Below are 70,000 nucleotides of genomic sequence, written 5' to 3'. Positions count from 1 at the left end.
TCTCTCTCACACACACACACTGTCCTTCTCTTCTCTCACACACACACTCTCCCTCTGTCACATACACACACTGTCCCTCTCTCTCACACACACACACTGTCCCTCTCTCTCTCACACACACACTGTCCCTCTCTCTCACACACACACACTGTCCCTCTCTCTCACACACACACACTGTCCCTCTCTCTCTCACAAACACACTGTCCCTCTCTCTCTCACACACACACACTGTCCCTCTCTCACACACACACACACACACTGTCCCTCTCTCTCACACACACACACACAGACTGTCCCTCTCTCTCTCACACACACACACACACACAGTCTCTCTCTCTCACACACACACACACACACTGTCTCTCTCTCTCACACACACACACTGTCCCTCTCTCTCACACACACACACTGTCCCTCTCTCTCTCACACACACACACTGTCCCTCTTTCTCTCACACACACACTGTCCTTCTCTCTCTCACACACACACACATACTGTCCCTCTCTCTCTCACATACACACACTGTCCCTCTCTCTCACACACAGACACACTGTCCCTCTCACTCACACACACACTGTTCCTCTCACTCTCACACACACTCTCCCTCTCTCTCTCACACACACACTGTCCCTCTCACTCTCACACACACTGTCCCTCTCTCTCACACACACACACACTGTCCCTCCCTCTCTCTCACACACACACACACTGTCCCTCTCTCTCTCACACACACTGTTCCTCTCTCTCACACACACACTGTCCCTCTCTCTCACACACACACTATCCCTCTCTCTCTCACACACACACACTGTCCCTCTCTCTCACACACATACACTGTCCCTCTCTCTCACACACATACACTGTCCCTCTCTCTCACACACACACACTGTCCCTCTATCTCTCACACTCGCACACTGTCCCTCTCTCTCACACACACACACTGACCCTCTCTCTCACACACACACTGTCCCTCTCTCACGTACACACACTGTCCCTCTCTCTCACACACACACACTGACCCTCTCTCTCACACACACACTGTCCCTCTCTCACGTACACACACTGTCCCTCTCTCTAACACGCACACTGTCCCTCTCTCTCACACACACACTGTCCCTCTCTCTCTCACACACACACACTGTCCCTCTCTCTCTCACACACACACTGTCCCTCTCTTTCACACACACTGTCCCTCTCTCTCACACACACTGTCCCTCTCTCTCACACACACACTGTCCCTCTCTCTCTCACACACACACACGGTCCCTCTCTCTCTCACACACACTGTCCCTCTCTCTCACACACACTGTCCCTCTCTCTCACACACACACTGTCCCTCTCTCTCTCACACACACACAGTCCCTCTCTCTCTCTCACACACACAGTCCCTCTCTCTCTCACACACACACACACTGACCCTCTCTCACACACACACACACACACTGTCCCTCTCTCTCACACACACACACACTGACCCTCTCTCTCTCACACACACACTGTCCCTCTCTCTCACACACACACACACAGCCCCTCTCTCTCTCACACACACTGTCCCTCTCTCTCACACACACACTGTCCCTCTCTCTCACACACACACACACAGCCCCTCTCTCTCTCACACACACTGTCCCTCTCTCTCACACACACACTGTCCCTCTCTCTCTCACACACACACACTGTCCCTCTCTCTCACACACATACACTGTCCCTCTCTCTCACACACATACACTGTCCCTCTCTCTCACACACACACACTGTCCCTCTCTCTCTCACACACACACACTGACCCTCTCTCTCACACACACACACTGTCCCTCTCTCTCACACACACACACTGTCCCTCTCTCTCTCACACACACACTGTCCCTCTCTCTCACACACACACTGTCCCTCTCTCTCTCACACACACACACACTGTCCCTCTCTCTCACACACACACACTGTCCCTCTCTCTCTCACACACACACACTGACCCTCTCTCTCACACACACACACTGTCCCTCTCTCTCACACACACACACTGTCCCTCTCTCTCTCACACACACACTGTCTCTCTCTCTCACACACACACACTGTCCCTCTCTCTCACACACACACACTGTCCCTCTCTCTCTCACACACACACACATACTGTCCCTCTCTCTCTCACATACACACACTGTCCCTCTCTCTCACACACAGACACACTGTCCCTCTCACTCACACACACACTGTCCCTCTCTCTCTCACACACACACACTGTCCCTCTCTCTCTCACACACACACTGTCCCTCTCTTTCACACACACTGTCCCTCTCTCTCACACACACTGTCCCTCTCTCTCACACACACACTGTCCCTCTCTCTCTCACACACACACACGGTCCCTCTCTCTCTCACACACACTGTCCCTCTCTCTCACACACACTGTCCCTCTCTCTCACACACACACTGTCCCTCTCTCTCTCACACACACACAGTCCCTCTCTCTCTCACACACACACAGTCCCTCTCTCTCTCACACACACACACACTGACCCTCTCTCACACACACACACACACACTGTCCCTCTCTCTCACACACACACACACTGACCCTCTCTCTCTCACACACACACTGTCCCTCTCTCTCACACACACACACACAGCCCCTCTCTCTCTCACACACACTGTCCCTCTCTCTCACACACACACTGTCCCTCTCTCTCTCACACACACACACTGTTCCTCTCTCTCACACACACACTGTCCCTCTCTCTCACACACACACTATCCCTCTCTCTCTCACACTCACACACTGTCCCTCTCTCTCTCACACACACACTGACCCTCTCTCTCTCACACACACACACACTGACCCTCTCTCACACACACACACACACACTGTCCCTCTCTCTCACACACACACACACTGACCCTCTCTCTCTCACACACACACTGTCCCTCTCTCTCACACACACACACACAGCCCCTCTCTCTCTCACACACACTGTCCCTCTCTCTCACACACACACTGTCCCTCTCTCTCACACACACACACACAGCCCCTCTCTCTCTCACACACACTGTCCCTCTCTCTCACACACACACTGTCCCTCTCTCTCTCACACACACACACTGTCCCTCTCTCTCACACACATACACTGTCCCTCTCTCTCACACACATACACTGTCCCTCTCTCTCACACACACACACTGTCCCTCTCTCTCTCACACACACACACTGACCCTCTCTCTCACACACACACACTGTCCCTCTCTCTCACACACACACACTGTCCCTCTCTCTCTCACACACACACTGTCCCTCTCTCTCACACACACACTGTCCCTCTCTCTCTCTCACACACACACACTGTCCCTCTCTCACACACACACACTGTCCCTCTCTCTCACACACACACACACAGACTGTCCCTCTCTCTCTCACACACACACACACACACACTGTCTCTCTCTCTCACACACACACACTGTCCCTCTCTCTCACACACACACACTGTCCCTCTCTCTCTCACACACACACACATACTGTCCCTCTCTCTCTCACATACACACACTGTCCCTCTCTCTCACACACAGACACACTGTCCCTCTCACTCACACACACACTGTCCCTCTCTCTCTCACACACACACACTGTCCCTCTCTCTCTCACACACACACTGTCCCTCTCTTTCACACACACTGTCCCTCTCTCTCACACACACTGTCCCTCTCTCTCACACACACACTGTCCCTCTCTCTCTCACACACACACACGGTCCCTCTCTCTCTCACACACACTGTCCCTCTCTCTCACACACACTGTCCCTCTCTCTCACACACACACTGTCCCTCTCTCTCTCACACACACACAGTCCCTCTCTCTCTCACACACACACAGTCCCTCTCTCTCTCACACACACACACACTGACCCTCTCTCACACACACACACACACACTGTCCCTCTCTCTCACACACACACACACTGACCCTCTCTCTCTCACACACACACTGTCCCTCTCTCTCACACACACACACACAGCCCCTCTCTCTCTCACACACACTGTCCCTCTCTCTCACACACACACTGTCCCTCTCTCTCTCACACACACACACTGTTCCTCTCTCTCACACACACACTGTCCCTCTCTCTCACACACACACTATCCCTCTCTCTCTCACACTCACACACTGTCCCTCTCTCTCTCACACACACACTGACCCTCTCTCTCACACACACACTGTCCCTCTCTCACGTACACACACTGTCCCTCTCTCTCACACACACACACTGACCCTCTCTCTCACACACACACTGTCCCTCTCTCACGTACACACACTGTCCCTCTCTCTAACACGCACACTGTCCCTCTCTCTCACACACACACTGTCCCTCTCTCTCTCACACACACACACTGTCCCTCTCTCTCTCACACACACACTGTCCCTCTCTTTCACACACACTGTCCCTCTCTCTCACACACACTGTCCCTCTCTCTCACACACACACTGTCCCTCTCTCTCACACACACACACACTGTCCCTCTCTCTCTCACACACACACTGTCCCTCTCTCTCACACACACTGTCCCTCTCTCTCACACACACACTGTCCCTCTCTCTCACACACACACTGTCCCTCTCTCTCTCACACACACACAGTCCCTCTCTCTCTCACACACACACACACTGACCCTCTCTCACACACACACACACTGTCCCTCTCTCTCACACACACACACACTGACCCTCTCTCTCTCACACACACACTGTCCCTCTCTCTCACACACACACAGCCCCTCTCTCTCTCACACACACACTGTCCCTCTCTCTCACACACACACTGTCTCTCTCTCTCTCACACACACACACTGTCCCTCTCACTCTCACACACACTCTCCCTCTCTCTCTCACATACACACTGTCCCTCTCACTCTCACACACACTGTCCCTCTCTCTCACACACACACACACTGTCCCTCCCTCTCTCTCACACACACACACACTGTCCCTCTCTCTCTCACACACACTGTTCCTCTCTCTCACACACACACTGTCCCTCTCTCTCACACACACACTATCCCTCTCTCTCTCACACTCACACACTGTCCCTCTCTCTCACACACACACTGTCCGTCTCTCTCTCACACACACACACTGTCCCTCTCACTCTCACACACACTCTCCCTCTCTCTCTCACATACACACTGTCCCTCTCACTCTCACACACACTGTCCCTCTCTCTCACACACACACACACTGTCCCTCCCTCTCTCTCACACACACACACACTGTCCCTCTCTCTCTCACACACACTGTTCCTCTCTCTCACACACACACTGTCCCTCTCACTCACACACACACTATCCCTCTCTCTCTCACACTCACACACTGTCCCTCTCTCTCTCACACACACTGTTCCTCTCTCTCACACACACACTGACCCTCTCTCTCACACACACACTGTCCCTCTCTCACGTACACACATTGTCCCTCTCTCTAACACGCACACTGTCCCTCTCTCTCACACACACACTGTCCCTCTCTCTGTCACACACACACACTGTCCCTCTCTCTCTCACACACACACTGTCCCTCTCTTTCACACACACTGTCCCTCTCTCTCTCTCACACACACTGTCCCTCTCTCTCACACACACACTGTCCCTCTCTCTCTCTCACACACACACTGTCCCTCTCTCTCTCACACACACACACTGTCCCTCTCTCTCACACACACTGTCCCTCTCTCTCACACACACACTGTCCCTCTCTCTCTCACACACACACAGTCCCTCTCTCTCTCTCACACACACAGTCCCTCTCTCTCTCACACACACACACACTGACCCTCTCTCACACACACACACACTGTCCCTCTCTCTCACACACACACACACTGACCCTCTCTCTCTCACACACACACTGTCCCTCTCTCACACACACACACACAGCCCCTCTCTCTCTCACACACACACACAGCCCCTCTCTCTCTCACACACACACTGTCCCTCTCTCTCACACACACACTGTCCCTCTCTCTCTCACACACACACACTGTCCCTCTCTCTCACACACATACACTGTCCCTCTCTCTTACACACACACTGTCCCTCTCTCTCTCACACACACACACACAGTCCCTCTCTCTCTCACACACACACACACACACACTGTCCCTCTCTCTCTCACACACACACACTGACCCTCTCTCTCACACACACACTGTCCCTCTCTCTCTCACACACACACACTGTCCCTCTCTCTCACACACACACACTGACCCTCTCTCTCTCACACACACACTGTCCCTCTCTCTCTCACACACACACTGTCCCTCTCTCTCTCTCACACACACAGTCCCTCTCTCTCTCACACACACACTGTCCCTCTCTCTCACACACACACACTGTCCCTCTCTCTCTCACACACACACTGTCCCTCTCTCTCACACACACACACACTGACCCTCTCTCTCTCACACACACACTGACCCTCTCTCTCTCACACACACACTGTCCCTCTCTCTCTCACACACACACTGTCCCTCTCTCTCTCACACACACACACTGTCTCTCTCTCTCACACACACACACTGTCCCTCTCTCACACACACACTGTCCCTCGCTCTCTCACACACACACTGTCCCTCTCTCTCACACACACACACATTCCCTCTCTCTCTCACACACACAGTCCCTCTCTATCTCTCACACACTCACTGTCCCTCTCTCTCTCACACACACACACTGTCCCTCTCTCTCACACACATACACAGTCCCTCTCTCTCTCTCTCACACACACACACTGTTCCTCTCTCTCACACACACACTGACCCTCTCTCTCTCACACACACACACTGACCCTCTCTCTCACACACACACTGTCCCTCTCTCTCACACACACACACACTGTCCCTCTCTCTCTCACACACACACTGTCCCTTTCTCACACACACACTGTCCCTCTCTCTCTCACACACACACTGTCCCTCTCTCTCTCACACACACACTGTCCCTCTCTCTCACACACACACACTGTCCCTCTCTCTCTCACACACACACTGTCCCTCTCTCTCACACACACACACTGTCCCTCTCTCTCTCACACACACACTGTCCCTCTCTCTCTCACACACACACTGTCCCTCTCTCTCACACACACACACAGTCCCTCTCTCTCACACACACACTGTCCCTCTCTCTCACACACACACTGTCCCTCTCTCTCACACACACACACTGTCCCTCTCTCTCACACACACACACTGTCCCTCTCTGTCTCTCACACACTCACTGTCCCTCTCTCTCTCTCACACACACACACACTGTCCCTCTCTCTCACACACACACACACAGTCCCTCTCTCTCTCACACACACACACTGTCCCTCTCTCTTACACACACACACACACACTGTCCCTCTCTCTCACACACACACACAGTCCCTCTCTCTCTCACACACACACACTGTCCCTCTCTCTCACACGCACACACACACTGTCCCTCTCTCTCACACACACACTGTCCCTCTCTCTCTCACACACACACAGTCCCTCTCTCTCTCACACACACACACTGTCCCTCTCTCTCTCACACACACACTGTCCCTCTCTTTCACACACACTGTCCCTCTCTCTCACACACACTGTCCCTCTCTCTCACACACACACTGTCCCTCTCTCTCTCACACACACACACTGTCCCTCTCTCTCTCACACACACACTGTCCCTCTCTCTCACACACACTGTCCCTCTCTCTCACACACACACTGTCCCTCTCTCTCTCACACACACACAGTCCCTCTCTCTCTCTCACACACACAGTCCCTCTCTCTCTCACACACACACACTGACCCTCTCTCACACACACACACACTGTCCCTCTCTCTCACACACACACACACTGACCCTCTCTCTCTCACACACACACTGTCCCTCTCTCTCACACACACACACACAGCCCCTCTCTCTCTCACACACACACTGTCCCTCTCTCTCACACACACACTGTCCCTCTCTCTCTCACACACACACACTGTCCCTCTCTCTCACACACATACACTGTCCCTCTCTCTTACACACACACTGTCCCTCTCTCTTACACACACACTGTCCCTCTCTCTCTCACACACACACACAGTCCCTCTCTCTCTCTCACACACACACACACACACACACACACTGTCCCTCTCTCTCTCACACACACACACTGACCCTCTCTCTCACACACACACACACACTGTCCCTCTCTCTCACACACACACACTGTCCCTCTCTCTCTCACACACACACTGTCCCTCTCTCTCACACACACAAACTGTCCCTCTCTCTCTCTCACACATACACACTGTCCCTCTCTCTCTCACACACACACACACTGTCCCTCTCTCACACACACACACACACTGTCCCTCTCTCTCTCACACACACACACAGACTGTCCCTCTCTCTCTCACACACACACACACACACACTGTCTCTCTCTCTCACACACACACACACACTGTCTCTCTCTCTCACACACACACACTGTCCCTCTCTCTCACACACACACACTGTCCCTCTCTCTCTCACACACACACACTGTCCCTCTTTCTCTCACACACACACTGTCCCTCTCTCTCTCACACACACTGTCCCTCTCACTCTCACACACACTCTCCCTCTCTCTCTCACACACACACTGTCCCTCTCACTCTCACACACACTGTCCCTCTCTCTCACACACACACACACTGTCCCTCCCTCTCTCTCACACACACACACACACTGTCCCTCTCTCTCTCACACACACTGTTCCTCTCTCTCACACACACACTGTCCCTCTCTCTCACACACACACTATCCCTCTCTCTCTCACACTCACACACTGTCCCTCTCTCTCTCACACACACACTGACCCTCTCTCTCACACACACACTGTCCCTCTCTCACGTACACACACTGTCCCTCTCTCTCACACACACACACTGACCCTCTCTCTCACACACACACTGTCCCTCTCTCACGTACACACACTGTCCCTCTCTCTAACACGCACACTGTCCCTCTCTCTCACACACACACTGTCCCTCTCTCTCTCACACACACACACTGTCCCTCTCTCTCTCACACACACACTGTCCCTCTCTTTCACACACACTGTCCCTCTCTCTCACACACACTGTCCCTCTCTCTCACACACACACTGTCCCTCTCTCTCTCACACACACACACTGTCCCTCTCTCTCTCACACACACACTGTCCCTCTCTCTCACACACACTGTCCCTCTCTCTCACACACACACTGTCCCTCTCTCTCTCACACACACACAGTCCCTCTCTCTCTCACACACACACAGTCCCTCTCTCTCTCACACACACACACACTGACCCTCTCTCACACACACACACACTGTCCCTCTCTCTCACACACACACACACTGACCCTCTCTCTCTCACACACACACTGTCCCTCTCTCTCACACACACACAGCCCCTCTCTCTCTCACACACACACTGTCCCTCTCTCTCACACACACACTGTCCCTCTCTCTCTCACACACACACACTGTCCCTCTCTCTCACACACATACACTGTCCCTCTCTCTTACACACACACTGTCCCTCTCTCTCTCACACACACACACAGTCCCTCTCTCTCTCTCACACACACACACTGTCCCTCTCTCTCTCACACACACACACTGACCCTCTCTCTCACACACACACACACACACACACTGTCCCTCTCTCTCTCACACACACACACTGACCCTCTCTCTCACACACACACACACACTGTCCCTCTCTCTCACACACACACACTGACCCTCTCTCTCTCACACACACACTGTCCCTCTCTCTCTCTCACACACACACAGTCCCTCTCTCTCTCACACACACACTGTCCCTCTCTCTCACACACACACACTGTCCCTCTCTCTCTCACACACACACTGTCCCTCTCTCTCACACACACACACACTGACCCTCTCTCTCTCACACACACACTGACCCTCTCTCTCTCACACACACACTGTCCCTCTCTCTCTCACACACACACTGTCCCTCTCTCTCTCACACACACACACTGTCTCTCTCTCTCACACACACACACTGTCTCTCTCTCTCACACACACACACTGTCCCTCTCTCACACACACACTGTCCCTCTCTCTCACACACACACACATTCCCTCTCTCTCTCACACACACACTGTCCCTCTCTCACACACACACACAGTCCCTCTCTATCTCTCACACACTCACTGTCCCTCTCTCTCTCACACACACACACTGTCCCTCTCTCTCACACACATACACAGTCCCTCTCTCTCTCTCTCACACACACACACTGTCTCTCTCTCTCACACACACACACTGTCCCTCTCTCACACACACACTGTCCCTCTCTCTCACACACACACACATTCCCTCTCTCTCTCACACACACACTGTCCCTCTCTCACACACACACACAGTCCCTCTCTATCTCTCACACACTCACTGTCCCTCTCTCTCTCACACACACACTGTCCCTCTCTCTCTCTCACACACACACTGTCCCTCTCTCTCACATACACACACTGTCCCTCTCTCTCTCACACACACACTGTCCCTCTCTCTCACACGCACACACTGTCCCTCTCTCTCTCACACACACACTGTCCCTCTCTCTCTCTCTCACACACACACTGTCCCTCTCTCTCTCACACACACACTGTCCCTCTCTCTCTCACACACACACTGTCCCTCTCTCTCTCTCTCACACACACACTGTCCCTCTCTCTCTCACACACACACTGTCCCTCTCTCTCACACACACACACTGTCCCTCTCTCTCTCACACACTCACTGTCCCTCTCTCTCTCACACACACACTGTCCCTCTCTCTCTCACACACACACTGTCCCTCTCTCTCACATACACACACTGTCCCTCTCTCTCTCACACACACACAGTCCCTCTCTCTCACACACACACTGTCCCTCTCTCTCACACACACACTGTCCCTCTCTCTCACACGCACACACTGTCCCTCTCTCTCTCACACACACACACTGTCCCTCTCTCTCACACACACACACACAGTCCCTCTCTCTCTCACACACACACACTGTCCCTCTCTCTTACACACACACACACACACACACACTGTCCCTCTCTCTCACACACACACACAGTCCCTCTCTCTCTCACACACACACACTGTCCCTCTCTCTCACACGCACACACACACTGACCCTCTCTCTCTCACACACACACACTGACCCTCTCTCTCACACACACACTGTCCCTCTCTCTCACACACACACACACAGTCCCTCTCTCTCTCTCACACACACACTGTCCCTTTCTCACACACACACTGTCCCTCTCTCTCTCACACACACACTGTCCCTCTCTCTCTCACACACACACTGTCCCTCTCTCTCACACGCACACACTGTCCCTCTCTCTCTCACACACACACTGTCCCTCTCTCTCAGACACACACACTGTCCCTCTCTCTCTCACACACACACTGTCCCTCTCTCTCACACACACACACAGTCCCTCTCTCTCACACACACACTGTCCCTCTCTCTCACACACACACTGTCCCTCTCTCTCACACACACACACTGTCCCTCTCTCTCACACACACACACTGTCCCTCTCTGTCTCTCACACACTCACTGTCCCTCTCTCTCTCTCACACACACACACACTGTCCCTCTCTCTCACACACACACACACACAGTCCCTCTCTCTCTCACACACACACACTGTCCCTCTCTCTTACACACACACACACACACTGTCCCTCTCTCTCACACACACACACAGTCCCTCTCTCTCTCACACACACACACTGTCCCTCTCTCTCACACGCACACACACACTGTCCCTCTCTCTCACACACACACTGTCCCTCTCTCTCTCACACACACACAGTCCCTCTCTCTCTCACACACACACACTGTCCCTCTCTCTCTCACACACACACACTGTCCCTCTCTCTCTCACACACACACTGTCCCTCTCTTTCACACACACTGTCCCTCTCTCTCACACACACTGTCCCTCTCTCTCACACACACTCTCCCTCTCTCTCTCACACACACACTGTCCCTCTCACTCTCACACACACTGTCCCTCTCTCTCACACACACACACACTGTCCCTCCCTCTCTCTCACACACACACACACACTGTCCCTCTCTCTCTCACACACACTGTTCCTCTCTCTCACACACACACTGTCCCTCTCTCTCACACACACACTATCCCTCTCTCTCTCACACTCACACACTGTCCCTCTCTCTCTCACACACACACTGACCCTCTCTCTCACACACACACTGTCCCTCTCTCACGTACACACACTGTCCCTCTCTCTCACACACACACACTGACCCTCTCTCTCACACACACACTGTCCCTCTCTCACGTACACACACTGTCCCTCTCTCTAACACGCACACTGTCCCTCTCTCTCACACACACACTGTCCCTCTCTCTCTCACACACACACACTGTCCCTCTCTCTCTCACACACACACTGTCCCTCTCTTTCACACACACTGTCCCTCTCTCTCACACACACTGTCCCTCTCTCTCACACACACACTGTCCCTCTCTCTCTCACACACACACACTGTCCCTCTCTCTCTCACACACACACACTGTCCCTCTCTCTCACACACACTGTCCCTCTCTCTCACACACACACTGTCCCTCTCTCTCTCACACACACACTGACCCTCTCTCTCTCACACACACACAGTCCCTCTCTCTCTCACACACACACACACTGACCCTCTCTCACACACACACACACTGTCCCTCTCTCTCACACACACACACACTGACCCTCTCTCTCTCACACACACACTGTCCCTCTCTCTCACACACACACAGCCCCTCTCTCTCTCACACACACACTGTCCCTCTCTCTCACACACACACTGTCCCTCTCTCTCTCACACACACACACTGTCCCTCTCTCTCACACACATACACTGTCCCTCTCTCTTACACACACACTGTCCCTCTCTCTCTCACACACACACACAGTCCCTCTCTCTCTCTCACACACACACACACACACACTGTCCCTCTCTCTCTCACACACACACACTGACCCTCTCTCTCACACACACACACACACACACTGTCCCTCTCTCTCTCACACACACACACTGACCCTCTCTCTCACACACACACACACTGTCCCTCTCTCTCACACACACACACTGACCCTCTCTCTCTCACACACACACTGTCCCTCTCTCTCTCTCACACACACACAGTCCCTCTCTCTCTCACACACACACTGTCCCTCTCTCTCACACACACACACTGTCCCTCTCTCTCTCACACACACACTGTCCCTCTCTCTCACACACACACACACTGACCCTCTCTCTCTCACACACACACTGACCCTCTCTCTCTCACACACACACTGTCCCTCTCTCTCTCACACACACACTGTCCCTCTCTCTCTCACACACACACACTGTCTCTCTCTCTCACACACACACACTGTCCCTCTCTCACACACACACACTGTCCCTCTCTCTCACACACACACACATTCCCTCTCTCTCTCACACACACACAGTCCCTCTCTCACACACACACACAGTCCCTCTCTATCTCTCACACACTCACTGTCCCTCTCTCTCTCACACACACACACTGTCCCTCTCTCTCACACACATACACAGTCCCTCTCTCTCTCTCTCACACACACACACTGTCTCTCTCTCTCACACACACACACTGTCCCTCTCTCACACACACACTGTCCCTCTCTCTCACACACACACACATTCCCTCTCTCTCTCACACACACACTGTCCCTCTCTCACACACACACACAGTCCCTCTCTATCTCTCACACACTCACTGTCCCTCTCTCTCTCACACACACACTGTCCCTCTCTCTCTCTCACACACACACTGTCCCTCTCTCTCACACACACACACAGTCCCTCTCTCTCACACACACACTGTCCCTCTCTCTCACACACACACTGTCCCTCTCTCTCACACACACACACTGACCCTCTCTCTCACACACACACTGTCCCTCTCTCACGTACACACACTGTCCCTCTCTCTAACACGCACACTGTCCCTCTCTCTCACACACACACTGTCCCTCTCTCTCTCACACACACACACTGTCCCTCTCTCTCTCACACACACACTGTCCCTCTCTTTCACACACACTGTCCCTCTCTCTCACACACACTGTCCCTCTCTCTCACACACACACTGTCCCTCTCTCTCTCACACACACACACTGTCCCTCTCTCTCTCACACACACACTGTCCCTCTCTCTCACACACACTGTCCCTCTCTCTCACACACACACTGTCCCTCTCTCTCTCACACACACACAGTCCCTCTCTCTCTCACACACACACAGTCCCTCTCTCTCTCACACACACACACACTGACCCTCTCTCACACACACACACACTGTCCCTCTCTCTCACACACACACACACTGACCCTCTCTCTCTCACACACACACTGTCCCTCTCTCTCACACACACACAGCCCCTCTCTCTCTCACACACACACTGTCCCTCTCTCTCACACACACACTGTCCCTCTCTCTCTCACACACACACACTGTCCCTCTCTCTCACACACATACACTGTCCCTCTCTCTTACACACACACTGTCCCTCTCTCTCTCACACACACACACAGTCCCTCTCTCTCTCTCACACACACACACTGTCCCTCTCTCTCTCACACACACACACTGACCCTCTCTCTCACACACACACACACACACACACTGTCCCTCTCTCTCTCACACACACACACTGACCCTCTCTCTCACACACACACACACACTGTCCCTCTCTCTCACACACACACACTGACCCTCTCTCTCTCACACACACACTGTCCCTCTCTCTCTCTCACACACACACAGTCCCTCTCTCTCTCACACACACACTGTCCCTCTCTCTCACACACACACACTGTCCCTCTCTCTCTCACACACACACTGTCCCTCTCTCTCACACACACACACACTGACCCTCTCTCTCTCACACACACACTGACCCTCTCTCTCTCACACACACACTGTCCCTCTCTCTCTCACACACACACTGTCCCTCTCTCTCTCACACACACACACTGTCTCTCTCTCTCACACACACACACTGTCTCTCTCTCTCACACACACACACTGTCCCTCTCTCACACACACACTGTCCCTCTCTCTCACACACACACACATTCCCTCTCTCTCTCACACACACACTGTCCCTCTCTCACACACACACACAGTCCCTCTCTATCTCTCACACACTCACTGTCCCTCTCTCTCTCACACACACACACTGTCCCTCTCTCTCACACACATACACAGTCCCTCTCTCTCTCTCTCACACACACACACTGTCTCTCTCTCTCACACACACACACTGTCCCTCTCTCACACACACACTGTCCCTCTCTCTCACACACACACACATTCCCTCTCTCTCTCACACACACACTGTCCCTCTCTCACACACACACACAGTCCCTCTCTATCTCTCACACACTCACTGTCCCTCTCTCTCTCACACACACACTGTCCCTCTCTCTCTCTCACACACACACTGTCCCTCTCTCTCACATACACACACTGTCCCTCTCTCTCTCACACACACACTGTCCCTCTCTCTCACACGCACACACTGTCCCTCTCTCTCTCACACACACACTGTCCCTCTCTCTCTCTCTCACACACACACTGTCCCTCTCTCTCTCACACACACACTGTCCCTCTCTCTCTCACACACACACTGTCCCTCTCTCTCTCTCTCACACACACACTGTCCCTCTCTCTCTCACACACACACTGTCCCTCTCTCTCACACACACACACTGTCCCTCTCTCTCTCACACACTCACTGTCCCTCTCTCTCTCACACACACACTGTCCCTCTCTCTCTCACACACACACTGTCCCTCTCTCTCACATACACACACTGTCCCTCTCTCTCTCACACACACACAGTCCCTCTCTCTCACACACACACTGTCCCTCTCTCTCACACACACACTGTCCCTCTCTCTCACACGCACACACTGTCCCTCTCTCTCTCACACACACACACTGTCCCTCTCTCTCACACACACACACACAGTCCCTCTCTCTCTCACACACACACACTGTCCCTCTCTCTTACACACACACACACTGTCCCTCTCTCTCACACACACACACAGTCCCTCTCTCTCTCACACACACACACTGTCCCTCTCTCTCACACGCACACACACACTGACCCTCTCTCTCTCACACACACACACTGACCCTCTCTCTCACACACACACTGTCCCTCTCTCTCACACACACACACACAGTCCCTCTCTCTCTCTCACACACACACTGTCCCTTTCTCACACACACACTGTCCCTCTCTCTCTCACACACACACTGTCCCTCTCTCTCTCACACACACACTGTCCCTCTCTCTCACACGCACACACTGTCCCTCTCTCTCTCACACACACACTGTCCCTCTCTCTCAGACACACACACTGTCCCTCTCTCTCTCACACACACACTGTCCCTCTCTCTCACACACACACACAGTCCCTCTCTCTCACACACACACTGTCCCTCTCTCTCACACACACACTGTCCCTCTCTCTCACACACACACACTGTCCCTCTCTCTCACACACACACACTGTCCCTCTCTGTCTCTCACACACTCACTGTCCCTCTCTCTCTCTCACACACACACACACTGTCCCTCTCTCTCACACACACACACACACAGTCCCTCTCTCTCTCACACACACACACTGTCCCTCTCTCTTACACACACACACACACACTGTCCCTCTCTCTCACACACACACACAGTCCCTCTCTCTCTCACACACACACACTGTCCCTCTCTCTCACACGCACACACACACTGTCCCTCTCTCTCACACACACACTGTCCCTCTCTCTCTCACACACACACAGTCCCTCTCTCTCTCACACACACACACTGTCCCTCTCTCTCTCACACACACACACTGTCCCTCTCTCTCTCACACACACACTGTCCCTCTCTTTCACACACACTGTCCCTCTCTCTCACACACACTGTCCCTCTCTCTCACACACACTCTCCCTCTCTCTCTCACACACACACTGTCCCTCTCACTCTCACACACACTGTCCCTCTCTCTCACACACACACACACTGTCCCTCCCTCTCTCTCACACACACACACACACTGTCCCTCTCTCTCTCACACACACTGTTCCTCTCTCTCACACACACACTGTCCCTCTCTCTCACACACACACTATCCCTCTCTCTCTCACACTCACACACTGTCCCTCTCTCTCTCACACACACACTGACCCTCTCTCTCACACACACACTGTCCCTCTCTCACGTACACACACTGTCCCTCTCTCTCACACACACACACTGACCCTCTCTCTCACACACACACTGTCCCTCTCTCACGTACACACACTGTCCCTCTCTCTAACACGCACACTGTCCCTCTCTCTCACACACACACTGTCCCTCTCTCTCTCACACACACACACTGTCCCTCTCTCTCTCACACACACACTGTCCCTCTCTTTCACACACACTGTCCCTCTCTCTCACACACACTGTCCCTCTCTCTCACACACACACTGTCCCTCTCTCTCTCACACACACACACTGTCCCTCTCTCTCTCACACACACACACTGTCCCTCTCTCTCACACACACTGTCCCTCTCTCTCACACACACACTGTCCCTCTCTCTCTCACACACACACTGACCCTCTCTCTCTCACACACACACAGTCCCTCTCTCTCTCACACACACACACACTGACCCTCTCTCACACACACACACACTGTCCCTCTCTCTCACACACACACACACTGACCCTCTCTCTCTCACACACACACTGTCCCTCTCTCTCACACACACACAGCCCCTCTCTCTCTCACACACACACTGTCCCTCTCTCTCACACACACACTGTCCCTCTCTCTCTCACACACACACACTGTCCCTCTCTCTCACACACATACACTGTCCCTCTCTCTTACACACACACTGTCCCTCTCTCTCTCACACACACACACAGTCCCTCTCTCTCTCTCACACACACACACACACACACTGTCCCTCTCTCTCTCACACACACACACTGACCCTCTCTCTCACACACACACACACACACACTGTCCCTCTCTCTCTCACACACACACACTGACCCTCTCTCTCACACACACACACACTGTCCCTCTCTCTCACACACACACACTGACCCTCTCTCTCTCACACACACACTGTCCCTCTCTCTCTCTCACACACACACAGTCCCTCTCTCTCTCACACACACACTGTCCCTCTCTCTCACACACACACACTGTCCCTCTCTCTCTCACACACACACTGTCCCTCTCTCTCACACACACACACACTGACCCTCTCTCTCTCACACACACACTGACCCTCTCTCTCTCACACACACACTGTCCCTCTCTCTCTCACACACACACTGTCCCTCTCTCTCTCACACACACACACTGTCTCTCTCTCTCACACACACACACTGTCCCTCTCTCACACACACACACTGTCCCTCTCTCTCACACACACACACATTCCCTCTCTCTCTCACACACACACAGTCCCTCTCTCACACACACACACAGTCCCTCTCTATCTCTCACACACTCACTGTCCCTCTCTCTCTCACACACACACACTGTCCCTCTCTCTCACACACATACACAGTCCCTCTCTCTCTCTCTCACACACACACACTGTCTCTCTCTCTCACACACACACACTGTCCCTCTCTCACACACACACTGTCCCTCTCTCTCACACACACACACATTCCCTCTCTCTCTCACACACACACTGTCCCTCTCTCACACACACACACAGTCCCTCTCTATCTCTCACACACTCACTGTCCCTCTCTCTCTCACACACACACTGTCCCTCTCTCTCTCTCACACACACACTGTCCCTCTCTCTCACACACACACACAGTCCCTCTCTCTCACACACACACTGTCCCTCTCTCTCACACACACACTGTCCCTCTCTCTCACACACACACACACTGTCCCTCTCTCTTACACACACACACACACACTGTCCCTCTCTCTCACACACACACACAGTCCCTCTCTCTCTCACACACACACACTGTCCCTCTCTCACACACACACACAGTCCCTCTCTATCTCTCACACACTCACTGTCCCTCTCTCTCTCACACACACACTGTCCCTCTCTCTCTCTCACACACACACTGTCCCTCTCTCTCTCACACACACACACTGTCCCTCTCTCTCTCTCACACACACACACACTGTCCCTCTCTCTCACACACACACAGTCCCTCTCTCTCTCACACACACACACTGTCCCTCTCTCTTACACACACACACACACACTGTCCCTCTCTCTCACACACACACACAGTCCCTCTCTCTCTCACACACACACACTGTCCCTCTCTCTCACACGCACACACACACTGTCCCTCTCTCTCACACACACACTGTCCCTCTCTCTCTCACACACACACAGTCCCTCTCTCTCTCACACACACACACTGTCCCTCTCTCTCTCACACACACACACTGTCCCTCTCTCTCTCACACACACACTGTCCCTCTCTTTCACACACACTGTCCCTCTCTCTCACACACACTGTCCCTCTCTCTCACACACACTCTCCCTCTCTCTCTCACACACACACTGTCCCTCTCACTCTCACACACACTGTCCCTCTCTCTCACACACACACACACTGTCCCTCCCTCTCTCTCACACACACACACACACTGTCCCTCTCTCTCTCACACACACTGTTCCTCTCTCTCACACACACACTGTCCCTCTCTCTCACACACACACTATCCCTCTCTCTCTCACACTCACACACTGTCCCTCTCTCTCTCACACACACACTGACCCTCTCTCTCACACACACACTGTCCCTCTCTCACGTACACACACTGTCCCTCTCTCTCACACACACACACTGACCCTCTCTCTCACACACACACTGTCCCTCTCTCACGTACACACACTGTCCCTCTCTCTAACACGCACACTGTCCCTCTCTCTCACACACACACTGTCCCTCTCTCTCTCACACACACACACTGTCCCTCTCTCTCTCACACACACACTGTCCCTCTCTTTCACACACACTGTCCCTCTCTCTCACACACACTGTCCCTCTCTCTCACACACACACTGTCCCTCTCTCTCTCACACACACACACTGTCCCTCTCTCTCTCACACACACACACTGTCCCTCTCTCTCACACACACTGTCCCTCTCTCTCACACACACACTGTCCCTCTCTCTCTCACACACACACAGTCCCTCTCTCTCTCACACACACACAGTCCCTCTCTCTCTCACACACACACACACTGACCCTCTCTCACACACACACACACTGTCCCTCTCTCTCACACACACACACACTGACCCTCTCTCTCTCACACACACACTGTCCCTCTCTCTCACACACACACAGCCCCTCTCTCTCTCACACACACACTGTCCCTCTCTCTCACACACACACTGTCCCTCTCTCTCTCACACACACACACTGTCCCTCTCTCTCACACACATACACTGTCCCTCTCTCTTACACACACACTGTCCCTCTCTCTCTCACACACACACACAGTCCCTCTCTCTCTCTCACACACACACACACACACACTGTCCCTCTCTCTCTCACACACACACACTGACCCTCTCTCTCACACACACACACACACACACTGTCCCTCTCTCTCTCACACACACACACTGACCCTCTCTCTCACACACACACACACTGTCCCTCTCTCTCACACACACACACTGACCCTCTCTCTCTCACACACACACTGTCCCTCTCTCTCTCTCACACACACACAGTCCCTCTCTCTCTCACACACACACTGTCCCTCTCTCTCACACACACACACTGTCCCTCTCTCTCTCACACACACACTGTCCCTCTCTCTCACACACACACACACTGACCCTCTCTCTCTCACACACACACTGACCCTCTCTCTCTCACACACACACTGTCCCTCTCTCTCTCACACACACACTGTCCCTCTCTCTCTCACACACACACACTGTCTCTCTCTCTCACACACACACACTGTCCCTCTCTCACACACACACACTGTCCCTCTCTCTCACACACACACACATTCCCTCTCTCTCTCACACACACACTGTCCCTCTCTCACACACACACACAGTCCCTCTCTATCTCTCACACACTCACTGTCCCTCTCTCTCTCACACACACACACTGTCCCTCTCTCTCACACACATACACAGTCCCTCTCTCTCTCTCTCACACACACACACTGTCTCTCTCTCTCACACACACACACTGTCCCTCTCTCACACACACACTGTCCCTCTCTCTCACACACACACACATTCCCTCTCTCTCTCACACACACACTGTCCCTCTCTCACACACACACACAGTCCCTCTCTATCTCTCACACACTCACTGTCCCTCTCTCTCTCACACACACACTGTCCCTCTCTCTCTCTCACACACACACTGTCCCTCTCTCTCACATACACACACTGTCCCTCTCTCTCTCACACACACACTGTCCCTCTCTCTCACACGCACACACTGTCCCTCTCTCTCTCACACACACACTGTCCCTCTCTCTCTCACACACACACTGTCCCTCTCTCTCTCTCTCACACACACACTGTCCCTCTCTCTCTCACACACACACTGTCCCTCTCTCTCTCACACACACACTGTCCCTCTCTCTCTCTCTCACACACACACTGTCCCTCTCTCTCTCACACACACACTGTCCCTCTCTCTCACACACACACACTGTCCCTCTCTCTCTCACACACTCACTGTCCCTCTCTCTCTCACACACACACTGTCCCTCTCTCTCTCACACACACACTGTCCCTCTCTCTCACATACACACACTGTCCCTCTCTCTCTCACACACACACAGTCCCTCTCTCTCACACACACACTGTCCCTCTCTCTCACACACACACTGTCCCTCTCTCTCACACGCACACACTGTCCCTCTCTCTCTCACACACACACACTGTCCCTCTCTCTCTCACACACACACTGTCCCTCTCTTTCACACACACTGTCCCTCTCTCTCACACACACTGTCCCTCTCTCTCACACACACACTGTCCCTCTCTCTCTCACACACACACACTGTCCCTCTCTCTCTCACACACACACTGTCCCTCTCTCTCACACACACTGTCCCTCTCTCTCACACACACACTGTCCCTCTCTCTCTCACACACACACAGTCCCTCTCTCTCTCACACACACACAGTCCCTCTCTCTCTCACACACACACACACTGACCCTCTCTCACACACACACACACTGACCCTCTCTCTCTCACACACACACTGTCCCTCTCTCTCACACACACACAGCCCCTCTCTCTCTCACACACACACTGTCCCTCTCTCTCACACACACACTGTCCCTCTCTCTCTCACACACACACACTGTCCCTCTCTCTCACACACATACACTGTCCCTCTCTCTTACACACACACTGTCCCTCTCTCTCTCACACACACACACAGTCCCTCTCTCTCTCTCACACACACACACTGTCCCTCTCTCTCTCACACACACACACTGACCCTCTCTCTCACACACACACACACACACACACTGTCCCTCTCTCTCTCACACACACACACTGACCCTCTCTCTCACACACACACACACACTGTCCCTCTCTCTCACACACACACACTGACCCTCTCTCTCTCACACACACACTGTCCCTCTCTCTCTCTCACACACACACAGTCCCTCTCTCTCTCACACACACACTGTCCCTCTCTCTCACACACACACACTGTCCCTCTCTCTCTCACACACACACTGTCCCTCTCTCTCACACACACACACACTGACCCTCTCTCTCTCACACACACACTGACCCTCTCTCTCTCACACACACACTGTCCCTCTCTCTCTCACACACACACTGTCCCTCTCTCTCTCACACACACACACTGTCTCTCTCTCTCACACACACACACTGTCTCTCTCTCTCACACACACACACTGTCCCTCTCTCACACACACACTGTCCCTCTCTCTCACACACACACACATTCCCTCTCTCTCTCACACACACACTGTCCCTCTCTCACACACACACACAGTCCCTCTCTATCTCTCACACACTCACTGTCCCTCTCTCTCTCACACACACACACTGTCCCTCTCTCTCACACACATACACAGTCCCTCTCTCTCTCTCTCACACACACACACTGTCTCTCTCTCTCACACACACACACTGTCCCTCTCTCACACACACACTGTCCCTCTCTCTCACACACACACACATTCCCTCTCTCTCTCACACACACACTGTCCCTCTCTCACACACACACACAGTCCCTCTCTATCTCTCACACACTCACTGTCCCTCTCTCTCTCACACACACACTGTCCCTCTCTCTCTCTCACACACACACTGTCCCTCTCTCTCACATACACACACTGTCCCTCTCTCTCTCACACACACACTGTCCCTCTCTCTCACACGCACACACTGTCCCTCTCTCTCTCACACACACACTGTCCCTCTCTCTCTCTCTCACACACACACTGTCCCTCTCTCTCTCACACACACACTGTCCCTCTCTCTCTCACACACACACTGTCCCTCTCTCTCTCTCTCACACACACACTGTCCCTCTCTCTCTCACACACACACTGTCCCTCTCTCTCACACACACACACTGTCCCTCTCTCTCTCACACACTCACTGTCCCTCTCTCTCTCACACACACACTGTCCCTCTCTCTCTCACACACACACTGTCCCTCTCTCTCACATACACACACTGTCCCTCTCTCTCTCACACACACACAGTCCCTCTCTCTCACACACACACTGTCCCTCTCTCTCACACACACACTGTCCCTCTCTCTCACACGCACACACTGTCCCTCTCTCTCTCACACACACACACTGTCCCTCTCTCTCACACACACACACACAGTCCCTCTCTCTCTCACACACACACACTGTCCCTCTCTCTTACACACACACACACACACACACACTGTCCCTCTCTCTCACACACACACACAGTCCCTCTCTCTCTCACACACACACACTGTCCCTCTCTCTCACACGCACACACACACTGACCCTCTCTCTCTCACACACACACACTGACCCTCTCTCTCACACACACACTGTCCCTCTCTCTCACACACACACACACAGTCCCTCTCTCTCTCTCACACACACACTGTCCCTTTCTCACACACACACTGTCCCTCTCTCTCTCACACACACACTGTCCCTCTCTCTCTCACACACACACTGTCCCTCTCTCTCACACGCACACACTGTCCCTCTCTCTCTCACACACACACTGTCCCTCTCTCTCAGACACACACACTGTCCCTCTCTCTCTCACACACACACTGTCCCTCTCTCTCACACACACACACAGTCCCTCTCTCTCACACACACACTGTCCCTCTCTCTCACACACACACTGTCCCTCTCTCTCACACACACACACTGTCCCTCTCTCTCACACACACACACTGTCCCTCTCTGTCTCTCACACACTCACTGTCCCTCTCTCTCTCTCACACACACACACACTGTCCCTCTCTCTCACACACACACACACACAGTCCCTCTCTCTCTCACACACACACACTGTCCCTCTCTCTTACACACACACACACACACTGTCCCTCTCTCTCACACACACACACAGTCCCTCTCTCTCTCACACACACACACTGTCCCTCTCTCTCACACGCACACACACACTGTCCCTCTCTCTCACACACACACTGTCCCTCTCTCTCTCACACACACACAGTCCCTCTCTCTCTCACACACACACACTGTCCCTCTCTCTCTCACACACACACACTGTCCCTCTCTCTCTCACACACACACTGTCCCTCTCTTTCACACACACTGTCCCTCTCTCTCACACACACTGTCCCTCTCTCTCACACACACTCTCCCTCTCTCTCTCACACACACACTGTCCCTCTCACTCTCACACACACTGTCCCTCTCTCTCACACACACACACACTGTCCCTCCCTCTCTCTCACACACACACACACACTGTCCCTCTCTCTCTCACACACACTGTTCCTCTCTCTCACACACACACTGTCCCTCTCTCTCACACACACACTATCCCTCTCTCTCTCACACTCACACACTGTCCCTCTCTCTCTCACACACACACTGACCCTCTCTCTCACACACACACTGTCCCTCTCTCACGTACACACACTGTCCCTCTCTCTCACACACACACACTGACCCTCTCTCTCACACACACACTGTCCCTCTCTCACGTACACACACTGTCCCTCTCTCTAACACGCACACTGTCCCTCTCTCTCACACACACACTGTCCCTCTCTCTCTCACACACACACACTGTCCCTCTCTCTCTCACACACACACTGTCCCTCTCTTTCACACACACTGTCCCTCTCTCTCACACACACTGTCCCTCTCTCTCACACACACACTGTCCCTCTCTCTCTCACACACACACACTGTCCCTCTCTCTCTCACACACACACACTGTCCCTCTCTCTCACACACACTGTCCCTCTCTCTCACACACACACTGTCCCTCTCTCTCTCACACACACACTGACCCTCTCTCTCTCACACACACACAGTCCCTCTCTCTCTCACACACACACACACTGACCCTCTCTCACACACACACACACTGTCCCTCTCTCTCACACACACACACACTGACCCTCTCTCTCTCACACACACACTGTCCCTCTCTCTCACACACACACAGCCCCTCTCTCTCTCACACACACACTGTCCCTCTCTCTCACACACACACTGTCCCTCTCTCTCTCACACACACACACTGTCCCTCTCTCTCACACACATACACTGTCCCTCTCTCTTACACACACACTGTCCCTCTCTCTCTCACACACACACACAGTCCCTCTCTCTCTCTCACACACACACACACACACACTGTCCCTCTCTCTCTCACACACACACACTGACCCTCTCTCTCACACACACACACACACACACACTGTCCCTCTCTCTCTCACACACACACACTGACCCTCTCTCTCACACACACACACACTGTCCCTCTCTCTCACACACACACACTGACCCTCTCTCTCTCACACACACACTGTCCCTCTCTCTCTCTCACACACACACAGTCCCTCTCTCTCTCACACACACACTGTCCCTCTCTCTCACACACACACACTGTCCCTCTCTCTCTCACACACACACTGTCCCTCTCTCTCACACACACACACACTGACCCTCTCTCTCTCACACACACACTGACCCTCTCTCTCTCACACACACACTGTCCCTCTCTCTCTCACACACACACTGTCCCTCTCTCTCTCACACACACACACTGTCTCTCTCTCTCACACACACACACTGTCCCTCTCTCACACACACACACTGTCCCTCTCTCTCACACACACACACATTCCCTCTCTCTCTCACACACACACAGTCCCTCTCTCACACACACACACAGTCCCTCTCTATCTCTCACACACTCACTGTCCCTCTCTCTCTCACACACACACACTGTCCCTCTCTCTCACACACATACACAGTCCCTCTCTCTCTCTCTCACACACACACACTGTCTCTCTCTCTCACACACACACACTGTCCCTCTCTCACACACACACTGTCCCTCTCTCTCACACACACACACATTCCCTCTCTCTCTCACACACACACTGTCCCTCTCTCACACACACACACAGTCCCTCTCTATCTCTCACACACTCACTGTCCCTCTCTCTCTCACACACACACTGTCCCTCTCTCTCTCTCACACACACACTGTCCCTCTCTCTCACACACACACACAGTCCCTCTCTCTCACACACACACTGTCCCTCTCTCTCACACACACACTGTCCCTCTCTCTCACACACACACACACTGTCCCTCTCTCTTACACACACACACACACACTGTCCCTCTCTCTCACACACACACACAGTCCCTCTCTCTCTCACACACACACACTGTCCCTCTCTCACACACACACACAGTCCCTCTCTATCTCTCACACACTCACTGTCCCTCTCTCTCTCACACACACACTGTCCCTCTCTCTCTCTCACACACACACTGTCCCTCTCTCTCTCACACACACACACTGTCCCTCTCTCTCTCTCACACACACACACACTGTCCCTCTCTCTCACACACACACACACACAGTCCCTCTCTCTCTCACACACACACACTGTCCCTCTCTCTTACACACACACACACACACTGTCCCTCTCTCTCACACACACACACAGTCCCTCTCTCTCTCACACACACACACTGTCCCTCTCTCTCACACGCACACACACACTGTCCCTCTCTCTCACACACACACTGTCCCTCTCTCTCTCACACACACACAGTCCCTCTCTCTCTCACACACACACACTGTCCCTCTCTCTCTCACACACACACACTGTCCCTCTCTCTCACACACACACTGTCCCTCTCTTTCACACACACTGTCCCTCTCTCTCACACACACTGTCCCTCTCTCTCACACACACTCTCCCTCTCTCTCTCACACACACACTGTCCCTCTCACTCTCACACACACTGTCCCTCTCTCTCACACACACACACACTGTCCCTCCCTCTCTCTCACACACACACACACACTGTCCCTCTCTCTCTCACACACACTGTTCCTCTCTCTCACACACACACTGTCCCTCTCTCTCACACACACACTATCCCTCTCTCTCTCACACTCACACACTGTCCCTCTCTCTCTCACACACACACTGACCCTCTCTCTCACACACACACTGTCCCTCTCTCACGTACACACACTGTCCCTCTCTCTCACACACACACACTGACCCTCTCTCTCACACACACACTGTCCCTCTCTCACGTACACACACTGTCCCTCTCTCTAACACGCACACTGTCCCTCTCTCTCACACACACACTGTCCCTCTCTCTCTCACACACACACACTGTCCCTCTCTCTCTCACACACACACTGTCCCTCTCTTTCACACACACTGTCCCTCTCTCTCACACACACTGTCCCTCTCTCTCACACACACACTGTCCCTCTCTCTCTCACACACACACACTGTCCCTCTCTCTCTCACACACACACACTGTCCCTCTCTCTCACACACACTGTCCCTCTCTCTCACACACACACTGTCCCTCTCTCTCTCACACACACACAGTCCCTCTCTCTCTCACACACACACAGTCCCTCTCTCTCTCACACACACACACACTGACCCTCTCTCACACACACACACACTGTCCCTCTCTCTCACACACACACACACTGACCCTCTCTCTCTCACACACACACTGTCCCTCTCTCTCACACACACACAGCCCCTCTCTCTCTCACACACACACTGTCCCTCTCTCTCACACACACACTGTCCCTCTCTCTCTCACACACACACACTGTCCCTCTCTCTCACACACATACACTGTCCCTCTCTCTTACACACACACTGTCCCTCTCTCTCTCACACACACACACAGTCCCTCTCTCTCTCTCACACACACACACACACACACTGTCCCTCTCTCTCTCACACACACACACTGACCCTCTCTCTCACACACACACACACACACACTGTCCCTCTCTCTCTCACACACACACACTGACCCTCTCTCTCACACACACACACACTGTCCCTCTCTCTCACACACACACACTGACCCTCTCTCTCTCACACACACACTGTCCCTCTCTCTCTCTCACACACACACAGTCCCTCTCTCTCTCACACACACACTGTCCCTCTCTCTCACACACACACACTGTCCCTCTCTCTCTCACACACACACTGTCCCTCTCTCTCACACACACACACACTGACCCTCTCTCTCTCACACACACACTGACCCTCTCTCTCTCACACACACACTGTCCCTCTCTCTCTCACACACACACTGTCCCTCTCTCTCTCACACACACACACTGTCTCTCTCTCTCACACACACACACTGTCCCTCTCTCACACACACACACTGTCCCTCTCTCTCACACACACACACATTCCCTCTCTCTCTCACACACACACAGTCCCTCTCTCACACACACACACAGTCCCTCTCTATCTCTCACACACTCACTGTCCCTCTCTCTCTCACACACACACACTGTCCCTCTCTCTCACACACATACACAGTCCCTCTCTCTCTCTCTCACACACACACACTGTCTCTCTCTCTCACACACACACACTGTCCCTCTCTCACACACACACTGTCCCTCTCTCTCACACACACACACATTCCCTCTCTCTCTCACACACACACTGTCCCTCTCTCACACACACACACAGTCCCTCTCTATCTCTCACACACTCACTGTCCCTCTCTCTCTCACACACACACTGTCCCTCTCTCTCTCTCACACACACACTGTCCCTCTCTCTCACATACACACACTGTCCCTCTCTCTCTCACACACACACTGTCCCTCTCTCTCACACGCACACACTGTCCCTCTCTCTCTCACACACACACTGTCCCTCTCTCTCTCACACACACACTGTCCCTCTCTCTCTCTCTCACACACACACTGTCCCTCTCTCTCTCACACACACACTGTCCCTCTCTCTCTCACACACACACTGTCCCTCTCTCTCTCTCTCACACACACACTGTCCCTCTCTCTCTCACACACACACTGTCCCTCTCTCTCACACACACACACTGTCCCTCTCTCTCTCACACACTCACTGTCCCTCTCTCTCTCACACACACACTGTCCCTCTCTCTCTCACACACACACTGTCCCTCTCTCTCACATACACACACTGTCCCTCTCTCTCACACACACACACAGTCCCTCTCTCTCACACACACACTGTCCCTCTCTCTCACACACACACTGTCCCTCTCTCTCACACGCACACACTGTCCCTCTCTCTCTCACACACACACACTGTCCCTCTCTCTCACACACACACACACAGTCCCTCTCTCTCTCACACACACACACTGTCCCTCTCTCTTACACACACACACACACACACACACTGTCCCTCTCTCTCACACACACACACAGTCCCTCTCTCTCTCACACACACACACTGTCCCTCTCTCTCACACGCACACACACACTGACCCTCTCTCTCTCACACACACACACTGACCCTCTCTCTCTCACACACACACTGTCCCTCTCTCTCACACACACACACACAGTCCCTCTCTCTCTCTCACACACACACTGTCCCTTTCTCACACACACACTGTCCCTCTCTCTCTCACACACACACTGTCCCTCTCTCTCTCACACACACACTGTCCCTCTCTCTCTCACACACACACTGTCCCTCTCTCTCACACGCACACACTGTCCCTCTCTCTCACACACACACACTGTCCCTCTCTCTCACACACACACACTGTCCCTCTCTCTCTCACACACACACTGTCCCTCTCTCTCACACACACACACAGTCCCTCTCTCTCACACACACACTGTCCCTCTCTCTCACACACACACTGTCCCTCTCTCTCACACACACACACTGTCCCTCTCTCTCACACACACACACTGTCCCTCTCTGTCTCTCACACACTCACTGTCCCTCTCTCTCTCTCACACACACACACACTGTCCCTCTCTCTCACACACACACACACAGTCCCTCTCTCTCTCACACACACACACTGTCCCTCTCTCTTACACACACACACACACACTGTCCCTCTCTCTCACACACACACACAGTCCCTCTCTCTCTCACACACACACACTGTCCCTCTCTCTCACACGCACACACACACTGTCCCTCTCTCTCACACACACACTGTCCCTCTCTCTCTCACACACACACAGTCCCTCTCTCTCTCACACACACACACTGTCCCTCTCTCTCTCACACACACACACTGTCCCTCTCTCTCTCACACACACACTGTCCCTCTCTTTCACACACACTGTCCCTCTCTCTCACACACACTGTCCCTCTCTCTCACACACACACTGTCCCTCTCTCTCACACACACACTGTCCCTCTCTCTCACACACACACTGTCCCTCTCTCTCTCACACACACACACTGTCCCTCTCTCTCTCACACACACACTGTCCCTCTCTCTCACACACACTGTCCCTCTCTCTCACACACACACTGTCCCTCTCTCTCTCACACACACACAGTCCCTCTCTCTCTCTCACACACACAGTCCCTCTCTCTCTCACACACACACACTGACCCTCTCTCACACACACACACACTGTCCCTCCCTCTCACACACACACACACTGACCCTCTCTCTCTCACACACACACTGTCCCTCTCTCTCACACACACACACACAGCCCCTCTCTCTCTCACACACACACTGTCCCTCTCTCTCTCACACACACACTGTCCCTCTCTCTCTCACACACACACACTGTCCCTCTCTCTCACACACATACACTGTCCCTCTCTCTTACACACACACTGTCCCTCTCTCTCTCACACACACACACAGTCCCTCTCTCTCTCTCACACACACACACACACACACTGTCCCTCTCTCTCTCACACACACACACTGACCCTCTCTCTCACACACACACACACACACACACACTGTCCCTCTCTCTCACACACACACACTGTCCCTCTCTCTCTCACACACACACTGTCCCTCTCTCTCACACACACACACTGTCCCTCTCTCTCTCACACACACACACACTGTCCCTCTCTCTCTCACACACACACACACTGTCCCTCTCTCACACACACACACACACACTGTCCCTCTCTCTCTCACACACACACACAGACTGTCCCTCTCTCTCTCACACACACACACACACTGTCTCTCTCTCTCACACACACACACACACTGTCTCTCTCTCTCACACACACACAGTCCCTCTCTCTCACACACACACACACTGTCCCTCTTTCTCTCACACACACACTGTCCCTCTCTCTCTCACACACAGACACACTGTCCCTCTCACTCACACACACACTGTCCCTCTCACTCTCACACACACTCTCCCTCTCTCTCTCACACACACACTGTCCCTCTCACTCTCACACACACTGTCCCTCTCTCTCACACACACACACACTGTCCCTCCCTCTCTCTCACACACACACACACACTGTCCCTCTCTCTCTCACACACACTGTTCCTCTCTCTCACACACACACTGTCCCTCTCTCTCACACACACACTATCCCTCTCTCTCTCACACTCACACACTGTCCCTCTCTCTCTCACACACACACTGACCCTCTCTCTCACACACACACTGTCCCTCTCTCACGTACACACACTGTCCCTCTCTCTCACACACACACACTGACCCTCTCTCTCACACACACACTGTCCCTCTCTCACGTACACACACTGTCCCTCTCTCTAACACGCACACTGTCCCTCTCTCTCACACACACACTGTCCCTCTCTCTCTCACACACACACACTGTCCCTCTCTCTCTCACACACACACTGTCCCTCTCTCTCACACACACTGTCCCTCTCTCTCACACACACTGTCCCTCTCTCTCACACACACTGTCCCTCTCTCTCACACACACACTGTCCCTCTCTCTCTCACACACACACACTGTCCCTCTCTCTCTCACACACACACTGTCCCTCTCTCTCACACACACTGTCCCTCTCTCTCTCACACACACACAGTCCCTCTCTCTCTCACACACACACAGTCCCTCTCTCTCTCACACACACACACACTGACCCTCTCTCACACACACACACACTGTCCCTCTCTCTCACACACACACACACTGACCCTCTCTCTCTCACACACACACTGTCCCTCTCTCTCACACACACACACACAGCCCCTCTCTCTCTCACACACACACTGTCCCTCTCTCTCACACACACACTGTCCCTCTCTCTCTCACACACACACACTGTCCCTCTCTCTCACACACATACACTGTCCCTCTCTCTTACACACACACTGTCCCTCTCTCTCTCACACACACACACAGTCCCTCTCTCTCTCACACACACACACAGTCCCTCTCTCTCTCTCACACACACACACACACACACACTGTCCCTCTCTCTCTCACACACACACACTGACCCTCTCTCACACACACACACACACACTGTCCCTCTCTCTCTCACACACACACACTGACACTCTCTCTCACACACACACACACTGTCCCTCTCTCTCACACACACACACTGACCCTCTCTCTCTCACACACACACTGTCCCTCTCTCTCTCTCACACACACACAGTCCCTCTCTCTCTCACACACACACTGTCCCTCTCTCTCACACACACACACTGTCCCTCTCTCTCTCACACACACACTGTCCCTCTCTCTCACACACACACACACTGACCCTCTCTCTCTCACACACACACTGACCCTCTCTCTCTCACACACACACTGTCCCTCTCTCTCTCACACACACACTGTCCCTCTCTCTCTCACACACACACACTGTCTCTCTCTCTCACACACACACACTGTCCCTCTCTCACACACACACTGTCCCTCGCTCTCTCACACACACACTGTCCCTCTCTCTCACACACACACACATTCCCTCTCTCTCTCACACACACACTGTCCCTCTCTCACACACACACAGTCCCTCTCTATCTCTCACACACTCACTGTCCCTCTCTCTCTCACACACACACACTGTCCCTCTCTCTCACACACATACACAGTCCCTCTCTCTCTCTCTCACACACACACACTGTTCCTCTCTCTCACACACACACTGACCCTCTCTCTCTCACACACACACACTGACCCTCTCTCTCACACACACACTGTCCCTCTCTCTCACACACACACACACAGTCCCTCTCTCTCTCTCACACACACACTGTCCCTTTCTCATACACACACTGTCCCTCTCTCTCTCACACACACACTGTCCCTCTCTCTCTCACACACACACTGTCCCTCTCTCTCACATACACACACTGTCCCTCTCTCTCTCACACACACACTGTCCCTCTCTCTCACACGCACACACTGTCCCTCTCTCTCACACGCACACACTGTCCCTCTCTCTCTCACACACACACTGTCCCTCTCTCTCACATACACACACTGTCCCTCTCTCTCTCACACACACACTGTCCCTCTCTCTCACACGCACACACTGTCCCTCTCTCTCTCACACACACACTGTCCCTCTCTCTCACACACACACACTGACCCTCTCTCTCACACACACACTGTCCCTCTCTCTCACACACACACACACAGTCCCTCTCTCTCTCTCACACACACACTGTCCCTTTCTCACACACACACTGTCCCTCTCTCTCTCACACACACACTGTCCCTCTCTCTCTCACACACACACTGTCCCTCTCTCTCACATACACACACTGTCCCTCTCTCTCTCACACACACACTGTCCCTCTCTCACACACGCACACACTGTCCCTCTCTCTCTCACACACACACTGTCCCTCTCTCTCTCTCTCACACACACACTGTCCCTCTCTCTCTCACACACACACTGTCCCTCTCTCTCTCTCTCACACACACACTGTCCCTCTCTCTCTCACACACACACTGTCCCTCTCTCTCACACACACACACTGTCCCTCTCTCTCTCACACACACACTGTCCCTCTCTCTCACACACACACAGTCCCTCTCTCTCACACACACACTGTCCCTCTCTCTCACACACACACTGTCCCTCTCTCTCACACGCACACACTGTCCCTCTCTCTCTCACACACACACTGTCCCTCTCTCTCACACACACACACACAGTCCCTCTCTCTCTCACACACACACACTGTCCCTCTCTCTTACACACACACACACACACACACACTGTCCCTCTCTCTCACACACACACACAGTCCCTCTCTCTCTCACACACACACACTGTCCCTCTCTCTCACACGCACACACACTGTCCCTCTCTCTCTCACACACACAGTCCCTCTCTCTCTCACACACACACAGTCCCTCTCTCTCTCACACACACACTCTGTCCCTCTCTCTTACACACACACACAGTCTCTCTCTCTCTCTCCCTCTCTCCCTCCCTCATACACACTCTGATATACACACACATCTACGCCTATGGGATGAGTTCGCTTTTGCACGTAACACCCTATTTTGTTCAAAAATCACACAATCTGCTGGCAATCAGTTCATGTGCCAGTTTGCAAATTCCTAATTTAGAAACAGAACCAGTCTGACTCCAGGTTGGGATACAGGCAGACTCTAACCTCACACTGTTATTGCATTGTCTGAGCTGGGGTTCCCTTGTTCTGTGTAAAACACTGAAGTGATTTCAGGGCAGTGACTCGGCAGAAGATTTACATCCTAATCAATCGAAACCTGCACCCCCCATTCTAAGTGATTAAAAACTTAGCGATCCTGGTTAGTTCAATACATCGCATCAGTCGTGTGACACTTTGAGCTTTTGTGATAAATTCTGTGGCCTCTGTACCTGCCCCGCGAGCGACCTGCTGAAGGAGCAGCGCTCCGAAAGTTTGTATTTCCAAAGTTTGTACTTTTTGGGGTGACACGGTGGCTCAGTGGTTAGCACTGCTGCCTCACAGCACCAGGGCCCCAGGGTCGATTACGGCCTCGGGCAATAACTGTGTGGAGTTTGCACATTCTCCCACCTCTCTGTCTGCGTGGGTTTCCTCCGGGTGCTCCAGTTTCCTCCCACAGTCCAAAGATGTGCAGGTTCGGGTGGATTGGCCATGCTAAATTACCCATAGTGCCCAGGGATGTACAGGTTAGGGTGGATTGGCCATACTAAATTACCCATAGTGCCCAGGGATGTGCAGGTTAGGGTGGATTGGCCATGCTAAATTACCCATAGTGCCCAGGGACGTGCAGGTTAGGGTGGATTGGCCAGGGGAGAAAGTGAGGTCTGCAGATGCTGGAGATCAAAGTTGAAACTTTATTGCTGGAACAGCACAGCAGGTCAGGCAGCATCCAGGGAACAGGAGATTCGACGTTTCGGGCACAGGCCCTTCTTCAGGAATGGCCTGGATTGGCCAGGGAAAATTACCCATCGTGCCCAAGGATGTGCAGGTTAGGGTGGATTGGCCATACTAAATTACCCATAGTGCCCAGGGATGTGCAGGTTAGGGTGGATTGGCCGTGCTAAATTACCCATAGTGCCCGGCAACGTGCAAGTTCGGGTGGATTGGCCATGATAAATTACCCATAGTGCCCAGGGACGTGCAGGTTAGGGTGGATTGGCCATGCTAAATTACCCATAGTGCCCAGGGATGTGCAGGTTAGGGTAAATTGGCCATGCTAAATTACCCATAGTGCCCAGGGATGTGCAGGTTAGGGTGAATTGGCCGTGCTAAATTACCCATAGTGCCCAGGGATGTGCAGGTTAGGGTGGATTGGCCATGCTAAATTACCCATAGTGCCCAAGGATGTGCAGGTTAGGGTGAATTGGCCATGCTAAACTACCCATAGTGCCTAGGGATGTGCAGGTTAGGGTGAATTGGCCATGCTAAATTATCCATAGTACCCAGGGATGTGCAGGTTAGGGTGGATTGGCCATACTAAATTACCCATAGTGCCCAGGGATGTGCAGATTAGGGTGGATTGGCCATACTAAATTACCCATAATGCCCAGGGATGTGCAGGTTAAGGTGAATTGGCCATGCTAAATTACCCATAGTGCCCGGCAACGTGCAAGTTTGGGTGGATTGGCCATGATAAATTACCCATAGTGCCCAGGGACGTGCAGGTTAGGGTGAATTGGCCATGCTAAATTACCCATAGTGCCCAGGGACGTGCAGGTTAGGGTAGATTGGCCGTGCTAAATTACCCATAGTGCCCAGGGATGTGTAGGTTCGGGTGAATTGGCCATGCTAAATTCCCATAATGTTTGGTTTCGACGTCTCTCCGGGAAGTGGGTATTGCAACAGTTAAGAGGCACCTGGGTGGGAAAATGAATAGGAAGGGGTTTGGACGGGGCGCTGGCAGGTGGCACTAGATTGGGGTTGGGATATCTGGGTCAGCACGGACGGGTTGGACCGAAGGGTCTGTTTCCGTGCTGTGCATCGCTATGACTCTATGTAATTGTGAGGCATTACGCAGGCAAATAGTCACATGAGTCTCGGACTACAGGGGTAGACGCACTGTGAGCACGAGGTGTCGCTGTGTGGACCCAGTGTTTGTCACCCTCTCCCGTCCCTAATGCGCCCCCCCCCCTTGAGAAGGTGGGTGGGAGTGAGCTGTCATCTTAGCTATGTGCTGCTGTGGGGTAGACCCACGATGCCCCTCAGGGAAGGGGGCAATCCCAGGATTCTGACCGAGGAAGGAACGGCCGATAGATTCCGGGACGGGGAGTGGTTTGGGAAGTGGGAAGGGGGTGGTGTTCCCATGTATCTGCTGCCCCCCCCCCCCTTCTAGATGGTAGAGGGGTGTGTGGGGGGTTTGGGAAGGTGCTGTCTGAGGAGCCCCCTCGGTGAGGTTCTGCAGTGGGTCTTGTAGACGGTACACACTGCTGCGACTGAGCGTCTGGGGGTGGGGTGGAGGGAGGGAGCGGGGGGGTTTGTGGGTGTGGGGAGGGGGCTGCTTTGTCCCTGGGCGGTGTGGAGCTTCTCGAGTGTTGCCCCATCCAGGGGCAAGTGGGGAGTATTTCCTCCCCCCTCCTGGCCTGTGCCTTGTCGTTGGTGGGACAGGGCTCTGGGGGGAGAGAGTCAGGAGGGGAGTGACTCGCTGCAGGATTCCCAGCCTCTGACCCTGCTCTTGTAGCCGCTGGGTTTATACAGGGCTGGTCCACGTTGAATTTCTGGTCAATGGTAACACCACCGCCCTCCCCCCCCCCCCCCCCCCCCTGACGTTGAGAGTCAGTGACTGTAACGCCGTTGAATGTCAAGGGGGCGGTGGTTAGATTAACCCCCCCCCCCCCCAGGACGTTGAGAGTCAGTGACGGTAACGCCGTTGAATGTCAAGGGGGCGGTGGTTAGATTGTCTCTTGTTGGTGATGGCCCCAGCCTGGCATCTGTGTGGCGCGGCAGCCCAAACCCGGATATTGTCCTGGTCTCACTGCGTTCGGACATGGGTCACTTCAGTATCTGAGGAGCGGTGAATGGTGCTGAACGTTGTGTGACCATCAGAGAACATCCCCCTCACTCCTGACCTTCGGAGGGAGGGGAGGTCAGCGATGGAGCGGTTGGGGGGGGGGGCCCTGGGACACTATCCCTGAGGGGGCTCCTGCAGAGCTTCTCCTGGAGGGTGAGGGGACTGACTCTCCCAGCGCCCACGACCATCTACCCACGTTCCCCGGTGTGAGCCCACCCCTCCCCCCCCGTTACCCACTGATGCCAGTACAGGCCGGGCTCCACGACGCCACACCCGCTCGAACAGACGCTCGATGTTAAGGGGCTGTCGATCCCCTCCGTCCTTTCATCCCCCAGGATTCAGCTCGTGTTGGCTGTGTTTGAACCCAGGCTGTGGTGTGGGGGGAGCAGGGGCTGGATGTCCCCTGAGGGGGGGATGGAGGGGGGTGGGGGGGGGAAATCCTGGACTGGGAACTGTGTGATCGCGACCGCCGACAGGCCCTCAGGGAGAGTGGACGGACGGGAATCGGCCGGGTTGGAATTCCTCTGGGTTTTGGTGGGTGGGATCGAGCTGGGCTGTTTTCCCCCCACGTTGTCAGGGGAGGTCTCGGCCTTCCTAGGACAGGGGAGCGGCAAGATTTGGAGCACGCGGGGCTTCAGGGCAATTGCCGGAATGGCCTCAGGGACCCGGGGCCATTGTAGTCTCCAGACGGTTTCTTGCTATCACATGGAGTGGATCGAATTGGCCGGAGACTGGGCTATCTGTGATACTGGGGACCACTCCTTGGAGTGTGTGTGTGTGAGAGAGAGAGGGACAGTGTGTGTGTGAGAGAGAGAGAGGGACAGTGTGTGAGAGAGAGGGACAGTGTGTGTGTGTGAGAGAGAGAGGGACAGTGTGTGTGTGTGAGAGAGGGGGACAGTGTGTGTGTGAGAGAGAGAGGGACAGTGTGTGTGTGTGTGTGAGAGAGAGAGGGACAGTGTGTGTGTGTGTGAGAGAGAGAGGGACAGTGTGTGTGTGAGAGAGAGAGGGACAGTGTGTGTGTGAGAGAGAGAGAGGGACAGTGTGTGTGTGAGAGAGAGTGAGGGACAGTGTGTGTGTGTGAGAGAGAGAGGGACTGTGTGTGTGTGAGAGAGAGGGACAGTGTGTGTGTGAGAGAGAGGGACAGTGTGTGGGTGAGAGAGAGAGGGACAGTGTGTGTGTGTGTGAGAGAGAGGGACAGTGTGTGTGAGAGAGAGAGAGAGGGACAGTGTGTGTGTGTGTGAGAGAGGGACAGTGTGTGTGTGTGTGAGAGAGGGACAGTGTGTGTGTGAGAGAGAGAGGGACAGTGTGTGTGTGAGAGAGGGACTGTGTGTGTGTGTGAGAGAGAGAGTGAGGGACAGTGTGTGTGTGAGAGAGAGAGGGACAGTGTGTGTGTGAGAGAGGGACTGTGTGTGTGTGAGAGAGAGAGAGGGACAGTGTGTGTGAGTGTGAGAGAGAGAGGGACAGTGTGTGTGTGTGTGAGAGAGAGGGACAGTGTGTGTGTGAGAGAGAGAGGGACAGTGTGTGTGTGAGAGAGGGACTGTGTGTGTGTGTGTGAGAGAGAGTGAGGGACAGTGTGTGTCTGTGAGAGAGAGAGGGACAGTGTGTGTGTGTGAGAGAGGGACAGAGTGTGTGTGAGAGAGAGGGACTGTGTGTGTGAGAGAGAGAGAGGGACTGTGTGTGTGTGTGAGAGAGAGGGACAGTGTGTGGGTGAGAGAGAGAGGGACAGTGTGTGTGTGTGAGAGAGGGACAGTGTGTGTGTGAGAGAGAGAGGGACAGTGTGTGTGTGTGAGAGAGAGAGGGACAGTGTGTGTGTGAGAGAGGGACAGTGTGTGTGTGTGTGAGAGAGAGTGAGGGACAGTGTGTGTGTGAGAGAGAGAGAGGGACAGTGTGTGTGTGAGAGAGAGGGACAGTGTGTGTGTGAGAGAGAGAGAGGGACAGTGTGTGTGTGAGAGAGAGAGGGACAGTGTGTGTGAGAGAGAGAGGGACAGTGTGTGTGTGAGAGAGAGGGACAGTGTGTGTGTGTGAGAGAGAGGGACAGTGTGTGTGTGAGAGAGAGGGACAGTGTGTGTGAGAGAGAGAGAGGGACAGTGTGTGTGAGAGAGAGAGAGGGACAGTGTGTGTGTGAGAGAGAGGGACAGTGTGTGTGTGAGAGAGAGAGGGACAGTGTGTGTGTGAGAGAGAGGGACAGTGTGTGTGTGAGAGAGAGAGGGACAGTGTGTGTGTGAGAGAGAGAGGGACAGTGTGTGTGTGAGAGAGAGAGGGACAGTGTGTGTTTGAGAGAGAGGGACAGTGTGTGTGTGTGTGAGAGAGAGGGACAGTGTGTGTGTGAGAGAGAGAGGGACAGTGTGTGTGTGAGAGAGAGAGGGACAGTGTGTGAGAGAGAGAGGGACAGTGTGTGTGTGAGAGAGAGAGGGACAGTGTGTGTGTGAGAGAGAGTGGGTGTGTGTGTTTATATGGGTATGTTCCAAACTGCAGGATTCTATGAATATTCAGGAAAACATTTCAAATTAACTTCAGTTCGAAGAAGCATATGTTGCAAACAATACAGACCATTCGACTGCAGGGTGGCGTGGTGGCTCAGTGGTTAGCACCATTGCCTGACTTCGTCAGGGACTCGGGTTCGATTCCAGCCTTGGGCGACAGTGTGGAGTTTGCACATTCTCCCAGAGTCTGCATGGGTTTCCTCCGGGTGCTCCAGTTTCCTCCCACAGTCCAAAGATGTGCAGGTTTGGGTGGATTGGCCGTGCTAAATTACCCATAGTGCCCAGGGATGTGCAGGTTAGGGTGGATTGGCCATGCTAAATTACCCATAGTGCCCAGGGATGTACAGATTAGGGTGGATTGGCCGTGCTAAATTACCCAGAGTGCCCAGGGATGTGTAGGTTAGGGTGGATTGGTCATGCTAATTACCCATAGTGCCCAGGGATGTGTAGGTTAGGGTGGATTGGCTATGCTAAATTACCCATAGTCCCCCAGGGATGTGCCAGTTAAGGTGGATTGGCCGTGCTAAATTACCCATAGTGCCCCAAGGATGTGCAGGTTAGGGTGGATTGGCTGTGGTAAATTACCCATAGTGCCCAGGGATGTGCAGGTTAGGGTGGATTGGCCGTGCTAAATTACCCAGAGTGCCCTGGGTTGTGCAGGTTAGGGTGGATTGGCCGTGCTAAATTACCCATAGTGCCCCAAGGATGTGCAGGTTAGGGTGGATTGGCCGTGCTAAATTACCCATAGTGCCCAGGGATGTGCAGGTTAGGGTGGATTGGCCGTGCTAAATTACCCATAGTGCCCAGGGATGTGCAGGTTATGGTGGATTGGCCGTGCTAAATTACCCATAGTGCCCAGGGATGTGCAGGTTAGGGTGGATTGGCCGTGCTAAATTACCCATAGTGCCCAGGGATGTGCAGATTAGGGTGGATTGGCCGTGCTAAATTACCCATAGTGCCCAGGGATGTGCAGGTTAGGGTGGATTGGCCGTGCTAAATTACCCATAGTGCCCAGGGATGTGCAGGTTAGGGTGAATTGGCCATGCTAAATTACCCATAGTGCCCAGGGATGTGCAGGTTAGGGTGGATTGGCCGTGCTAAATTACCCATAGTGCCCAGGGATGTGCAGGTTAGGGTGGATTGGCCATGCTAAATTACCCATAGTGCCCCAAGGATGTGCAGGTTAGGGTGGATTGGCCGTGCTAAATTACCCATAGTGCCCAGGGATGTGCAGGTTCGGTGCATCAGTCAGGAGTAAATGTGGAAAAATAGGGTAGGGGGAATGGGTCTGAGTGGGTTACTCTTCACAGGGTCAGTGTGAACCTGTTGGGCCGAAGGACCTGTTTCCACGTGTCCATGAGAGAGAGATGGCAGTGTAGTGATAATGTCACTGGATTTGTAATCCAGAATCCCAGGCTGATGGTGTGGGGACAGGACACGTGATGAAATTTGATTTGAAAGTCTATAAATTGTGCTCGAAACCCGGTTGGATTTCCTGAAGTTATTGCAGGCCACCCTGTTGCGCCCTCATCGAATGAACAAGTGTGTGTTTTTAAAAACCTGGTGCCTGGGGATTTGGTTGAGTTTATCTGCGAGTCTATTGAATGTGTCCAGATGTCTGCGCCCCTCTGGGAGTCGGCAGGGGCTGCGGTTCTGGAGAAATTGTGAGGCTCCAAAGGAGGAGGCCATTCAGCCCACGGTGTCCGTGCTGACCCGGAGACAACAATCCCACCTCTCTCGCTCCTGGTCTGTTGGTCTGAAATGTCACAGCTCCTCGCCTTCACATCCACGTGTGTTTTGGTTTTGAAACATGAAGGAATGTCCTTCCTTATCGAACACCCTCACAGGCAGGCAGAAATACTCCCCCTCAGCTCCCCTCTACTTGTACAGTACGGAGACAGGCCCTTCGGTCCCACACGGGTCAGGTTTCCCAAACTAATCTCGTCCCACCTTGCCTGCGTTTGGCTGTATCCCTCGACGACTTTCCTATCCCTGTCCCCATCCGGATGCCTTTTAAATGCTGTCATTGTACCAGCCTCCACCACTTCCTCTGGCAGCTCGTTCCACACACGCACCACCCTCTGCGTGAAATAGTTGCCCCTCAGGTCCCTTTCCCCTCTCACCCTAAACCTACCCCCCTCTAGATTTCAGCTCCCCTACTCAAGGGTGAAGAACTTGGCTATTTATCCTATCCAAGCCCCCAGGACTGTATAAACCTCTATAAGGTCACCCCTCAGCCTCGTACATTCCAGGGGAAATAAACTTCCAGCCTCTCCTTATAATTCAAACCCAGCCATACCTGGCAACATCCTGGTAAATCTCTTCCGAACTCTCTCTCTCTCTCGCCTTCCTCTAACAGAGAGACCAGAATTTCACGCAATATTCCAACATTGGCCTAACCAATGTCCTGTACAGCCGCAACATGACCTCCCAACTCCTGTATCCAATACTCTGACCTATAAAGGAAAGCATACCAAACGCTGCCTTCACTATCCTATCCACCTGCGGCTCCACTTTCAAGGAGCTATGAACGTGCACTCCAAGGTCTCTTTGTTCAGCAACACTCCCCAGGACCTTACCATTAAGTGTATAAGTCCTGCTAAGATTTGCTTTCCCAAAATGCAGCACCTCACATTTATCTGAATTAAACTCCATCTGCCACTTCTCAGCCCATTGGCCCATCTGGTCCAGATCCTGTTGTAATCTGAGGTAACCCTCTTCGCTGTCCACTACACCCTCCGCTTTTGGGGTCATCTACAAACTTAGTGACTATAACTCCTGTGTTCACATCCAAATCATTCGTCCAAGTCCTCCGCCTTCTTCTTCCTCTGGATTGGAGTGGACAAAGTTAAAAATCACACAACACCAGGTTACAGTCCAACAGGTTCACTTACTTCCAAATAAACCTGATGGACTCCGACTTGGCGTCGGGCGATTTTAAACTTTGGACCTCTCTGGATGACAACCCAAATCCCCTGCCATCCTGCTGAGCCAGGCCACTCGCCGCCTTTCCCAGGTTTACGTTGAACGTGTGTGGCCCCTGTCCACGAGTGGTCAGGGTCTCTCTCTCTCTCTCTCTGTACCCCCCGGCCTCGTGATTAAACCACAGCTGGACGGGGTACACGAATGGGAAGGGTTTGGAGGGATGTGGGCCAAACGGTATTCCGATTAATCGAGGACATCTGGGTCAGTGTGCGGACGAGTCGGACCCAAGGGTCCATTTCCCGGCTGTACAACTCCGTGATTCTGAAAATCTCTGAGGCTGAGCCGGTTTCCATTGATGGTCACCCCCCACCCATCCATTCTGTCTTGGCGACTTAAATTCTCCGTTGCTGGCCCTGTCGTTGCAAACTTCCTCTCTTGTCCAGCGTGCTTGCTGTCCTCTGGAATCGAACAAGCCAGAACACCAGGCAGTGCTGTAGCTCTGAGTGAACCAGTGGGACACGCTGTTCTGGCCAGCTCTGAGGGACAGCAGCCTGTTTGTCGCGAAGCCTTACGTGGTTGAATATCCTTCAGAGAGGAGGAGGAGGAGGAGAGCTAGGGGAGATTGCAGGTTGTTGGCAGTGGGTGTACAGACAGACATCCATTGGAGGAACACTGCCCCGGATTCACATGCCGATACTGGGAGTGACCCAAATTCCCCTTGAATAGGCCCCTTTTGTAACCTCTGGTTATGTAACTGTCCTTTGTCTGCAGGAATAACCACCAAACCGATCACATTACTGCCCCACGGCATCTGGGCTGGCTTCATGTTAGCACGAGATGTCCCTGGGAGTGTGTGATGGGAGGGGGGAACAGTGTAGAGGGAGCTTTACTCTGTATCTAACCCTGTGCTGTCCCTGTCCCTGGGATGGGGGGGACAGTGTAGAGGGAGCTTTACTCTGTATCTAACCCTGTGCTGTCCCTGTCCCTGGGAGTGTTTGATGGAGGGGACAGTGTAGAACATAGAACATAGAACAATACAGCACAGAACAGGCCCTTCGGCCCACGATGTTGTGCCGAACTTCTAACCTAGATTAAGTACCCATCCATGTACCTATCCAAATGCCGCTTAAAGGTCGCCAATGATTCCGACTCTACCCAGAGAGTGGTGGGGGCATGGAATGCGCTGCCCGTGGGAGTGGTAAAGAACCCACCCCTGACATCCCCCCTATACCTTCCACCCTTCACCTTAAATTTATGTCCCCTTGTAACACTCTGTTGTACCCGGGGAAAAAGTTTCTGACTGTCTACTCTATCTATTCCTCTGATCATCTTATAAACCTCTATCAAGTCACCCCTCATCCTTCGCCGTTCCAACGAGAAAAGGCCGAGAACTCTCAACCTATCCTCGTACGACTTCCTCTCCATTCCAGGCAACATCCTGGTAAATCTTCTCTGCACCCTCTCCAAAGCTTCCACATCTTTCCTAAAGTGAGGCGACCAGACTGCACACAGTACTCCAAATGTGGCCTAACCAAAGTCCTGTACAGCTGCAACATCACTTCACGACTCTTGAATTCAATCCCTCTGCTACTGAACGATAATACTCCATAGGCCTTCTTACAAACTCTATCCACCTGAGTGGCAACCTTCAAAGATCTGTGTACATAGACCCCAAGATCCCTCTGTTCCTCCACCTTACTAAGAACCCTACCTTTAACCCTGTATTCCGCATTCTTATTTGTCCTTCCAAAATGGACAACCTCACACTTGGCAGGGTTGAACTCCATCTGCCACTCCTCAGCCCAGCTCAGGAGTGGCAGATGGAGTTCAACCCTGTAGAGGGAGCTTTACTCTGTATCTAACCATGTGCTGTCCCTGGGATGGGAGGGAACAGCGTAGATGGAGCTTTACTCTGTATCTAACCCAGTGTTGTCCCTGTCCCTGGGATTGGGGGGGGAAGGCTGGGCGGGAAGGCGGTGGGGGGGGTGGTTAGAGGGAACTTTGATATCAGTTTCTAAATGAGTTGAAGTCTGGGAGGAGTTTAATCACGTCTGGCTGCGCCTGTGCACCGTGTAGTTTACCAGGTCAATGGTACAAAGAGCAAATTAATAATAAAACTCTCAAAGTTTAATTGGTAACCTTGGAGTACCATCTTACACTGATAAACAAGCAGTCATTGCTTTATTGCAGATATATCTAACAATTAAATATGTGTCAGATTACCCATGTCAGCTCATTTTCTGCTGACTTTTAACCTTTAACTCTCGCGGAGTGTGCTGACGTGTGGGAAATGTTTTGGTGAAGCCTTCACCACCAACCCCCTGTAGTCCCAAAGTCCAGACGCCCTGACTGTAGGAGTGTGCAGAGAGAGAGAGAGATAGGGCGACCTGGAGGGGAGCTGGGGGTCAAGGGCCTGGTGAGGCGTCAGCGTCAAGTGAATCCATCCGACACCCCCCCTCCCCCACCCTTCTCCTGGAGGGTTCAGTCCCTTTGGGGGGGGGGGGGGGGGGGTAAGGGATGGGCTAACGCTGGTGGTGGTGGGGGGAGCAGAGGGAAGCTGACACATGACAGAGAAAGGACAAATGCTCACTCGCGGTTGGGGCTTGGCGCTTTGCAAATGGCCGCCGTTGACGTCAAGAAAGGATAAACTCTTCCAAACGACAAATAAAAAAAATACACGAACAATCAAACCGTCAACTGGACACCCCAGACTGAGAGACGTGGCGTTACTTCCTCAGGGGTTGGGGAGCGCTGGTGGCGTGGGTTGGGGAGGGGAGTTGAGAGGAAAGGAGGGGAAGGTGGTGGGGTGGTGGGAGAGGTCGCCATCTTCCAAACCCTTGATTTGTTTCGTCAAGGCCTAAAAAAAATAAAGACAGCGGGAGCGAGATTTCTGCGGTGCAGCCACAGCGTGAAACCAGCTCCCCCCACCCAACCCCGACCCGACACTTCCTTCGAAAACCAGCCCACCCCTCCCTCAAAATGGCTGCCGCCACCCTCGACAAAATGGCGGCTGGGACGCCCAAGGGAGGAAAGCTGGAGGGGGTGGGGGGGGGAGAGAGAGGAAGTGCGAAAGCGGCCAACGAAGCGTTAACCTCCTGAAACAAGAGGAAGGTGGGGGTCTCTCTCGCTGAGACACGCTGTCGCCTCCTGCTGGCACCTCGATGGAGGGACAACAAGAGAAAGGGGGGGTGGGGTGTGGAAACAACAAAAAAAAAATGGACGACGCTCACACCCTAAGCCAAGGCCTGAGAATGCGCAGCCCAGCATTCCCCACCACCCACCTCAGCCTGAGCGTCACACGCCCTGGTATCCCCCACTGCTCCCCCAAACCCACACCCCTCTTCATCCCGAGGCCTACTCCTTGGTGTTATCACAGACGGTCGAGGTGAGTTCCTGGAGTTCCTGCTCGCTCTTGGCCTGCGCCACCTCGGGGTAGACCACCACACACAGCTTCTGGCCAAAGTAGGTGATGGAGTCTGTGGGGCAGAGGGGCAGACAGAGGGTGAGACTGGAGAAGCGGGAGGGCGATATCTCCCACACCCCGCGAGCCTGACCCCGCACCCAGTCCTGTTGCCCCCATCGCCCTTGCTCACTGACCTGACCTCCGCTGACTCCACGTTGAGAAGCTCCTCAATTAACAGAATGACACTTCTCGTCCTTGAGGCCCACGAGACGTACATGGAGCAGAATACGGCCCTTCGGTCCACCCAGGCTGCTACCCCACTTGATGAGATCTGATCGTCGTCCAATGCCCTCCGTTCCCCTTCCTGATTAAAAATCTCCCTCTCTCCGTCTCAGCCTTGAATACTCTCAATGTCCCAGCCCTCCATTCCCCTTCCTGGTTAAATCTCTCTCTGTCTCAGCCTTGAATACCCTCAATGTCCCAGCCCTCTATTCCCCTTCCTGGTTAAATCTCTCTCTGTCTCAGCCTTGTATATCCTCAATGTCCCAGCCCTCCATTCCCCTTCCTGGTTAAATCTCTCTCTGTCACAGCCTTGAATACCCTCAATGCCCCAGCCCTCCATTCCCCTTCCTGGTTAAATCTCTCTCTGTCTCAGCCTTGAATACCCTCAATGTCCCAGCCCTCCATTCCCCTTCCTGGTTAAATCTCTCTCTGTCTCAGCCTTGTATACCCTCAATGCCCCAGCCCTCCATTCCCCTTCCTGGTTAAATCTCTCTCTGTCTCAGCCTTGAATACCCTCAATGTCCCAGCCCTCCATTCCCCTTCCTGGTTAAATCTCTCTCTGTCTCAGCCTTGAATACTCTCAATGTCCCAGCCCTCCATTCCCCTTCCTGGTTAAATCTCTCTCTGTCTCAGCCTTGAATACCCTCAATGTCCCAGCCCTCCATTCCCCTTCCTGGTTAAATCTCTCTCTGTCTCAGCCTTGTATACCCTCAATGTCCCAGCCCTCCATTCCCCTTCCTGGTTAAATCTCTCTCTGTCTCAGCCTTGAATACCCTCAATGTCCCAGCCCTCCATTCCCCTTCCTGGTTAAATCTCTCTCTGTCTCAGCCTTGTATACCCTCAATGTCCCAGCCCTCCATTCCCCTTCCTGGTTAAATCTCTCTCTGTCTCAGCCTTGAATACTCTCAATGTCCCAGCCCTCCATCCCCTTCCTGGTTAAATCTCTCTCTGTCTCAGCCTTGTATACCCTCAATGTCCCAGCCCTCCATTCCCCTTCCTGGTTAAATCTCTCTCTGTCTCAGCCTTGAATACCCTCAATGTCCCAGCCCTCCATTCCCCTTCCTGGTTAAATCTCTCTCTGTCTCAGCCTTGTATACCCTCAATGTCCCAGCCCTCCATTCCCCTTCCTGGTTAAATCTCTCTCTGTCTCAGCCTTGAATACTCTCAATGTCCCAGCCCTCCATCCCCTTCCTGGTTAAATCTCTCTCTGTCTCAGCCTTGTATACCCTCAATGTCCCAGCCCTCCATCCCCTTCCTGGTTATATATCTCTCTCTGTCTCAGCCTTGAATACCCGCAATGCCCCAGTCCTAATAGCCCCCTGCGGTAAAGTATTACACAGATTCACTCACCCCGCACCCTCCCCTCAGAAAGAGAAGAAATTCCTCCCCGTCTCTGTCTCCAATGGTTGGTCCCCTCACTCTGAGATGACACTCCCCTCTGCTGCTAGACAAATTTTTGTTTTTGAATCCCTCTGACCTCCTCCCACCTCTTCTGGGCCCGCCACCCTCCAAGATCTCTCTGATTCCAAAGACCCCCACCCCCACCCTGGATGTCAATGTCTCCTGACGATGGGGTTGGAGGTTGGGCCATCAACCCCCCCCCCCCCCCCGTCTCTGCCCGACCGCAATCCGGGGGTGGCCCCACCTCAAACCCTCTCCGGGGTCTCCTCTTTAAACTCGCTGGGGGCTAGAAGCCTGGTCGGTGACTGTGTCTGTGTGTGTGCACATCTCTGTGTGTGGCTGTGTCTCAGTGTGTGTGTGCGTCTGTGTCTGTATGTCTATCTGTGTGTGAGTCTCGGTGTGTGCATGTGTCTGTGTGCGTGACTGTGTGTGTGTCTGCGTCTGTGTGTGTGTCTGAGTGCGCGTGTGTGTGTGTGTCTGCGTCTCTCTGAGTGCGCGTTTGTCTGAGTGCGCGTGTGTGTCTGCGTCTGTGTGTGTGTGTCTGCGTCTGAGTGCGCGTGTCTGAGTGCGCGTGTGTTTCACCGTCTGTGTGCGCGCGTGTCTGAGTGCGCGCGTGTCTGAGTGCGCGCGTGTCTGAGTGCGCGCGTGTCTGAGTGCGCGCGTGTCTGAGTGCGCGCGTGTCTGAGTGCGCGCGTGTCTGAGTGCGCGCGTGTCTGAGTGCGCGCGTGTCTGAGTGCGCGCGTGTCTGAGTGCGCGCGTGTCTGAGTGCGCGTGTGCCTGAGTGCGCGTGTGTCTGAATGCGCGCGTGTCTGAATGCGCGCGTGTCTGAATGCGCGCGTGTCTGAATGCGCGTGTGTGTCTGCGTCTGTGTGCGTGTGTCTGAGTGCGCGTCTGCGTCTGTGTGCGTGTCTGCGTCTGTGTGCGTGTCTGCGTCTGTGTGTGCGTGTCTGCGTCTGTGTGCGTGTCTGAGTGCGCGTGTCTGCGTCTGTGTGCGTGTGTCTCAGTGCGCGTGTGTGTCTGTGTGCGCGTGTGTGTCTGTGTGCGCGTGTGTGTCTGAGTGCGCGTGTATGTCTGAGTGCGCGTGTATGTCTGAGTGCGCGAGTGTGTCTGAGTGCGCGAGTGTGTCTGAGTGCGCGAGTGTGTCTGAGTGCGCGTGTGTGTGTGTGTCTGCGTCTGTCTGAGTGCGCGTTTGTCTGAGTGCGCGTGTGTGTCTGCGTCTGTGTGTGTGTGTCTGCGTCTGAGTGCGCGTGTCTGAGTGCGCGTGTGTTTCACCGTCTGTGTGCGCGTGTCTGAGTGCGCGCGTGTCTGAGTGCGCGCGTGTCTGAGTGCGCGCGTGTCTGAGTGCGCGCGTGTCTGAGTGCGCGCGTGCCTGAGTGCGCGCGTGCCTGAGTGCGCGCGTGCCTGAGTGCGCGTGTGCCTGAGTGCGCGTGTGCCTGAGTGCGCGTGTGTCTGAGTGCGCGTGTGTCTGAATGTGCGCGTGTCTGAATGCGCGCGTGTCTGAATGCGCGCGTGTCTGAATGCGCGCGTGTCTGAATGCGCGTGTGTGTGTCTGCGTCTGTGTGCGTGTGTCTGAGTGCGCGTCTGCGTCTGAGTGCGCGTCTGCGTCTGTGTGTGCGTGTCTGCGTCTGTGTGCGTGTCTGAGTGCGCGTGTCTGCGTCTGTGTGCGTGTGTCTCAGTGCGCGTGTGTGTGCGTGTGTGTCTGTGTGCGCGTGTGTGTCTGAGTGCGCGTGTATGTCTGAGTGCGCGAGTGTGTCTGAGTGCGCGAGTGTGTCTGAGTGCGCGAGTGTGTCTGAGTGCGCGTGTGTCTGAGTGCGAGTGTGTCTGAGTGCGAGTGTGTCTGAGTGCGCGTGTGTGCGCGCATGTGTCAGAGTGCGCGTGTGTCGGTACCTGAGTGCGCATGTGTGTGTCTGTGTCTGTGTGCGTGTGTCTGAGTGCGCGTGTATCTGCGTCTGCGTGTGTCTGAGTCCTCGTGTGTCTGCGTCTGTGTATGCGTGTGAGTGCGCAGGTGTGTGTCACCGTCTGTGTATGCGTGTGTCTGAGTGCACGTGTGTCTGAGTGCGCTTGTGTCTGAGTGTGCGTGTGTGTGCGCGTGTCTGCGTGTGCGCGTGCCTGAGTGTGCATGTGTGTCTGCGCGTGCGTGCCTGAGTGTGCATGTATGTCTGAGTCTGTGTGCGCGTGTCTGAGTGCACGCGTGTGTCTGTGTGCGAGTCCGTCTGAGTGCATGTGTGTCTGAGTGCGCGTGTGTGTTTCACCGTCTGTGTGCGCGTGTGTCTGTGTGCGCGTGTGTCTGAGTGCGCGCGTGTCCGAGTGCGCGCGTGTCCGAGTGCGCGCGTGTCCGAGTGCGCGCGTGTCCGAGTGCGCGTGTGTGTGTCTGCGTCTGTGTGTGCGTGTGTCTGCGTCTGTGTGCGTGTCTGCGTCTGTGTGTGCGTGTCTGAGTGCGCGTGTCTGCGTCTGTGTGCGCGTCTGAGTGCGCGTGTGTCTGAGTGCGCGTGTGTGTCTGAGTGCCCGCGTGTCTGAGTGCCCGCGTGTCTGAGTGCCCGCGTGTCTGAGTGCGCGCATGTATGTCTGCGTCTGTGTGCACGTGTCTGAGTGCGCGTGTATCTGCGTCTGCGTGTATCTGAGTGCGCGCGTGTCTGCGTCTGTGTGCGCGTGTGAGTGCGCGTGTGTGTCACCGTCTGTGTGTGCGTGTGTCTGAGTGCACGTGCGTCTGAGTGCGCGTGTCTGAGTGTGCGTGTGTGTCTGCGTGTGCGCGTGCCTGAGTGCGCATGTGTGTCTGTGTCTCTGTGCGCGTGTGTCTGAGTGCACGCGTGTGTCTGTGCACGCGTGTGTCTGTGCACGCGTGTGTCTGTGCACGCGTGTGTCTGTGTACGCGTGTGTCTGAGTGCATGTGTGTCTGAGTGCACTTGTGTGAGTGTGTGTCTGAGTGCGCACGTGTGTATCTACGTCTGCGTGTGCGTGTGTCTGAGTCCACGTGTGTCTGCGCCTGCGTGTGTCTGAGTGCACGTGTCTGCGTCTGCGTGTGCCTGAGTGCGCGTGTGCCTGAGTGCGCGTGTGTCTGAGTGCGCGTGTGTCTGAGTGCGCGTGTGTCTGAGTGCGCGTGTGTCTGAGTGCGCGTGTGCCTGAGTGCGCGTGTGTGTCTGCTTGTGCGCGTGCCTGAGTGCGCATGTGTGTCTGTGTCTGTATGTGCGTGTGTCTGAGTGCGTGTGTGTGTCTGCATCTGCGTGTGTCTGAGTGCACGTGTGTGTCTGCGTCTGCATATGCGTGTCTGAGTGCGTGTGTGTATGCGTCTGTGTGTGCGTGTGTCTGAGTGCGCATGTGTGTCTGCGTCTGTGTGCATGTGTCTGAGTGCGCGTGTGTGTGTCTGTGTCTGAGTGCGCGTGTGTGTCTGTGACTGAGTGCGCGTGCCTGTGTGCGCTTGTGTCTGAGTGCGCACGTGTGTGTCTGCGTGTATCTGAGTGTGCGCGTGTGTCTGAGGGTGCGCGTGTGTCTGAGGGTGCGCGTGTGTCTGAGGGTGCGCGTGTGTCTGAGGGTGCGCGTGTGTCTGAGGGTGCGCGTGTGTCTGAGGGTGCGCGTGTGTCTGCGCCTGTGTGTGCGTGTCTGAGTGCGCGTGTGTTTGTGTCTAAGTGCACGTGTGTCGGAGTGCGTGTCTGCGTGTGCATGTGTCTGAGTGCGCGTGTGTGTCTGCGCCTGCGTGTGTCTGAGTGCACGTGTGTGTCGGCGTCTGCGTGTGTCTGAGTGCGCGTGTGTCTGCGTCTGTGTGTGTCTGAGCGCACGTGTGTGTGTGTCTGCGTCTGTGTGTGCGTGTGTCTGAGTGCGCATGTGTCTGTCTGTATGTGCGTGTGTCTGTGTGCGCGTGCGTCTGAGTCGCGTGTGTATGCGTCTGAGTGCGCGCGTGTCTGCGTCTGTGTGTGCACGTGTGTGTCTGAGTGCATGTGCGTCAGAGTGCACGCCTGTGTGCGTGTATGTCTGAGTGCGCGTGTGTCTGCATCTGTGTGTGTGCGTCTGTGTGCGTGTGTCGGCACCTGTGTGTGCGTGTCTGAGTGCGCGTGTGTCTGAGTGCGCGTGTGCCTGAGTGCGCGTGTGTCTGAGTGCGCGTGTGTCTGAGTGCGCGTGTGTCTGAGTGCGCGTGTGTCTGTCTGAGTGCGCGTATGTCTGAGTGCGCGTGTCTGAGTGCGCGTGTGTCTGTGTGCGTGTGTCTGAGTGCATGTGTCTGTGTCTGTATGTGCGCGTGTCTGTGTCTGAGTGCGCATGTCTGTATCTGAGTGCGCGTGTCTGTGTCTGAGTGCGTGTGCGTCTGAGTGCGCGCATCTGTCTGCGTCTGTGTGCGCGTGTGTGTCTGAGTGCATGTGCGTCAGAGTGCACGCCTGTGTGCGTGTATGTCTGAGTGCGCGTGTGTCTGCATCTGTGTGTGTGCGTCTGTGTGCGTGTGTCGGCACCTGTGTGTGCGTGTCTGAGTGCGCGTGTGTCTGAGTGCGCGTGTGCCTGAGTGCGCGTGTGTCTGTCTGAGTGCGCGTATGTCTGAGTGCGCGTGTCTGAGTGCGCGTGTGTCTGTGTGCGTGTGTCTGAGTGCATGTGTCTGTGTCTGTATGTGCGCGTGTCTGTGTCTGAGTGCGCATGTCTGTATCTGAGTGCGCGTGTCTGTGTCTGTGCGCGCGGGTCTGAGTGCGCGCGGGTCTGAGTGCGCGCGGGTCTGAGTGCGCGCGGGTCTGAGTGCGCGCGGGTCTGAGTGCGCGCGGGTCTGAGTGCGCGCGGGTCTGAGTGCGCGCGGGTCTGAGTGCGCGCGGGTCTGAGTGCGCGCGGGTCTGAGTGCGCGTGGGTCTGAGTGCGCGTGGGTCTGAGTGCGCGTGTGTCTGAGTGCGCGTCTGTCTGTGTCTGTGTGCGTGTGTCTGAGTGCGCGTGTGTCTGTGTCTGAGTGCGTGTGTGTCTGTGTCTGTATGTGTGTGTGTCTGTGTCTGTGTCTGTATGTGCGTGTGTCTGTGTCTGTGTGTGCGTGTGTCTGAGTGCGCGTGTGTCTGTGTCTGAGTGCGCGTGTGTCTGTGTCTGAGTGCGTGTGTGTCTGTGTCTGTATGTGGGTGTGTCTGTGTCTGTATGTGCGTGTGTCTGTGTCTGAGTGCGCGTGTCTGTGTCTGAGTGCGTGTGCGTCTGAGTGCGCGCATCTGTCTGCGTCTGTGTGCGCGTGTGTCTGCGTCTGTGTATGCACATGTCTGTGTGCGCGTGTGTCTGCATTTGTGTGTGTGCGTCTGTGTGCATGTGTCGGCACCTGTGTGTGCGTGTCTGAGTGCGCGTGTGCCTGAGTGCGCGTGTGTCTGCGTCTGTGTTTGTGTCTGCGTCTGTGTCTGCATCTGTGTGTGTGTGTGTCTGCGTCTGTGTGTGTATGTGTCTGAGTTTGTGTGTGTGCGTCTGTGCGTGTCTGCGTCTGTGTGTGCGTGTGTCTGAGTGCGCGTGTGTCTGAGTGCGCGTGTGTCTGAGTGCGCGCGTGTCTGAGTGCGCGCGTGTCTGAGTGCGCGCGTGTCTGAGTGCGCGCGTGTCTGAGTGCGCGCGTGTCTGAGTGCGCGCGTGTCTGTGTCTGTGTGTGCGTGTGTCTGAGTGCGCGTGTGTCTGTGTCTGAGTGCGTGTGTGTCTGTGTCTGTATGTGCGTGTGTCTGTGTCTGAGTGCGCGTGTCTGTGTCTGAGTGCGTGTGCGTCTGAGTGCGCGCATCTGTCTGCGTCTGTGTGCGCGTGTGTCTGCGTCTGTGTGTGCACATGTCTGTGTCTGAGTGCATGTGCGTCAGAGTGCGCACCTCTGTGCGTGTATGTCTGAGTGCGCGTGTGTATGCGTCTGTGTGTGTGTCTGCGTCTGTGTGTGTATGTGTCTGCGTCTGTGTGTGTATGTGTCTGCGTCTGTGTGTGTATGTGTCTGAGTTTGTGTGTGTGCGTCTGTGCGTGTCTGCGTCTGTGTGTGCGTGTCGGAGTGCGCGCGTGTCTGAGTGCGCGCGTGTCTGAGTGCGCGTGTCTGCACCTGTGTGCGCGTGTCTGTGTCAGAGTACACGTGCATTAGAGTGCGCGTCTGTGCGCATATGTCTGAGTGCGCGTGTGTCTGCGTCTGTGTGTGCATGTGTCTGCATCTGTGTGTGCGTGTCTGAATGCGTGTGTGTCTGCGTCTGTATGTGCGTGTGAGTGCGCGTGTGTCTGCGCGTCTGTGTGCGCATGTGTTTGCGTCTGTGTGTGCACGTGTCTGTGTCTGAGTGCATGTGTGTCAGAGTGCGCGCCTGTGTGCGCGTATGTTTGAGTGTGTGTCTGCGTCTGTGTGTGCGTGTCTGAGATTGTGTGTACGCGTCTGTGTGTGCTTGTCTGAGATTGTGTGTATGCGTCTGTGTGTGCGTGTCTGAGATTGTGTGAATGCGTCTGTGTGTGCATGTCTGAGATTGTGTGTATGCGTGTGTGTGCATCTGAGATTGTGTGTATAAGTCTGTGTGTGCGTGTCTGAGATTGTGTCTGCGTCTGTGTGCACGTGTCTGAGTGCACGTGTGTCTGCGTCTGTGTGTCTGCGTCTGTGTGTCTGCGTCTGTGTGTCTGCGTCTGTGTGTCTGCGTCTGTGTGTCTGCGTCTGTGTGTGCGTGTCTGAGTGCGCGCGTGTCTGAGTGCGCGCGTGTCTGAGTGCGCGCGTGTCTGAGTGCGCGCGTGTCTGAGTGCGCGCGTGTCTGAGTGCGCGCGTGTCTGAGTGCGCGCGTGTCTGAGTGCGCGTGTGTCTGAGTGCGCGCGTGTCTGTGTCTGTGTGCGTGTGTCTGAGTGCGCGTGTGTCTGTGTCTGTGTGTGCGTGTGTCTGAGTGCGCGTGTGTCTGTGTCTGAGTGCGCGTGTGTCTGTGTCTGAGTGCATGTGTGTCTGTGTCTGTATGTGTGTGTGTCTGTGTCTGTATGTGCGTGTGTCTGTGTCTGAGTGCGCGTGTCTGTGTCTGAGTGCGTGTGCGTCTGAGTGCGCGCATCTGTCTGCGTCTGTGTGCGCGTGTGTCTGCGTCTGTGTGTGCACATGTCTGTGTGCGCGTGTGTCTGCATTTGTGTGTGTGCGTCTGTGTGCATGTGTCGGCACCTGTGTGTGCGTGCCTGAGTGCGCGTGTGCCTGAGTGTGCGTGTGTCTGCGTCTGTGTTTGTGTCTGCGTCTGTGTCTGCGTCTGTGTGTGTATGTGTCTGCGTCTATGTGTGTATGTGTCTGAGTTTGTGTGTGTGCGTCTGTGCGTGTCTGCGTCTGTGTGTGCGTGTGTCTGAGTGCGCGCGTGTCTGAGTGCGCGCGTGTCTGAGTGCGCGCGTGTCTGAGTGCGCGCGTGTCTGAGTGCGCGTGTCTGCACCTGTGTGCGCGTGTCTGTGTCAGAGTACACGTGCATTAGAGTGCGCGTCTGTGCGCATATGTCTGAGTGCGCGTGTGTCTGCGTCTGTGTGTGCATGTGTCTGCATCTGTGTGTGCGTGTCTGAATGCGTGTGTGTCTGCGTCTGTATGTGCGTGTGAGTGCGCGTGTGTCTGCGCGTCTGTGTGCGCATGTGTTTGCGTCTGTGTGTGCACGTGTCTGTGTCTGAGTGCATGTGTGTCAGAGTGCGCGCCTGTGTGCGCGTATGTTTGAGTGTGTGTCTGCGTCTGTGTGTGCGTGTCTGAGATTGTGTGTACGCGTCTGTGTGTGCGTGTCTGAGATTGTGTGTATGCGTCTGTGTGTGCGTGTCTGAGATTGTGTGTATGCGTGTGTGTGCATCTGAGATTGTGTGTATAAGTCTGTGTGTGCGTGTCTGAGATTGTGTCTGCGTCTGTGTGCACGTGTCTGAGTGCACGTGTGTCTGCGTCTGTGTGTCTGCGTCTGTGTGTCTGCGTGTCTGAGTGCGCGTGTCTGAGTGCGCGTGTCTGAGTGCGCGTGTCTGAGTGCGCGTGTCTGAGTGCGCGTGTCTGAGTGCGCGTGTCTGAGTGCGCGTGTCTGAGTGCGCGTGTCTGAGTGCGCGTGTCTGCACCTGTATGTGCGCGTGTCTGTGTCTGAGTGCACATGCGTCAGAGTGCGCGTCTGTGCGCATATGTCTGAGTGCGCGTGTGTCTGCGTCTGTGTGTGCGTGTGTCTGCGTCTGTATGCGTGTGCGCGTCTGTGTGCGCATGTGTGTCTGCGTCTGTGTGTGCGCGTGCATGTGTGCGCGTGTCCGAGTGTACGTGTGTGTCTGCATCTGTGTGCGCGTGTGTCTGTGTGCGTGTGTCTGAGTGTACGTGTCTGCGTCTGTGTGTGAGTGCGCATGTGTGTCTGCGCCTGTGTGTGCATGTGTCTGAATGTGCGTGTGTATGTGTCTGCGTGTGTGTTCGTGTCTGCGTGTGTGCGCGTGTGTATCTGAGGGGGGAGGGGAGTCCGAGGGCCATGGTGGATGGAGGTCGGGGTGTGGGGGCAATGGGACAGAGGGGAGGAGCTGTCTCTCTCTATGTCTGTGACAGAGCTGCGGCCGCATGGGCGAGAGCTGCCTTACCGACCACATCGTCGAAACACTTGGGCTTGTTCCTCCAGTAGACCCCCAGGAAGTAGACGGGCACGCCGGTCAGCATGATGGCCAGCCCAATCCCACACACTACCGGCTCCGACCACAGGCTGAAGATCAGCAGGAAGGCCCAGAACAGCAGGTAGACCACCGGAAAGATCAGATTCACCTGAGAGAGACGAAACGAGAGAGAGAGGGAGGGAGGGCGTCAGAGAGGGCAGCAAGAGAAACAGCTAGCAGACAACATGTCCCCCACAGTGGGGAGGTTGGACCAGTTTGATGGGAGACGGCCCACAGGGCAGGGACTCAAACATCCTCCTCATCCCAATGTCTTCTGTGGCGGCACGGTGGCTCAGTGGTTAGCGCCGCTGCCTCACAGCGCCAGGGACCCAGGTTCGTTTCCAGCCTCGTTCTCCCCCCCATGTCTGCGTGGGTTTCCTCCGGGTGCTCCGGTTTCCTCCCACAATCCAAAGATGTGCAGGTTAGGGTGAATTGGCCGTGCTAAATTACCCATAGTGCCCAGGGATGTGCAGGTTTGAGTGGATTGGTCATGCTAAATTACCCATAGTGCCCAGGGATGTGCAGGTTTGAGTGGATTGGTCATGCTAAATTACCCATAGTGCCCAGGGATGCGCAGGTTAGGTGTATTAGTCAGAGGTAAATATATAGTAATATGGTAGGGGAATGGGTCTGGATGGGTTACTCTGTGGAGGGTCAGTGTGGAAGGGCCTGTTTCCACACTGTCGGGATTCAGTCAGTTCTTGGGAGATGAGACTCCCTGGAGTCTCCCAGAGGGAAGGGGTAAGAGGGATAGGAAGGAGTCCCAGAGCCCGGCTCGCCCTTCAATCTGCATTGTAAACATTTATGAGCGGCTGTTGCAATCTCTCTGGAGCTCCATTAGCCTGTGCTGAGGTGTCAGCATCTTTACCCGTTATCAGTGTTTACAGAAGAGCTAGCTCTCTGTGCTCCCTCACACACACGCACCGAGGGACTTCTTGCTCAGCAATTCCTGCGTTTCCTCTCTCACGTTAACCCCCACGGTTCCAGCCCCACGCTCTTCCTCCCGCCTAACCACCCCCCATCCCATGGGATCCTGCTGTGCGCCCACTGGCCGCCAAATCCGTCATGTCTCCTTAAAGGAGAAGAAAGCACGGCGTGGGAGAGCGTTAATGCCATTAGTGATGGTCCCTACTGGGGGCCTCGCCTGTTGTTAGGGAGGGGGGAGTTAGGGTGGGGTCGATTTTAAGCACAGCCAAACTGTGCATGGAAAGATCCCACAAAGGGGTTGGGGCCAACTGTGACAGACAACCAGAAGGGGGCAGATCAGTGGTTGGCGCGTGGGTTTCCTCCGGGTGCTCCAGTTTCCTCCCACAGTCCAAAGATGTGCAGGTTCGGGTGGATTGGCCATACTAAATTACCCATAGTGCCCAGGGATGTGCAGGTTACGGGGGATTGGCCATGCTAAATTACCCATAGTGCCCAGGGATGTACAGGTTAGGGTGGATTGGCCGTGCTAAATTACCCATAGTGCCCAGGGATGTGCAGGTTAGGGGGGATTGGCCAGGGGAAATGCAGGAGTATGGGGATCGGGTCAGGGTGTGGGTGTGGGTCTGGTTATAATGCTCTTTGGAGGGTCAGTGTGGACCAATGGGCCAAATGGCCTACTCCTACACTGTAGGGATTCGATGATACAGACAGACGCACACGCCCGCCTACACACACACGCATGGACGCACATTGGCACACAGACACACATGCCCGCGCGCACACATGCATCTTGACACACACGCACATGTGGACGCACATTGACATACATGCACACCCGCACACACACAGACACAGAGTGAGAGCGTGAGTCCACATGGCGAAGACCGGGAGCCGGGCAGAGGGAGTGATACAGAATACCGGTCGAGGCCATCTGGGTGAGCTGGGTGTGTGCTCGCCTCCAGATCAGGTGTTTGCTGAAGCATGAAGCACTCAGAGCCCTGGTACTTCTGGGTTACTGAGCACAGCACTGCAGTGTCACTAGAAATGTGCGCAGTGATGACAATATTCAATGAGCAGGAAATAATTATGAGTTATTCGGCAGAGAGCAGCCGTTCAGCCATTGGCGTGGAAGAGAGCCCAGGTCAAGCAGGGGCTTGTGACTGAGAGATGTGGGGGGAGAGAGAGACACACAGAGAAAGAGAGGAACAGAGAGAGAGGAAGACAGAGAGAGAGACAGAGGGATAGAGAGAGAGAGAGAGAGAGAGACAGATAGACAGACAGAGAAAGAGCGAGAAAGAGAAATGCTGCCTCAGAGTCACACAGCATGGAAACAGACCCTTCGGTCCAACCCGTCCATGCAGACCCAGATATCCCAACCCAATCTAATCCCACCTGCCAGCACCCGGCCCGTATCCCTCCAAACCCTTCCTATTCATATACCCATCCAAATGCCTTTTAAATGTTGCAATTGTACCAGCCTCCACCACTTCCTCTGGCAGCTCATTCCACACACGTACCACCCTCTGCGTGAAAAAGTTGCCCCGTAGGTCTCTTTTATATCTTTCCCCTCTCACCATAAACCTATGCCCCTCTAGTTCTGGACTCCCCCACACGAGGGAAAAGACCTTGTCTATTTACCCGATCCATGCCCCTCATAATTTTGTAAACCTCTATAAGGTCACCCCTCAGCCTCCGACGCTCTGGGGAAAACAGCCCCAGCCTGTTCAGCCTCTCCCTGTAGCTCAGATCCTCCAACCCTGGCAACATCCTTGTAAATCTTTTCTGAGCCCTTTCCAATTTAATAATATCCTTCTTCCTGCAGGATGAGCAGAACTGGACACCGTACTCCAGAGAGACCTCAAGAGTGTATGTGTGTGTGTGAGAGAGATAAAGAGAGAGAGAGTGTCTGCATGTGAAATAGAGAGAGTCTCTATGTGTGTATGTGTCCGCGTGTGTGCGTGAGAGTTTACGCGTGTGTGTGTGTGAGAATGTGTCAGAGAGAGCGCGAATCTGCATGTGTGCGCGAGTGTGTGCGTGCGTGAGAGTGTGTGCACCAGAGTGCGAGTGTGAGAGAGTGCATGGGACTGCGTGAGAGTGTGTGTGAGAGAGACAGTGTGTGAAAGTCAGAGAGAGTGAGTGAATGAGTGTGTGTGAGTGAGAGAATGAGTGTGCGTGTGACAGCGAGTGTGAGAGTGAATGAGTGAGAGTGAGTGCGTTTGTGAGAGAGTGTGAGCTGTTGAGCAGGAGTGAGACAGTGAACATAGGGCGATGCAGCAGCGTGACTGAGTTAATGAATAGATCATTCCAGTATCACCTGGCTGGTGTTTAGCCTGAAATCCTTTTCCTCTCAGCAGGAACGGTACTCAGTGTGTAAGGAGGGGGGGGGGTGAGGATACAACCTCTCCCCCCCCCGAGCACACACTGCAATCACACCCCAATAGCAGCACGGGCAGCATTGCCTTCCCCCTCCTTATTAGTCACCCTCAAATGTATATTGAACTGTGGGCCGGACTCTTAACGCTCCCTACAGCACGTCGAGCACGCGCATGCTCGGGGAGGGCAGCAGGGACACTTGCCGATGTGTCAGATGAGGGCAGAAACACAGCATTCGGCCCAGCTCTCCATGCTATCTCTCTCTGCAGAAGTGAAACCAGCCAGTGCTGCCATCCCATGCTCAGGGCTCGATGGCGCAGATGCAGGAGGGGCAATGGGGCGGCACGGTGGCTCAGTAGTTAGCACGGCTGCCTCACAGCGACTCAGGCCACAGTCTGTGTAGAGTTTACACATTCTCTCCCCTCCCCCCCCCCCCCCCCCCGTGTCTACGTGGGTTTCTTGTTTCTTGCCACAATCCAAAAGTGCATAGGTTAGGGTGGATAGGCCATGTTAAATTACCCATAGTGCCCAGGGACGTGTAGGTTAGGGTGGATAGGCCATGTTAAATTACCCATAGTGCCCAGGGATGTGTAGGTTAGGGTGGATAGGCCATGTTAAATTACCCATAGTGCCCAGGGACGTGTAGGTTAGGGTGGATAGGCCATGTTAAATTACCCATAGTGCCCAGGGACGTGTAGGTTAGGGTGGATAGGCCATGTTAAATTACCCATAGTGCCCAGGGATGTGTAGGTTAGGGTGGATAGGCCATGTTAAATTACCCATAGTGCCCAGGGACGTGTAGGTTAGGGTGGATAGGCCATGTTAAATTACCCATAGTGCCCAGGGACGTGTAGGTTAGGGTGGATAAGCCATGTTAAATTACCCATAGTGCCCAGGGACGTGTAGGTTAGGGTGGATAAGCCATGTTAAATTACCCATAGTGCCCAGGGATGTGTAGGTTAGGGTGGATAAGCCATGTTAAATTACCCATAGTGCCCAGGGATGTGTAGGTTAGGGTGGATAGGCCATGTTAAATTACCCATAGTGCCCAGGGATGTGTAGGTTAGGGTGGATAGGCCATGTTAAATTACCCATAGTGCCCAGGGACGTGTAGGTTAGGGTGGATAGGCCATGTTAAATTACCCATAGTGCCCAGGGACGTGTAGGTTAGGGTGGATAGGCCATGTTAAATTACCCATAGTGCCCAGGGACGTGTAGGTTAGGGTGGATAAGCCATGTTAAATTACCCATAGTGCCCAGGGATGTGTAGGTTAGGGTGGATAAGCCATGTTAAATTACCCATAGTGCCCAGGGACGTGTAGGTTAGGGTGGATAGGCCATGTTAAATTACCCATAGTGCCCAGGGACGTGTAGGTTAGGGTGGATAAGCCATGTTAAATTACCCATAGTGCCCAGGGACGTGTAGGTTAGGGTGGATAAGCCATGTTAAATTACCCATAGTGCCCAGGGATGTGTAGGTTAGGGTGGATAAGCCATGTTAAATTACCCATAGTGCCCAGGGATGTGTAGGTTAGGGTGGATAGGCCATGTTAAATTACCCATAGTGCCCAGGGATGTGTAGGTTAGGGTGGATAGGCCATGTTAAATTACCCATAGTGCCCAGGGATGTGTAGGTTAGGGTGGATAGGCCATGTTAAATTACCCATAGTGCCCAGGGATGTGTAGGTTAGGGTGGATAGGCCATGTTAAATTACCCATAGTGCCCAGGGATGTGTAGGTTAGGGTGGATAGGCCATGTTAAATTACCCATAGTGCCCAGTTTGTGCAGGTTAGGGTGGATAGGCCACAGGGTAGGATAGGGGTCTGTGTGAGATGCTCTTACCCCCAAATATCTGCGTACATTGAGAACAAAGATCGGTGGGTGTTTGGCTGTGAAAGGTAGCGAGGGCGACAGAGAGTGTGACACTGAGCCAGAAGACCAGCTACTGTCCAGTTGAATGGTGGAGCTGGCTTGAGGGGCTGAATGGCCTCCTCCACCCCATCCCCCCCCCTCACATCTGATGGGGTTTTCTCTGCAATTTCCTTCCCCTGCAGCACCATCCCGATTTCCTCTTCCAACCACCCATGGCCTCCCCGTGCACTACTCTCGAATGTGGATCTCGTCACTCGATGTGGAAAAAACTGTTCCTCCTCACGTCCGCTAGCCCCTAACGTTAAAGAAGTGGGACAACGCTCACTTTGGGGTGGGGAGGAGGTGAGAGAGACAGAGAGAGAGAGAGAGAGAGAGAGACCGGAATTCTGGTTACCTTGATAGGCCGAGGGATGTCAGGCTGCTTCCAACGGAGCACGATCTGCCCGGCAATCGTGACGCCATAGAACAGGTAGTTGATGAACCCCACATAGTTTATAAGTGTGTAAATGTCACTGGTCACCAGCATCAGCAAGGTGGAGGCACACTGGAGAGAGAGAGAGAGTGATAGAGAGAGGGAGGGAGCAGGAAGGGAGGACGGTGGTGGGATGGGGAGGGAGAGTCGGGGAGAGAAACATTTAGTCACGGAAATCTCAGACCGGCGGGGGTGAGGAGGATGCTGAGGAATGCGACAGACAGCAAGCTTCAGGCAGAAAGAAGCAAAGCAAATCAATGTTATGTTCCCCCCACCTCCAGTTACGATCAGGTTAAACCCCTTGCTCACACACAGCACAGGCTCCCAATAGGTCAGGAACGGCAAAGAACTCTCACGGTTACGCCAACTACACTTCAATGACTTAGTCCAGTAAGGGGCATTGCAAATGGCTGCTGGGCCTGGGACAGAGAGGGCATTGCAAATGGACGCCGTGTCTGGGACAGAGGGGACACACTGCAAATGGCCGCCGGGTCTGGGACAGAGGGGACACACTGCAAATGGCCGCCGGGTCTGGGACAGAGGGGGCACACTGCAAATGGCCGCCGGGGCCTGGGACAGAGGGGACACACTGCAAATGGCTGCCGGGGCCTGGGACAGAGGGGACACACTGCAAATGGCTGCCGGGGCCTGGGACAGAGGGGACACACTGCAAATGGCCGCCGGGTCTGGGACAGAGGGGACACACTGCAAATGGCCGCCGGGTCTGGGACAGAGGGGACACACTGCAAATGGCTGCCGGGGCCTGGGACAGAGGGGGCACACTGCAAATGGCCGCCGGGTCTGGGACAGAGGGGACACACTGCAAATGGCCGCCGGGTCTGGGACAGAGGGGGCACACTGCAAATGGCTGCTGGGCCTGGGACAGAGAGGGCACACTGCAAATGGCCGCCGGGTCTGGGACAGAGGGGACACACTGCAAATGGCCGCCGGGTCTGGGACAGAGGGGACACACTGCAAATGGCTGCTGGGTCTGGGACAGAGGGGACACACTGCAAATGGCTGCCAGGTCTGGGACAGAGGGGACACACTGCAAATGGCCGCCGGGTCTGGGACAGAGGGGACACACTGCAAATGGCTGCTGGGTCTGGGACAGAGGGGACACACTGCAAATGGCTGCCAGGTCTGGGACAGAGGGGACACACTGCAAATGGCTGCCAGGTCTGGGACAGAGGGGACACACTGCAAATGGCTGCTGGGTCTGGGACAGAGAGGGCACACTGCAAATGGCCGCCGGGTCTGGGACAGAGGGGGCACACTGCAAATGGCCGCCGGGTCTGGAACAGAGAGGGCACACTCCAAATGGCCGCCGGGGCCTGGGACAGAGGGGACACACTGCAAATGGCTGCTGGGCCTGGGACAGAGGGGACACACTGCAAATGGCCGCCGGGTCTGGGACAGAGGGGGCACACTGCAAATGGCCGCCGGGGTCTGGGACAGAGGGGACACACTGCAAATGGCCGCCGGGTCTGGGACAGAGGGGGCACACTGCAAATGGCTGCTGGGCCTGGGACAGAGGGGGCACACTGCAAATGGCCGCCGGGGCCTGGGACAGAGGGGGCACACTGCAAATGGCTGCTGGGCCTGGGACAGAGGGGACACACTGCAAATGGCCGCCGGGGCCTGGGACAGAGGGGACACACTGCAAATGGCTGCTGGGCCTGGGACAGAGGGGGCACACTGCAAATGGCCGCCGGGTCTGGGACAGAGGGGGCACACTGCAAATGGCTGCTGGGCCTGGGACAGAGGGGGCACACTGCAAATGGCCGCCGGGGCCTGGGACAGAGGGGACACACTGCAAATGGCTGCTGGGCCTGGGACAGAGGGGGCACACTGCAAATGGCCGCCGGGTCTGGGACAGAGGGGGCACACTGCAAATGGCCGCCGGGGCCTGGGACAGAGGGGGCACACTGCAAATGGCCGCCGGGTCTGGGACAGAGGGGGCACACTGCAAATGGCCGCCGGGGTCTGGGACAGAGGGGGCACACTGCAAATGGCCGCCGGGTCTGGGACAGAGGGGACACACTGCAAATGGCCGCCGGGTCTGGGACAGAGAGGGCACACTGCAAATGGCCGCCGGGGCCTGGGACAGAGGGGACACACTGCAAATGGCCGCCGGGTCTGGGACAGAGGGGACACACTGCAAATGGCCGCCGGGGCCTGGGACAGAGGGGGCACACTGCAAATGGCCGCCGGGTCTGGGACAGAGGGGGCACACTGCAAATGGCCGCCGGGGTCTGGGACAGAGGGGGCACACTGCAAATGGCCGCCGGGGCCTGGGACAGAGGGGACACACTGCAAATGGCCGCCGGGTCTGGGACAGAGGGGACACACTGCAAATGGCCGCCGGGTCTGGGACAGAGAGGGCACACTGCAAATGGCCGCCGGGGCCTGGGACAGAGGGGACACACTGCAAATGGCCGCCGGGTCTGGGACAGAGGGGACACACTGCAAATGGCCGCCGGGTCTGGGACAGAGAGGGCACACTGCAAATGGCTGCCGGGGCTTGGGACAGAGGGGGCACACTGCAAATGGCTGCCGGGGCTTGGGACAGAGGGGACACACTGCAAATGGCCGCCGGGTCTGGGACAGAGGGGACACACTGCAAATGGCCGCCGGGTCTGGGACAGAGAGGGCACACTGCAAATGGCCGCCGGGGCCTGGGACAGAGGGGGCACACTGCAAATGGCTGCCGGGGCCTGGGACAGAGAGGGCACACTGCAAATGGCCGCCGGGGCCTGGGACAGAGAGGGCACACTGCAAATGGCTGCCGGGGCCTGGGACAGAGGGGACACACTGCAAATGGCCGCCGGGTCTGGGACAGAGAGGGCACACTGCAAATGGCCGCCGGGTCTGGGACAGAGGGGACACACTGCAAATGGCCGCCGGGGCCTGGGACAGAGGGGGCACACTGCAAATGGCTGCCGGGGCCTGGGACAGAGGGGACACACTGCAAATGGCCGCCGGGGCCTGGGACAGAGGGGACACACTGCAAATGGCCGCCGGGGCCTGGGACAGAGGAGACACACTGCAAATGGCCGCCGGGGCCTGGGACAGAGGGGACACACTGCAAATGGCCGCCGGGGCCTGGGACAGAGGAGACACACTGCAAATGGCCGCCGGGGCCTGGGACAGAGGGGACACACTGCAAATGGCTGCCGGGGCTTGGGACAGAGGGGACACACTGCAAATGGCCGCCGGGGCCTGGGACAGAGGGGACACACTGCAAATGGCTGCCGGGGCCTGGGACAGAGGGGACACACTGCAAATGGCCGCCGGGGCCTGGGACAGAGGGGACACACTGCAAATGGCTGCCGGGGCTTGGGACAGAGGGGACACACTGCAAATGGCCGCCGGGGCCTGGGACAGAGGGGGCACACTGCAAATGGCCGCCGGGTCTGGGACAGAGGGGGCACACTGCAAATGGCTGCCGGGTCTGGGACAGAGGGGGCACACTGCAAATGGCCGCCGGGGCCTGGGACAGAGGGGGCACACTGCAAATGGCCGCCGGGGCCTGGGACAGAGGGGACACACTGCAAATGGCCGCCGGGGCCTGGGACAGTGGGGGCATTGCAAATGGTCACTGGGGCAGTTGACACACAAGGATGGATGGGAAGGCGAGCAGTGAGGATGAACACAGAGAGAGCCTGCGGAGGGATATCAACGGGTCAAGCGACTGGGCAAAGACTGGGGAAAAATGTGAGGTTACGCAGTTTGGCAGGAAGAATAGAGGGGCTGAAGGCTACTTAAATGGAGAAAGACTGCGGAAAGCCGGGGAACTGAGGGGTTCGGGAACCCATGCATCATTAAAAATAAACGCTAGCATCCACGTTCAGTGGGGAATAGGGAAAGGAAATGGGATGTTGGCGTTGTTCTCAAGATGGAAGATAAAAGTGGGGTGGAGGGTTTTGCCAAAACTGTACAAGGTACCGGTCAGAGCCCCAGCTGGATCACCGTGAACAATTCCAGGACCGCATATCCAAGCAAAGATTCCCTGGCATTTGAGGCAGTCCGGAGAAGGTTCCCTCGGGACGATCCCGGGGACGGAGGGAGTGCCTTACGAGGAGAGGGGGAGTCAGTCGGGGCTGTACTCGTTAGGGTTCAGAAAAACGAGAGGGGACCTTATTGAGACAGACAAGGGGAGAGGGGGGATTGACAGGGTGGAGATCTGGGGAGGATGTTTCCCCCCCTCGTGTGAGGGAGTCTTGGAGCACAGGGAGGGCGCCATCTCAGAGTGAGGGGTCACCCATTGGAGACAGAAATGAGGCGAATTTCTTCTCTCTCTGGGGTTGGGGGGGGGGGGGGGGGTGATTCTGTGGAATACTTTATCGCAGGTGGCTGTTGGGCCCAGGGCATTATGGGTATTCAAGGCTGCACTGTCAGTGATCAGGACGGACGGTACGGGGAGGGGGAGACAGGGGCATTATGGGTATTCAAGGCTGCACGGTCAGTGATCAGGACGGACGGTACGGGGGGAGGGGGAGACAGGGGCATTGTGGGTATTCAAGGCTGCACTGTCAGTGATCAGGACGGACGGTACGGGGGGAGGGGGAGACAGGGGCATTGTGGGTATTCAAGGCTGCACGGTCAGTGATCAGGACGGACGGTACGGGGGGGGGGGGAGTGGAAGGCAGGGGCATTGTGGGTATTAAAGGCTGCACTGTCAAGTGATCAGGACGGACGGTATGGGGAGGGAGGCAGGGGCATTGTGGGTATTCAAGGCTGCACGGTCAGTGATCAGGAAGGACGGTACGGGGGGAGGAGGAGGCAGGGGCATTGTGGGTATTCAAGGCTGCACGGTCAGTGATCAGGACGGATGGTACGGGGGGGGGGGGGGGAGGGGGAGACAGGGGCATTGTGGGTATTCAAGGCTGCACGGTCAGTGATCAGGACGGACGGTACGGGGGGGGGGGGGGGGGGGGGGAGTGGAAGGCAGGGGCATTGTGGGTATTAAAGGCTGCACTGTCAAGTGATCAGGACGGACGGTATGGGGAGGGAGGCAGGGGCATTGTGGGTATTCAAGGCTGCACGGTCAGTGATCAGGACGGACGGTACGGGGGGAGGGGGAGACAGGGGCATTGTGGGTATTCAAGGCTGCACGGTCAGTGATCAGGACGGACGGTACGGGGGGAGGAGGAGGCAGGGGCATTGTGGGTATTCAAGGCTGCACGGTCAGTGATCAGGACGGACGGTACGGGGGGAGGGGGAGACAGGGGCATTGTGGGTATTCAAGGCTGCACGGTCAGTGATCAGGACGGACGGTACGGGGGGAGGGGGAAGGCAGGGGCATTGTGGGTATTCAAGGCTGCACGGTCAGTGATCAGGACGGACGGTACGGGGGGAGGGGGAGACAGGGGCATTATGGGTATTCAAGGCTGCACGGTCAGTGATCAGGACGGACGGTACGGGGGGAGGGGGAGACAGGGGCATTGTGGGTATTCAAGGCTGCACGGTCAGTGATCAGGACGGACGGTACGGGGGGAGGGGGAGGCAGGGGCATTGTGGGTATTCAAGGCTGCACGGTCAGTGATCAGGACGGACAGTACGGGGGGAGGGGGAGGCAGGGGCATTGTGGGTATTCAAGGCTGCACGGTCAGTGATCAGGACGGACGGTACGGGGGGAGGGGGAGGCAGGGGCATTGTGGGTATTCAAGGCTGCACGGTCAGTGATCAGGATGAACGGTACGGGGGGAGGGGGAGACAGGGGCATTGTGGGTATTCAAGGCTGCACGGTCAGTGATCAGGACGGACGGTACGGGGGGAGGGGGAGGCAGAGGCATTGTGGGTATTCATGGCTGCACGGTCAGTGATCAGGACGGACGGTACGGGGAAGGAGGCAGGGGCATTGTGGGTATTCATGGCTGCACGGTCAGTGATCAGGACGGACGGTACGGGGGGAGGGGGAGGCAGAGGCATTGTGGGTATTCAAGGCTGCACGGTCAGTGATCAGGACGGACGGTACGGGGAGGGAGGCAGGGGCATTGTGGGTATTCATGGCTGCACGGTCAGTGATCAGGACGGACGGTACGGGGGGAGGGGGAGGCAGAGGCATTGTGGGTATTCAAGGCTGCACGGTCAGTGATCAGGACGGACGGTACGGGGGGAGGGGGAGGCAGAGGCATTGTGGGTATTCAAGGCTGCACGGTCAGTGATCAGGACGGACGGTACGGGGGGAGGGGGAGGCAGGGGCATTGTGGGTATTCAAGGCTGCACGGTCAGTGATCAGGACGGACGGTACGGGGGGAGGGGGAGGCAGAGGCATTGTGGGTATTCAAGGCTGCACGGTCAGTGATCAGGACGGACGGTACGGGGAGGGAGGCAGGGGCATTGTGGGTATTCATGGCTGCACGGTCAGTGATCAGGACGGACGGTACGGGGGGAGGGGGAGGCAGGGGCATTGTGGGTATTCAAGGCTGCACGGTCAGTGATCAGGATGAACGGTACGGGGGGAGGGAGGCAGGGGCATTGTGGGTATTCAAGGCTGCACGGTCAGTGATCAGGGTGAACGGTACGGGGGGAGGAAGGCAGGGGCATTGTGGGTATTCAAGGCTGCACGGTCAGTGATCAGGACGGACGGTACGGGGGGAGGGGGAGACAGGGGCATTGTGGGTATTCAAGGCTGCACGGTCAGTGATCAGGACGGACGGTACGGGGGGAGGGGGAGACAGGGGCATTGTGGGTATTCAAGGCTGCACGGTCAGTGATCAGGACGGACGGTACGGGGGGAGGGGGAGACAGGGGCATTGTGGGTATTCAAGGCTGCACGGTCAATGATCAGGACGGACGGTACGGGGGGAGGGAGGCAGGGGCATTGTGGGTATTCAAGGCTGCACGGTCAGTGATCAGGACGGACGGTACGGGGAAGGAGGCAGGGGCATTGTGGGTATTCAAGGCTGCACGGTCAGTGATCAGGACGGACGGTACGGGGGGGAGGGGGAGACAGGGGCATTGTGGGTATTCAAGGCTGCACGGTCAGTGATCAGGACGGACGGTACGGGGGGAGGGGGAAGGCAGGGGCATTGTGGGTATTCAAGGCTGCACGGTCAGTGATCAGGACGGACGGTACGGGGGGAGGGGGAGACAGGGGCATTATGGGTATTCAAGGCTGCACGGTCAGTGATCAGGACGGACGGTACGGGGGGAGGGGGAGACAGGGGCATTGTGGGTATTCAAGGCTGCACGGTCA

The 70,000-nt window shown here is 55.1% G+C and overlaps 1 protein-coding gene across 1 annotated transcript; it reads right to left on the bottom strand.

Moving 5' to 3' along the window:
• Positions 1-45,638: 45,638 nt before the first annotated feature.
• LOC122548100 (large neutral amino acids transporter small subunit 2-like) lies at positions 45,639-62,899 on the bottom strand. Its single transcript, XM_087985687.1, has 3 exons — positions 62,719-62,899; positions 57,083-57,260; positions 45,639-47,009 (listed from the first exon to the last, which is right to left on the bottom strand). Exons 1-3 carry the CDS (start codon positions 62,848-62,850, stop codon positions 46,888-46,890), a joined length of 432 nt encoding a protein of 143 aa, XP_087841813.1. The 5' UTR covers positions 62,851-62,899; the 3' UTR covers positions 45,639-46,887.
• Between the last annotated feature and the right edge of the window lie 7,101 nt (positions 62,900-70,000).

This window comes from Chiloscyllium plagiosum, unplaced genomic scaffold (genome assembly GCF_037043375.1).
Source record: "Chiloscyllium plagiosum isolate Xiang-an unplaced genomic scaffold, Cpla_swu_hap1 HiC_scaffold_85, whole genome shotgun sequence".
Classification (NCBI taxonomy): Eukaryota; Metazoa; Chordata; class Chondrichthyes; order Orectolobiformes; family Hemiscylliidae; genus Chiloscyllium; species Chiloscyllium plagiosum.
Note: the sequence above shows the minus strand (reverse complement) of the source record. Positions and strands in the feature narration are given on the sequence as shown.

Excerpts from the sequence above, each read along its gene's own strand:
- LOC122548100 (XM_087985687.1), bottom strand. The coding sequence starts at position 62,850 with ATGCTGGTGACCAGTGACATTTACACACTTATAAACTATGTGGGGTTC. Across the intron at positions 57,261-62,718 it reads ACATCCCTCGGCCTATCAAG|GTGAATCTGATCTTTCCGGT; the intron begins GTAACCAGAATT and ends CGTCTCTCTCAG. Across the intron at positions 47,010-57,082 it reads GTGTTTCGACGATGTGGTCG|ACTCCATCACCTACTTTGGC; the intron begins GTAAGGCAGCTC and ends TCTGCCCCACAG.